The 71,728-nt window shown below is 35.7% G+C and overlaps 6 protein-coding genes and 1 long non-coding RNA gene across 7 annotated transcripts; 3 read left to right on the top strand and 4 right to left on the bottom strand.

The window, feature by feature from the left end:
- Positions 20,962-25,005, bottom strand: LOC109948626 ((-)-alpha-pinene synthase-like). The gene is made up of 9 exons (XM_020562289.1): positions 24,909-25,005; positions 23,345-23,480; positions 22,975-23,248; positions 22,489-22,864; positions 22,383-22,408; positions 22,201-22,276; positions 21,945-22,083; positions 21,578-21,826; positions 20,962-21,492 (listed from the first exon to the last, which is right to left on the bottom strand). The coding sequence occupies exons 2-9, from the start codon at positions 23,465-23,467 to the stop codon at positions 21,199-21,201; spliced, it is 1,557 nt and encodes a 518-aa protein (XP_020417878.1). The 5' UTR covers positions 23,468-23,480; positions 24,909-25,005; the 3' UTR covers positions 20,962-21,198.
- On the top strand, positions 37,744-40,779 carry LOC109948428 ((-)-alpha-pinene synthase-like). Its single transcript, XM_020561340.1, has 7 exons — positions 37,744-38,260; positions 38,375-38,654; positions 38,746-39,121; positions 39,198-39,416; positions 39,524-39,662; positions 39,753-40,001; positions 40,264-40,779. Exons 1-7 carry the CDS (start codon positions 38,144-38,146, stop codon positions 40,558-40,560), a joined length of 1,677 nt encoding a protein of 558 aa, XP_020416929.1. The 5' UTR covers positions 37,744-38,143; the 3' UTR covers positions 40,561-40,779.
- LOC18778992 (organic cation/carnitine transporter 4) lies at positions 46,320-51,450 on the top strand. The gene is made up of 2 exons (XM_007211352.2): positions 46,320-47,432; positions 50,134-51,450. Exons 1-2 carry the CDS (start codon positions 46,991-46,993, stop codon positions 51,324-51,326), a joined length of 1,635 nt encoding a protein of 544 aa, XP_007211414.1. The 5' UTR covers positions 46,320-46,990; the 3' UTR covers positions 51,327-51,450.
- LOC18778975 lies at positions 53,878-54,810 on the bottom strand. Its single transcript, XM_007212172.2, has 2 exons — positions 54,279-54,810; positions 53,878-54,139 (listed from the first exon to the last, which is right to left on the bottom strand). Exons 1-2 carry the CDS (start codon positions 54,596-54,598, stop codon positions 54,082-54,084), a joined length of 378 nt encoding a protein of 125 aa, XP_007212234.1. The 5' UTR covers positions 54,599-54,810; the 3' UTR covers positions 53,878-54,081.
- On the bottom strand, positions 60,182-63,340 carry LOC18778242 (glycine-rich RNA-binding protein 4, mitochondrial). The gene is made up of 4 exons (XM_007212154.2): positions 63,081-63,340; positions 61,904-61,972; positions 61,714-61,820; positions 60,182-60,663 (listed from the first exon to the last, which is right to left on the bottom strand). The coding sequence occupies exons 1-4, from the start codon at positions 63,223-63,225 to the stop codon at positions 60,565-60,567; spliced, it is 420 nt and encodes a 139-aa protein (XP_007212216.1). The 5' UTR covers positions 63,226-63,340; the 3' UTR covers positions 60,182-60,564.
- LOC18778261 (putative beta-glucosidase 41) lies at positions 67,409-71,018 on the top strand. Its single transcript, XM_007211378.2, has 13 exons — positions 67,409-67,746; positions 67,830-67,896; positions 68,020-68,078; positions 68,501-68,576; positions 68,663-68,734; positions 68,836-68,923; positions 68,998-69,253; positions 69,378-69,493; positions 69,574-69,797; positions 70,167-70,198; positions 70,282-70,384; positions 70,459-70,567; positions 70,713-71,018. Exons 1-13 carry the CDS (start codon positions 67,630-67,632, stop codon positions 70,936-70,938), a joined length of 1,545 nt encoding a protein of 514 aa, XP_007211440.2. The 5' UTR covers positions 67,409-67,629; the 3' UTR covers positions 70,939-71,018.
- On the bottom strand, positions 69,143-70,282 carry LOC109948852. Its single transcript, XR_002271311.1, has 4 exons — positions 70,151-70,282; positions 69,642-69,779; positions 69,430-69,500; positions 69,143-69,258 (listed from the first exon to the last, which is right to left on the bottom strand). It is a non-coding gene; the product is annotated as an uncharacterized LOC109948852 (long non-coding RNA).

Raw genomic sequence — 71,728 nt, 5'->3', positions numbered from 1 at the left:
TGTCCACAAGATTTAAAATATTTAGAGGATCTATAATGGGTTCTCTAAACCACCTTTTTAGATAAATTTTGGGGAGAAATTGAAAAAGTACAACTACAACAATTGTGCACAACATATAGTTTATTGAAGTAATTATTGTCATAAAACCCAATTTTTCACCCTATTACGACCCTGTATTAAAATCATAAAATATCGTCATTATTGTGATAGAAATCCCCATTTATACCAAATAATTATCAATTTTTAACTTATTTATGTTTTTAGGGTAAAATTGGAACCACAGAATAATTTTAAAAAGGGCTAACATCATTTTACCTTTTGAAAGTTTGTGGTCATTCTTGAAATGGAATCAGGGTTGATACGGAGATAGGACTGCTATGAGAGAGAGAGAGAGGAGATATATATTTTAATTTTAATTTTAATATCTGTCAAAAAATTTAATTCTTCTAATCTTAACGGGTTGATACAGGGATAGGACTACTCAGAGAGAGAGAGAGAGAGATATATATATATATATATAGGTTTATTGGAACTAAGATTAAAAAGAGTAGATAGCTAAGAGAGAAATGCCATCCACCGGTCCTACTTAGTTGATTGAATTCTTCTAATCTTAACGGGTTCTTATATGTTAAATTTTAACACTTTGACATGGTATAATTGCATATAGGGATACACGATTTATGACCTTGACAGGCTTATTTCATACTTTAGAAAGAACAACCTTTAACATTGGCATCATAATTGGATAGTAATTAGTTCTAAAAAAGAGGAAATAGGATTGTTGTTGGTGAATTCAAAACCTTAGATCTTCATCACTTTTTCTTTTAAACCTATATTTTTCTGTTTGTTTAATTTTTCTTTATTTTAATTCTTGCAATTTAAGTTTTCCTTGATTCATCTCTATGTGTGTGTGTGTGTTTTTTTTGTTTTTAAATTAATTTTAACATCTGTTTAAAATATTATTTCTTAATACTTAATTACAGCTAAGCTAAAATGTGAATTTTTCTTTTGCCATGTCATCATCTAACAGAAGACCGAACGGTCAAACTAACGAAACGTGTACATTGGTTGAATTTTAAAACGTTAGGCGTAAATTGACAAAATTTAAGCTCCGTGGCCTATTTCAATAATGACCCTAGAGGTAAAATGATGTTAGCCCTTAAAAAAAATTAAAAAATTAAGAAGTAAACATCAAAAAATCAAAGAAGGCAATGACACAAAAGCCAGCGTTTTGGATTATGGTGATTAAAAAATAAGCAGTTTGCAATTAGATTAATAACAACAAATATGAAGATGTCATCAGAGTTGGACTTATCCGAATTCTCAGAAAATAGTAAGATAAAGGCTGGTGGCCTTCAATAATTGGTGTCTTTTAGTGATATACATTTTGTCGTAGCACACTTGTTTGACTTATTAAAAGTGTGCAGCCAATCAAACCCTCTCAAAATATTGTTCACATCTAAGCGAAAGTTACAGCTCCTCCTACATCTGTTCGGTAGTTTTGGATTTCTCCTGTGCTCTTTAATTATTGCTTTTAGTTTTCTCTTGTTTTCCATTATTTTATTGCAATCCCAAACAATGGTTTCGCACCAATCAACTTAATAATTGAAATTTGTAACCCACGCGTCTCCTTAGGTGTAGGATTGGTTAGTCAGTTTACAAATTAGTTAGATTGTTATTTATACAGCTAAGCATTTAGTTTAGACTTAATTATTTTGAATATAAACGATAATCTAAATTATAAGAAGACGGGAATTTATCACACACACGCTACCAATCTAGTTTTGGATAGCCTAATTAGCCGAGCGATAATCAGCCCCCCTATTTGTTGTAGTGCGACTTTTTTTATTTTTTTATTTTGTGATCAATATCTAGTGCTATTGAATAACTTGAGCGAGTAGAGAAAATCGCCTCCGCATCTGTACAATTGACTAACTTGATCAATTTATTTGACTTTTCTATGAGGATTTGTACGACTTTTATAGAAGGAAAGAGTAAAAAACTCCTATGCAACTATGCTATTTGCCCAATTTCCATATTAAAATGTAGAAAATGAAATCAGCAGGCATTTGTTTCTTGTTTTTTATTTATTTATAAAAGTCAAACGGTAGGGACATTGGTGGAGTCAGAAAATTTTCATAGAAAGACACCTCATATATTGAAATATATTTTTCTTTAGAGTGACAATTACTTGATACAAAATCCCTAAATTTTGTATTCTTCCATGTATGCTATTTTGATTCTATGAATGAACTCCATTTTTTAAAAGAAAAATCAAACAAACAAACAAACTATCTACTCATCATGGATTCTAGAAGAAAATAAAATGAAATGTAATTTATTAAAAATACACACTAAAATTGAATGGTAATTTATCATTACAAAATTTAGAGTCGAAGTACGACAATAAGGGACAGTTTGACATTGTTATGCCGTGAAAATAATTGTTGTCAGAGAAAGTAATTTGATGTTTGATAAACTTTTTGTTAAAAGTGATGTTCGTACAATAATCAGTTTCTGATAAATTTTTTGTCACAGCGCTGTGAGCTGTATAATGACTAAAAAGGGCATTATGTTGAAATGGCTTTTTGATTCAAGTGTTTGGTTAAAAATAAAAAAAAAAAACATTTTCACTTTCACTTATATATTTAATTATAAAATAAATAAGGGCTAACATGAAAAGACTCCCTAAAGGTTTAGGGTCATTATCAATATGGGCCCTCGAATTTTAATTTCATTAATTTACACCTAATGATTTTCAAATCTGACCAATTTAAGCCTTTTGTTAAGTTGACTGTTTGGTTAGACGTTAATTGATGACATGTTCACTGTAGAACCCACTAATTCGTTAAAAAAAAATTAATAAATCAATTATATAATATACTGCAAAGCACCATTATTGATAAGATCACCTATTTGAGCAGCAAGACTCTGGCTTGTTCTGTCCAATTTGATAAGATCGCCAATTTATATTTTCTCTGCACTGATAAATGCTTCCCATCTGGCTGAATTAGATTCGTCAAGGGCAACCAGTGCATCTACTGCTAATTGAATAATTCCTCTGTTTCTCAGTAAAGATTACCGGGTTTTAGCCAGTGCTTTAAGCCTACCCCTAAAACCTAAACATCCTTATTCCCAAACATCAAACACGACAAGATGGTAGTGAAAGCAACAGAATAAAAAACATAGATTAATTTCGATTTAAACCATTTAAACAAATATAAGCACAAAATTCATTACAAAACATAAATAAGAGTACTATTGAAAATCGCCTCCGCATCTGCACAATTGACTGACTTGATCAATTTATTTGACTTTTCTATGAGGATTCGTACGACTTTTATAGAACGAAAGAGTAAAAAACTCCTATGCAACTATGCTATTTGCCCAATTTCCATATTAAAATGTAGAAAATGAAATCAGCAGGCTTTTTCTTTTTTTTTCTTTTTTTTTTCTTTTTTTTTTTTTTAAAAGTCAAATAGTAGGGACACTGGTGGAGTCAAAAAAATTTCATAGGACACCTCATATGTTGAAATATATTTTTCTTTAGGGTGACAATTACTTGATACAAACCCTAAATTTTTTGTTAAAAGTGATGTTCGTACAATAATCAGTTTATGAGTATTTAGTAAATTTTTTGTCATAGTAATGTAAGCTGTGTATAATGATTAAAAAGGGCATTATGTTGAAATGGTTTTTTGATTCAAGTGTTTGGTAAAAGAAAAAGCACTTTCACTTTCACTTATATAATTAACTGTAAAATAAATAAGGGCTAACGTCAAAAGACTCTCTAAAGGTTCAGGGTCATTATCAATATCGGCCCTCGAGTTTTAATTTCATCAATTTACACCTAATGGTTTTCAAATTTGACCAATTTAAGCCTTTTGTTAAGTTGACTGTTTGGTTATACGTTAACATTATTAAAAAGAAAGCTTATAAAATAGAAACTCCCTTTCTTCGTCCCTCTCTCTCTCTGTCCCCTTCTCCTCCCAGCTCTCCCACCCCATCTCCCTTCCCCTCCGACAAATCCAGCCACCTGCACCTTCTCTACGGAGCTTTTTTTTAAATGTTATTTTATTATATTATATTATTGATATTTTTTTTTTTAAGGAATTGATGGGTTCCATAGTGGACATGTCATTAGTTAACGTCCGACCAAACGGTCAACTTAACAGAAGATTTAAATTGATCAGATTTGAAAACCATTAAATATAAATTAATGAAATTAAAATCCGATGACCCATATTGAAAATGACCCCAAACCTTTAGAGAGTCTTCGTTGTGACACCTGCAAAGCACTATTATTTATAAGATCACCTATATGAGCAGCAAGACTCTGGCTTGTTCTGTCCAATTTGATAAGATCACCAATTTATATTTTCTCTGCACTGATAAATGCTTCCCATCTGGCTGAATTAGATTCGTCAAGGGCAACTAGTGCATCTACTGCTAGTCGAATAATTCATTTGTTTCTCAGTAAAGATTACTGGGTTTTAGCTAGTGCTTTAAGCCTACACCTAAAACCTAAACATCATTATTCCCAAACATTAAACACGACAAGATGGTAGTGAAAGCAACAAAATAAAAAACATAAGCACAAATATAAACACCGAGTGCTCCTCAAAATTCATTACAAAACATAAATACCAATTTAAACAATTTAAACAAAACTTCATCACAAATATAAGCACAAAATTCATTACAAAACATAAATAAGAGTATTATTAGAATTATGAAAGTTTCATTAAATACCGAGTGCTCCTCAATCTGATTTACGCATATTCAAAAAATGAAAGCATGTCTACACCTTCTTTCCCTTATAGTTTCTCTCACAATAATTTTTAACAATAAGTGATTTTTTCATAGTTTAATAAATAGGTTGTGCTTCCCAAAATTTTTAAAAAAATCACTTATCACTCCAAATAAGCATTGGCAAACGGACACTAGGAGATGTCAAAGGGTAGCGAAGATAGTGAGAAAAGGAAAATTAGAAAAATACAAAGAAAGAAATGCATGGGCACTTCAAATTTTGGTTAGAAAAGTATGATTATATTAATAATACAATAGCCTCAAATAAAATTCGAGAGGGGGCACATGCCCACCCTGGGCCTTAGCTCCCTTCGTTACTAGGTAAGGAGATTGCATTCATAAATTACACCACGAGAGAAATACAAATACAATAGCCACAATAGCCACTACAACTACTAAGAAATGGATTACAAACAACACAAAGGGAGCCATCGACAATATCAAACTCATATAGTATTCCTCATGAAATTACCTATAGGATGACTAATAATGCTGAGAGGGGGGTGAATATGCCAATTTAAAATTGTAATAAATAAATAAAAATATACTTCAGTAGCAAGATTGATATGGCTTATCAATCCTGAAAAGTGTTGAGCATAAAATAAAGGAACACCCAGAGAATTATTTTACGTGGTAAAACCCCACATTTGGGGAAAATCCACTGGATTTCTCAGTCCAAAATAAATCCACTATAGAACGATGACTGCAAAAAGTACTCACACACTTATCCTAGACACATTCTAGATAATGTTTTCCAACTTCTTCGTAACTCAACTTCTGCCACGGAATGATCTTTCGACCCTCCTTATATTGAATGCAATACTGGTCACAATTACTTCAAGCTTGCCGGAGACAAATCGCCACCACGATTTTGGTGCCCTCAAGCATATGAGTCATCGAACATGCAAATGAATGCAATATGAACAATGGAAACATTCTCTAGTGCAACAGAAGTTTGTACTTTACACTGACCACCAAGCCCATAAATTTTATCAATGGCCAGAAGAGTGTGAAAAAAAATGCATGTCAGGTGGGCTACTTTTCTGCATAAATTTCTATTTTTATTAAATATAAACATGGAATTCTTAATCGTGTAGCAGATGCATTGAGTTGTCGAGCAACTTTGCTTGTTACTTTGGCTCAAGAAGTTATGGGTTTCAAATTTCTGAAGGAACTATATGAGACTGATGAGGATTTTCATGAAATTTGGGCTAAGTTTATTCGCAATGAATAGATGACAAATTATCATGTTAATGAGGGGTATTTATTTAAGAGCAATCGATTATGCATTCCTACTTCTTCTTTAAGGGAGAAACTGATCAGGGACTTGCATAGGGGTGGACTAAGTGGCCATCTAGGCTGTGATAAAACCATTGTCAGTATTGAGGAGAATTATTTTTTGCCACACTTGAAATAGTGAGATGTCAACACCATTGTGCGGAAGTACAACAGTTGTCAAGTATCTAAAGGGTTGTCCCAAAATACAAGTCTTTATATGCCTCTCTCTATCCTTGATGATATTTGGTAAGACTTGTCTATGGATTTTGTTATGGGACTCCCTCGTACACAACAAGGAGTTGATTCTGTTTTGTTTGTGGTTGACAGGTTTTCTAAGATTGAGCATTTTATTGCTTGCAAGAAGACTGCGGACACTTCCAACATAACCAAATGGTTTTTTAGGGAGGTTGTGCGGTTGCATGGTATTCCTAAATCTATTACGTCAGACCATGTCACCAAATTCCTTAGCCACTTTTGGATAACCTTATGAAGGATGTTTGATACGGACTTGAATCGTAGTAGCACCGCTCATCCGTAAACCGATGGTCAATGTGAGGTTACTAACAGAACCCTCGAAAACATGGTTAGGAGCTTTTGCAGAGACGGGCTGAAGCAATGAGATGTTGCATTGCCACAGGTGGAGTTCACTTACAACGGTGTTGTTCATTCTTCCACATGAAAATCACCATTTGCCATTGTTTACACTTCGATGCCTAAACATGTGGTTGACCTAGTCAAGCTTTTCAGAGCCCGGAAGACTAGTGTAGCCGCTGAAAATATGGCTGAACAGGTTCAGACTTTGAGGGAAGAAATGAAGGAAAAGCTAGAGAGGACCAACGCCAAATTTAAGGTAGCCGCTAACAAGCACTGCCGTGTGAAGCTGTTCTAGGAAGGAGACTTCATGATGGTTTACTTGAGGAGAGAATGTTTCCAATTGGTACCTACAGCAAACTAAAACCTCAAAAGTATGGCCCCTACAAAGTTATGAAGAAAATAAACGATAATGCCTATGTCGTGGATCTTCCTTCTTCAATGGGCATATCAAGCACTTTCTTTCAATGTTACGGATCTACATGAGCTCCATGATGATGAGTCAATTTATCCTAATGATACCACGGCGTCAAGTTCTTTGGAAGTGGAAGGGACTAATGTAGAACAAATGGTGGAAGCAATCGAAAAGGAGCTGGAGTGACACGCAAGGAAGGGCAAATAGGGTAAACTCACTACTACAAAAAAGCAAAAAGACGACGGTAAATCACCGTCGTGTATTTGGTTTTTCAATGGTCGTGGAATCCACCGTCATCTTTTCCCTCATAAACCACGACGCTAAATAACCGTCGTTGTTAAACAATACAACGTCATCAAAAAATACAAAACGACGTCTTTGTACTGCAAAAAGATCTAAAAAAAGCAATCGAGGATGATAATAGACGACCAATTCTCTAAAAAGACCGTCGTTAAAAAGGAAAAATATGACACATATTAAGAGAACAAGGCCGCAAGATAGACATACAACGACGACAATAAAAATACGCCGACGTTAAATATAATTTTCACGACAATAAAAAATATGACGTCTTTAAATACATTAGAAGACGACGTTATTGATACCTACTACGTCGCACATATAAACACAACCGTCGTACAATTAATTTTCCACTTCGATTTTTCGATAAAAGATGACGTGGAAATAGTTGTCAGTGTCATTATTTACGACGTATGTGTTTCTATAGTAGACGTTGAAAAACTAAACAACGTCAGTTACAAATATATGAGAGTCGTATTAAAAAATTTATACGTCCTATTTTCAGAAACAAACAACGACCATAAATATTAGACGTTGTTAAATACAACAACGTCGGAAAACAATAAAAACAGACGTGTTTAGTCTGCTAAAGTTCTACAACGTCTCTTATTTACAAAAAACCGTCGTGAAATAAATTTTCCACTTCGATTTTTCTAAAAAAGATGACGTGGAAATAGTTGTCAGTGTCATTATTTACGACGTATACATTTATATAGTCGACGTTGTATTTATATGTATTCATTACTCACGACGCACTTAATAATATAGACGACGTTGAACGTCTAAACAACGTCGGTTCCAAATAAATGAGAGCCGTATTACAGAACATATAGACGGCGTAGATTATGATGGGAGCCGTATTACAAATAACGTCGTTTAATTGTTATTAGACGGCGGTTATAATGAATTTCCGTCGGAATTAATTTCGTTCCTCTTCGTTTATAAAAGAACTTGCGACGTGGAAAATGTATGATGACGTCGTATTTTTTAACGTTCAGATTATATATCTCGTTTTTTAGACGTCGGTATTATGGGATTGGAGTCGTGTTATTTTGAATTACATGGCGGTTCTTTATCCTTCACCGACGTGATATCCTGAATAATTGCTTCACAATAGCGTCGTGGTTCTTCATTGTTACGTTGCTTTAAGACGTCGGTAAATATGCTGAATAACTGATTCACAATAACGTCGTGTTTTATTTGAACGTAGAAAGTGAAGAAATCACATTACAATATATTACAAAATTAATGTCATACACTGCCAATTACATAAGCATCATTCAATCCATATATCTTCACACCCATCTCGAATATTTTGACCGCCTAACTCACCTACCAGTTCATCAAATGTGTCAACATTTGGCATCCCTCTAGTAAATGGCTCACACTCAATTATCACATCACCTAATACTTCATCACCAATAACATCATTATATTCTCTACTAGGCATTGATAACACTACCGACCAACCACGATGCATCGGGTCGTCAACAAAAAATATTTGTTTGACTTGAGAAGCCAAAACAAATTGGTCATTCCTATGTCCAATTTTACTCAAATCTACAAGGGTAAATCCAAGTTCGTCGACTACAAGACCAGAACTATCTATCCAATCACACCTAAAGACTGGGATTGTAAACTTTTGGTAGTCAAGGTCCCAAATTTCTTGAATGACACCATAGAAACCCATATTTGAGAGAATTGGGTTTTTATCCTTGGCACTAGCAACTTGCATGGTATGTGCAAGTAAATAAACTCCACTATTTTGAGTTGTCCGCACATCATCTTGTGCCTTGATATTGAATTTAATACCTTTAATAAGATAGCTCCTATATAATGGCACTGACATGTTTGGACCAGCTGCTAGCCACCTTAAATTTTCTGATACGCCATGATTGTCTTCCTCAAGTTCACTTTGAACCTGCAAATTAATTATATCTTAATTCATCCTAACATATAAATAAGAAGAAAATTAAAAGAGAAATACGTTATTCAACAACATATACCTTGAAGCGTAACCATTGAATGAAAGTGCTATTGTGCTTATCCTGCAGCCACTTTGTTCTCTTTCTAAATTTTGGATAAGCAGTCTTGATGTGGATCATATGTTGCCTACATGACACGAAAAATTCAAGCATTACGGTCCCAAATATATAAGATAAACATAAGAAATAATTTTAAATGGAAACTTAAAGAATAAAACTCATACGTACTCGATATAAGGTAGGACTTCCTCCGTATTCTCCAAGACATATAGATGTGCTTGATTCAACAGGTCCTGATCAACTACGCTCACTGTGCAACCTGATAATGGCTTTGAAACTCCCATCTTTTGGCTTGAAGGCACTCCAACTGTACTAACATCAGATAAATGCTGAGTACAAAACTCTACCGCTTCTTCAGCTATATACCGCTCAGCAATGCAACCTTCGGGACGAGTACGATTCTGAACATACCCCTTCAGCACTTTCATATATCTTTCAAACGGATACATCCACCTAAAATATACTGGCCCACATAGACGAACTTCTCTGACAAGATGTACTACTAGATGAACCATGATATCAAAGAATGAAGGGGGAAAGTACTTCTCAAGCAAACACAGAGTAACTACTACATCTTCTTCCAACTTATCTAGCTTGGAAACATCAACAGTCTTTGCACATATAGCATTGAAGAAGAAGCACAAACGAGTTATTGCATACCTTGCAGGCTTCTCCAAAACAGAACGAATTGCCACAGGGAGCAATTGTTGCATTAAAGTATGACAATCATGTGATTTAAGGCCAAGAAGTCTTGAATCTTGTACAGATACAAGATTTTTAATATTTGAAGAATAACCTTCAGGGACCTTCATACCATAGAAAGAATTGCAAACCTCTCTCTTCTCTGCTCTTGACAAATTCCAAGGCCCAGGAGGCAAACGAGTACGTCTTTCTCCATACTCGGGTTGCAAATCAGTTTTGACCCCCATGTTCAATAAATCTAATCGAGCAGCAATCCCATCTTTATTTTTTCCAGGGATCTCCAGCAATGTACCAATGATACTATCGCAAACATTCTTCTCAATGTGCATAACATCTAGGGCATGCCTCACAGGAAGGTATTTCCAATACTCGAGATCAAAGAATATTGATTTCTTCTTCCAACAAACTCTGTCACCATTTTCAACCATATGCAGCACTTCTTCTCCGGTTAATGGCTCTGGAGGTATGCCATATTCAGGTTTCCCATTAAAAGCTGCACGTTGCCTCCTATATGGATGATTGATTGGTAACCATTTTCTATGCCCAATGTAACAAATTTTGTGGCCATTTTTCAACCTGTGACTAGGTGTATCATCGCCGCATATTGGACAAGCTTTATATCCTTTAACAATACAACCAGATAAGTTTCCATAGGCGGGGAAATCATTAATTGTCCACATTAATGCAGCTCTGAGTGTAAAGTATTCTCCATTATGTGCATCATACACTCCTCTAATCCCAACCCACAAGGATTTTAAATCATCAATCAAAGGCTCCAAGTAGACGTCTATATCATTTCCGGGTTGTTTAGGACCGGAAATCAATAAGGTTAACATCATGAACTTTCGTTTCATGCACAGCCATGGAGGGAGATTATATGTAACTAAGATAACCGGCCAACAACTATATCTGCTACTTAGAGAACTGTGGGGATTGAATCCATCAGATGAAAGAGCCAATCTCAAGTTTCTCGGCTCATTACCAAACTCAGGCCATTTATCATCAAGAAGTTTCCAAGACGGGGAATCCGCCGGATGAGACATCTGACCGTCAATTGATTTTCTAGCAGCATGCCACCAAGTCAAACTCTTAGCTGTCTCATGTGATTGAAACATCCTTTTAAACCTTGGAATTGGGGGAAAATACCACACCACCTTCGCTGGCACACCCTCTTTCAAGATTGCATCTTTGCCTTCCTTCCACCTTGAGATACCACAAGTAGGACAATTAGTTGAATCCTCATACTCCTTCCTATACAAGATGCAATCATTGGGGCATGCGTGCATTTTCTCATAACTCAGCCCCAATGCACACAAAGTCTTTTTAGCCTCATACATGGAGGTTGGTATTGTATTTCCTTCTGGAAGCAAATCGCCTTGAAGTATCAATAATTCTGTAAAACAGACATCACTCATCCCATGTTTTGCCTTCAAATTATACAACTTCACTAATGCCGATAACTTCGTGTACTTTCTACAACCAGGGTACACTGGTTGATCTCCATCCCCAATCACATTGGCAAACTCATACGGATCCGAACCAAAATCACCAAAATCATTATCATCCATATCAATTTCTTCAGACACAAAACTGTACCTACTATGGCCATCATCTTCTTCAACATTTCTGCTAGCATTAGTAGTTGCTTCCCAAGGTTCTCCGTGAAATGTCCAATTCTTATAGCTTTGGTCAATTCCATTAAAGTATAAGTGATCCCTTATAATTCCAACCCCAAACAACTTCAAATTAACACATTTAACACATGGACAACGGATATGTGTTGTAGTTAGAAGATTTTCTACAGCAAAGTTCAAAAATGCTTCCACCCCAAACTCATATGCCTTCGATCTTCTATCCGAGTGCATCCATGACTTATCCATCTCCGACACTATAACCTATTATCTATAATAAAGTGAAAATACAGGCAATGACCATCACTATAGCAGATTATACAATGATCTAATCGCAAGTAATAAACAACAGAGACGACGGGTTTTAATCAAAAACAGACGTATTTGGCATATATAGACGACGGATTTTCAACAGACGTCGTCTATTATACGTAATACAAACGACGGTTTATGAAAAAACCGTCGTGTATAAGTAATACAACGACGGTAGTTTAAAAACACCGTCGTGTAATCGTCGTCGTACGCCTTAAAATTCGTCGTGTCTCAGTTTATTTTCAAGAACACAAAACCCATTAAGAACACAACATATATATGAAACCAAGCAAGAAACCAACATATACATGAAACCAAGCATGAAAACAATAAATCCATTCCCAATTCAACATAACATAGGGTGATTAAAAGATACGACAAAATTAAATCCATTCCCAATTCAACATAACAGATAATGTAATCCATGAACCCATTAAACAGAAAATCCATGAACCCATACCTATAAGCATTGGTGCACTTTGCACCTTCTCCAGAGCGGAAAATGACAAGATCAAATAAAGGTGTCCTTTTGCTGGAAATCATTTGGAAGTTGGTGATGTGTCTTTTTGTGTTGATTTCCAGCAAAAGTACACTTTTATTTGATCTTGTCATGAACCCATTAAACAGAAAATCCATGAACCCATACCTATAAGCACATTATTAACAGATCGCAAAGCATATACCTAAAACCCTTTAACAAAACAACCTAATATCATTCAATGAATTTACAAGGGGAAGATAGGGTTTGTACTTACAGGTTGGACGAGCTCACAGATTCGACGAGCCTGGAGAGTGCAACTTTTAATTAGAGCAGAAGTGAGAGAGCGAAATGTTATGTCGCGTGAAATCTGAAATTTTAGGTTTCAGGGATCAAAGTATAAGACTAAGAGCCAAATCTAAAAAAATTTAGGTCGCGCGAAAATTTTTAGAGCGCGCGCGTTATAAAACGTCGAAAGAAAAACCAAGGCGAAAGTTCTACAAGTACCGACGTAAATTTAATATTCCACGACGGAAACTTCATTTTTCGGATTAAGAACGTAAGGCCGTTCATTTTTCGGATTAATTTTAAATTTATTTTGAATTTTTTATATAACGACGACTGAAAAACCACGTCGGTGTTAAGAAATTAAAGACGTTGTAAATTATATAAACCGACTTACATATTAAAATAACGTCGTTTAAAGCGTAAACCATGTCGTATGTTTTACTGTACGACGTAAAATATGTATTCCACGACCCAACCACCGTCGTTAAAAATTAATACACTAAACCCATAAAATTAAATTATACAATTTAAAAAATTAAGTTTATAAAAGGTTTTATGGTTTTAAAGCCTAACATATAACATAGACTACCCAAAAATTATACTTTAAAAATAAACCCCAATAAATAACAACACTAATCTCTAAACCCTAGACTCTAAACCCTAAACCATTAAACTAGAAGTGATTTTATGACTCATCAAAACAATTTTGTTTTGGATGGTCATTTTAAATTTTTGTTATTCAAAATGAATTTTTTCAAGGTTTATGTGGAAGAAAATATATCAATGACTTCATAGGAGTTGACTTTTCAATTTTCTGATTTATTTTATATTTATTTTGAATATTTTGATATAAAAATAATAAAATATTCTTACCATACAACAAACCACGTCGGTGTTAAATAAATTGTAGACGTTGTAAATTGTAATAGACTACTAAGTCGTTAAAATGACGTCGTTAAAATGAGAAACCACGTCGGTGTTAAGAAATTAAAAACGTTGTAAATTATATAAACCGACTTACATATTAAAATGACGTCGTTTAAAGCGTAAACCATGTCGTATGTTTTACTGTACGACGTAAAATATGTATTCCACGACCCAACCACCGTCGTTAAAAATTAATACCCTAAACCCATAAAATTAAATTATACAATTTAAAAAATTAAGTTTATAAAAGGTTTTATGGTTTTAAAGCCTAACATATACCCTAGACTACCCAAAAATTATACTTTAAAAATAAACCCCAATAAATAACAACCCTAATCTCTAAACCCTAGACTCTAAACCCTAAACCATAAAACTAGAAGTGATTTTATGACTCATCAAAACAATTTTGTTTTGGATGGTCATTTTAAATTTTTGTTATTCAAAATGAATTTTTTCAAGGTTTATGTGGAAGAAAATATATCAATGACTTCATAGGAGTTGACTTTTCAATTTTCTGATTTATTTTATATTTATTTTGAATATTTTGATATAAAAATAATAAAATATTCTTACCATACAACAAACCACGTCGGTGTTAAATAAATTGTAGACGTTGTAAATTGTAATAGACTACTAAGTCGTTAAAATGACGTCGTTAAAATGAGAAACCATGGCGGCTATTTAACTATACGACGTAAAATATATATTTTACGACTTAACCGCAGTCGTTACATAAACGTCGTCGATTATACCCTGAACCCTTAAGAAATTGAAGATATTGTAAACCATTAACGACTCAATTGTTCAAAGAACGTCGTCTAACTATTTTTTTACGTCGTATTTGTTTAAAACACGCAACAACAAAATACGACGGTTATTGACTTTATTAGGTCGTTGGAAAAGTATTACACGTCGGTTAAGCAATTTGTATGTTTGTTTTTTTTTTAATTTAAGAAAACCTCAACAAATTTTTACATTACATATTATAGAGAAAATTGGTACATTATACATAAATATCAAGTGTTCAATAATTGCCCTGTTTAATAATTTGGAAAACAAACTCTGCCCATTCATTCCGGACTTCATCAATGGCTTCTTGGGGGTATGAAGCTTCCTGGTTTCCCTTGGCATACTGCATAAACAATGACTATTAGGGTTTATAAATAAAAAGAAATTCAATCACAGACGACGATATTTTTCATAACCGACGTAGTATATCCATTCAACGACGTTAATTTTACACGACCGTCGTTGATAATACAAAAAACGACGTGAAATGTATGAAGGTAATTTCTTCTTACCTTATTCTCAAACCCCAAGGAAGGATCCGTGATGATGTCCCTCATGAAGCGCATTACATAATACCCGCATTCGACATTGCTGGGTTGCTTTGGTGTGCCTGAGAGAGTTTTCCAAATTACATTTTTACGTCCTGCTCGGGCTATGTGGGTATTATATAATTTTAAAGCACTGTTCACGATGTTTTTGGCCTCTTCATCGACCACACGATTTCCTGGCAGAGGATCCAGAAAATAGACGGTTTCTCTCTTTGCTCTTACAATCAGCAAAATCCAATGACGGCTGCACAAAATTAATATAAAAACGACGGTTATTTACAAAAACGACGTATTATAGTATTTCACACGACGAAGTAAAGTAGCTAACGACGACATTATATATTTATCACGACGATAAATAAATACCGACGTGGTTAGTAGTTTCAAACGACTAAATAAAATAAAACACCGACGTGGTTAGTTTATAAGCTGTCATTTATTGAAAATCATAAAAACAAAATCCTAAGGAGACTAACCCTGGATTGTAAGGCATCATGAAAATCTGTTCACCGTCTGTCTTCTGAAGTCGAGCTGCTACGAGTCGTGATCTTTCAGTTATTGTGCCAGAGTTGGCACTAACTGTAGCAGGGTCGATAAAGCCAACCATACTGCACATATTGGCTTTTTTCAAAACATCGTGTAAGTACCTAAACAAATAAAATAATATAAACAAGTCAGCACACAAAACACGACGGTTATGTATAAAAAAACGACGTATTATAATATTTCACACGACGTACTGAAATAGATGAGGACGTTATAATATATTTATCACGACGGTTGTTAGTTAAGACGACGTGGTTAGTTAGTTAAGACGACGCAATATATAAACCAACGAGTTATTATTTTAGAAGTACAAACCTCATATATACAGCCAATACAGTAGCTCCAATTTCTTCCATGCCTGCAAATTGTGTAATATCTTCAGGCAGGAGGAAGGTATCGCGCTCATCACCAAACACCTCCTTATCAATTGTAAATTGGACTGTCTTATCCTCAGGCAGGAGTGTCGTTTCCACAAAACGACAAAGGGTTTTTAAAGAAGATGGCGCCTCCATTTTTGAATAAGCACCAACTTCAATAACCTGTTTAAAGAAATAAAAAAAATGACGTGGTAATTCAATAAAGACGACGGTTTAAGGAATAAAACGTCGTTTTAAAAGTATTTAAACGACGGTGAAAAAATTGTCGTGGTAATTTAATAAAGACGACGGTTTTATGAATAAAGCGTCGTTTGAAACCATTTAAACGACGGTGAAAAAACCGTCGTTTAAATATTTTATTACGTCTTAAAAAAATTCCGCCGTCTAAGTTTTAAACAAACGACGGATTAAATAAAAATATCGACGTCTGAAATTTTGAAAAACAAATAAAAAAGGCAAAGTTATGTGAACATACCTTGTCGTCATGCTTTTCTTCATCTTCTTTCTCCTTTTCTTCTTCCTTCTCTTCATCTCTTTTTTCTGCTTCCTTCTCTTCATCTGGCTGATGTTTCCCCATTTTGGCAGTATCATCCTCCAAATGTAGGGATCTCACATCACCTCCAGAGCAGCTAGCTTTGTCAGACATTGGATTTTTGGGGCTTTGGCTAATTCTTGGTTTAAGCATGCTTGGATCAAAATTGGGAATTAATTGGGAAAGCTGACTCAGGAAATGCTCCCTCTCAGCCTCTACCAATTGTTTTGTCCTAGCCTCCATCCTTAAGGCCTCTTCCCTTGCCTTAGCCTCCATCTTTTTAGTCTCTTCTTGAAGGAGAACTCTTAAACTCTCCTTCAAACGGTCGTCAAAGCTCACCCTCTGTGGTTTGGGCAAATTGAAATATTGTCTTGGGGAAACACCAGCACCAACTCCCCTCACCCTGCCTGGATGCTCGGGGCCCAAAGCCATGGTCAGCACATCATTGCTGCCATCTACTCTGACTTTGCCTTCCGAGACTTGTTTCTGCAATTCATCCTAAAACAAAGATAAACAAAAAAACACACGACGGTTATTTATGTACAAACGACGTATTATATAATTTCACACGACGCAATAACATATAAAACGACGTTATTATAACTTATCACGACGGTAGTTATACCGACGTGGTTATTTATTTAAAACGACGAAATGAATAAACAACCGACGTCTTATGCTATAATTAAAGAAAACAGAGTAGTGATTCCTATTTAGACCGTTAACGACGTTTTTACAAAAGTTTCGACGTGGTAATATCATTCACACGACGCGAGAATGAACCACCGACGTCGTATGCTATAATAACAGAAAACAGAGTAGTGATTCCTATTTAGACCGTTAACGACGTTTTTAAAAACGTTTCGACGTGGTAATATCATTCACACGACGAAAAATATAACATACGACGTAATAAGAATAATTCACAGTTTAATAAAAATTTAAAACAGAGTGAGTAGGCTTACAATTAATTTTGCCTTCTCTGCCACCTTTGGATCAGGGATGTTACCATGTTTGTCCTGTCTAGCTCTCTTCCATAAGGTAGATCGATCAATTTCTACCCCAGGCATGGTTTCCTCCAATTGATCCTCCAATCCAGCATATCCTTTTCGAGACAATCGATGATTGTACTCGAGTTTCTCCCTAATCTGTGAATGTTGAGAATGCACAGACTGAAAATCTTTGGATAGCCTTGAAGCTACAAAGGCATCCCATTGTGCTTTCTCTATGAATTTATATGTTTCAGGGGGTTGGCTTAATTTCTCCCTGTCATTGGTGTATGGAAGGATATAATGCCTCGTTAGTGTAGACTTGAAATCCTTCCATTTTTTGGCAGCAGAAGATAAAACAGAGGTCTTGCCCCCTTGGCCTACGACAAAAGCCATGTCAACTGCTTCCCAAATCTGCTCCTTTATATCCTTTGGGATTTGGGACCATTTCTTGTCCACAAGTGGGATCCTGGAGCGTGCCAAGACACCAATATACGACTGCATCTCAATATGTGCTTGGCCAACACCTTTCCCCCTTTTATTGTACTCAACAATTGGCCTCAGTTTCTGAAGCTTTCTCTTCACAACACGAGGCATTGTGCTCATACCTCGACCAGTCTTTGAATCATCAGAGATTGTTGTCTGGCTGGTTGGTTCTGTCTCAGCAGATGATGAAGCAAACTTCATCTTCTTCGAAGACTTCATCTCCTTCGAAGACTTGTCTTGGGGAGCTACCACTCCAAGCTTCTTGGAGCCAGAATCCTTAGTTTGTTGATGAGAAACCATTTTAACAGACAAAACTGCAAGTGAAAATATTTCAGGAAAACATTAAGAACACAAACGACGGTATTAAAAAAATACGACGTATGATATGATTTTAGACGACGCAATGAAATAATCTCAGACGTAATAAATGTTTAAAACCATTATTTATATAACGTCGTGGTATATATGTTCACACGACGTCAATAGTAATACACCGTCGTGGTAAACTATTATTTATATAACGTCGTGGTATTTATGTTCATACGACGTCAATAGTAATACACCGTCGTGGTATTAACATTCACACGACGTAAAACAATAAGATATTTTGTCGTCTATATTAGATACCAACCCTAGTTTCTTTTTCTTTATATTTTATCAAATAAGGGAAAAACAAAAACCATTGTTCAGCGAAATCAAACCTGCAATTAAACAAGCATATAAAAAAAGACTATTATTTTAAAAACAACTTTGTCAATTTTCAGACGACGCTAGAACAACTGACGAACCGTCGTGGTCTACCGTCGTCTTATTTAGTTGATGTAGTTGTCTTCAAAGTTGGAAACTTTCTCTCTTTGTCTGTATATTTTATCAAACTTGGAAAGAAGTAAAATGATTTTGGCCAGAAAAAAGGTAAAAAGATTTTTCAAACAAAAAACGTATGAGCATGCAAAACAGTAACCAAAATAGTGAAAATGAAAGCTTACCTTTTGCGTGCAATGAAAGCAAGAGGAAGATGATCGATGTTTAAGTTCAGAGACGACGAAGAAGACGAGAGGAAGACGATGAGAAACTCTGACAATGCTCTGACAAGGAAAAAAGACGAAAAGGTTTCTCTGGGAGATTGAGATTTTTAATCGGGTTTGGAAACAGTGCATGTGTAAGTCGAAAAGTTGCTTACATATAAAACCATTTCAAAAAAAAAATACGGCGGTGACATTTAACTACGTCGTTTTTAACTAACACGACGCAATATTTTTAGTTCGACGTGGACTCATTTCATTTAACGTCGTTATATTTAATATAACCGACGTGGATTTTAATTTTTAAATTATGAATAGAATTTTTTTTCCCTTGAACTTTCAGTTTATTTTTCAATTACAGTGCGTTATAAATAGAGTTTTTTTTCCGGAGGAAATTTAAAATGAAGGAAATTAATGTTCTGGAATTTAAATAAAATAAGAATATAAAAACAACGACTGTTTTTGTATTACTGTCGTCGTTTTTCGTCGTCTTAAGTAAGACTAAGACGACGTAATATATTTGTTTAGGGACGTTGATTTTTGTTTTAAACGTCGTTAGGTATAATATAACCGTCGTTGGAAATTGTTTCTCTGATTGCAAATTTGCAACGACGTTAGGTATAATATTTTTAGATAAACAAACGCACACACATCATCAACTTCCAAAAAATTGTCTCTCTGATTTCAAATCTGTGTCATCTGTTAAGATTATGATGTGGAACAGAGTTCCATCTGGTAAGATTTCGTAACCCTTGGGATCTCAGAAAAATCTGATTATGTCGGCGGTTTTTTATATAAACCGTCGTGGGTATTTCAATTCTTGTCATTAAGTATATCTACCGACGTAGGATAAGAAAATCAAAGAAAAAAATTGTTAACAAAAATTCTTATTAAGACGACGGTTTAAATTAAAGGTACGACGTATAAAATGCATAAATACGACGTTAGATTTTATAGTACGATTTAAAGAGAACGTCGTAGAACTATACAATAATGACGTCGATATATTTATATTTGTCGTCGTTGTAAATTAATTTAATACGGCGATATTTTGTATTTTACAGCCGTGGATTTGTTTGTAATTAGACAGCGTCTTATACGAAAACCTCGTCGTGTTATTTTATAAGTAAAAACGGCGGCTTTTATTGAAATCGTCGTCTTTACTTTCTACGTCGGTCGATTCATAACTTCTGCCGTTCTTTGTTCGCTTTGATTTTACACTGCGGAAATCTGTTTCAAATAGACGTCGGTTGTTTAATTAAGTACGTCGTTGTTTTTGAACAGCCATTTGAATCTCCCTTGTTAGTTGTCTAAGGTGGTATTAAACGACGGTGTTTTTAGAACCGTCGTCGTTTTAAAAACCACGACGGTTTTCACTGAGACCGTCGTTGTTTTCTGGTCGTCTTTTTCACTTTTTGTAGTAGTGACTACAGATTTTGGCTCTAAGCTCAGAATCGGGTTAATGATCCGTCCATTTGAAGGGAACAGCGTCACGAGTAAAACCCATTGCTTTGCTATGACGTATGGGCTTTTTTGGACATCCAATATAATTTGGTAGCTCGAAATCCAGTTTTTATAGTTTTTGAAAACTTTGCTGTTTTCCTATTTTAATTCCTTTGTTATTCCTAGGGTTTCTAGTAGTATTTAAGCATAATTTACCCATAGTTAGGGTTATGTTTTGTTATTCCAATTTTATCAATAAACCTTGAGATTTCCTTATATCTTCTTGGTGGAATCAATATAATTATTCTCTTACCATATCTAGTACACAGTTGCTCTTATATATTTACTGATAATTATCACAGAATAATATCAATCATTTCAATCTCAAAATCCTTCAAAGAAACTATTACCCTCCATTTGCTTTTCGAAACTGCAAATAGTTATGGATCAAGCTATAGTGGATAATACAAATAATCTTTATTAAGGTTTAGTTTCTGTCTAGCCCGAAACATATCGTAAAGAAGTGTACACATAATAATACAGCATAGCAAGCCCAACAACCATCTTTATCAAAAACTCGTAAATCCAATCAACATGACAACATCAATTTTTGGGAATGACCTTATTTTTAAAATTAATTCTCAGGAATGACCTAAAAGTGACTAAAAGGAAATCTCATCATAAGCCAAATCAGAGAGGCACGGGTTCAATAAAAAGTGAAGCAACACTATCTTTCATCACTTTCCCAACATGTGTGTAGCCATCCTCCCCTTTGTAAAGGAGATCAACCACTCTTGTTAGATTCAGAACACGCATGAGGACAGGCATTGGCACATCAGTTGGTCTAAGAAACTCCTCGTTGATATCCTTCCACAAATCTTTAACCTGTTTGTTAAAAATATCAAGCACCTCTTGCTCTGGCACCCCATATTGCTTCATGTAGCATTCAATACTAGAAGCAACATGCTCTCTCTCTTTCTCAAACTGCAAAAATAAATCCAAAATACAAATTTAGTTATCTTACCTATTTCTGATTTGTACCAAGGTAAGAACATCTTATTATACGTACCTCGTATCCACTAAGGTCATCCATGAGCCTAAAAATGATATTTGAAGCTCTAAGAATTCTAGGATCATTCAACAACCACTCAAAAGCTTCCTTCGTTACAATATCTCCCATGCCAACCAGAGATGTAATTGAAAGCAAGGTGTTACCAACACAAGCTGTTGCTACACTCATATACTCTTCCATGCTTGGAATGTAGTCTTTGTGCAACCATTGGGCCTCAGCAAAGTAGTTCCGGGCTTGAGCTTTAACCTATGCCATTTGTTAAAAGCATTGAAAAGTAAAGTGAGTTGTGACTGTTGAAAAAATCCCATGGAACAAACTCAAAATAGATTAACAGCAAATAAAGTTGTGCATTTTCATTACGTACAGCTTCTTTTGCATAGTAAACTCGGTATGATCTTCCTTCTTTTACCATCTCCTCCTCAATTTCGTCGTAAACATTCAAGAGGGTACGGTAAAATACTTGCATATAGTCTGGAAGTTCATCCATACAATTGATATCCCACCTGAAAATTGCATAAACCACATTCATCTTAGGCATATACACACAGGTAGTAGTTATGCAACAAATAAATCAGTTTCAAATTAATTAGAAAGCAGATAATATATTTTTTCCAATTAACCTTTCAATTGCTCCAGTAAAGATCACGAGTTCTTCGTATATTCTTTTTTTTCTTATAAAACTTAAAACCTTAGAGGCTATTTAAGTTGCTGATTTATATTAATTTTATTGTTCAAACATGAGAGCTTAGTACGTGAAACATGAGAGCTTAGTACGTTAGCCATGAGAGCTTAGTACGTTAGCCATGAGGGTCCAGTTCTTTCCACCACCTGTAATTAATTGACAATAGTAAGTGTATAGGGTGTACTAATTGCAAACTAATTTATGTTTACATGATTCAAAGACTTACCTAGCAATCTCACTGAGCTCCTTCTTGTGTAAAGATTGAACGATATTGAAATCCAACTTTGCAAGTTTCAATATAGCTTCACTATGTGAAGCATCATCCTGGTAGATTGACATGTAACCCCTGGCACATACCCTCTCCAGACCCTTCCGCAGAGGTCTCTCTAAGGCTTGAGTTATCTGTAAAGCCAGTGGATTTCTTGCTTCCGTTGTTTCTGCCGACTCAAGGTGAGTGGTGGTGAAAACAAGAGCCTCTTCTAGTATGTCTTCTCCATGCTTCCTTAGATGTGCTGCTTCATAAAAGCTTAGCATCCCAGGAACATCAGCAGTTAAGCTCTCCTTGAAGTTACCATTTTTATCTTTGAACTTGTTGAATATATCTGGTTTATTGTCAGAAAAAATGGGCACATATATGAGACATAGAATAATATTATAGCCAAGAGCCACTCACATCACATTCCACACATTTAATTAATTTGTTCAACCCTACCGCAAGAAACATTGAATCCATGTTGTCTTAGTAGCCGAAAACCAAGAGCAACAGCGTAGAGATCACCACCATCATAGTCATGATATGTAACGTGCACACGTTGCAAGGCTTCTTCGATTTCTCTTTCGAAATGGTAAGCCACGCCAAGGCGCTGGACTGCATCAATTAGCTTGAGCTGATGTGAAAAATCACCTGCACTTGTTGTGAATACTTCCTTCCTCACTGTTACTTTCAGTTGGTCCACTTGCTGTTGCATATGGTCATAAGTTATCTGCTACAACACAACACAACACAACACAACAAATTAAATTAGCAACAAATTAAAATTTGAAAAGAATAAAATGCATATAAATAATTTGAATATCATTACAATGCTTTTTTCGTCATAATTGAGGAACCGATCTCCCCAAATGCTTGGGTGATAATTTGCTGTCTGCCGAACAATTTCTGGCTCAGCACTCTGTGCTACTTGAGCTGCTACTGGGAAAGACATGGTTTGCTTTGTACTGAAATATTACTCATACGATTATATATATATAGGCAAAATGATCACAGGGTACGATTAGGCAAAATCCACATCATTCACTCTAATTAAGATATAATTTCCATGTCGTGGCCGGTTAAGTGGGCTACCCTTTAATGACTCTTTGAGTGGGATGTCTTTCTTTTCCCTTTTCTTTTTGTCACGTGCGATTTGGGCCTTTGGCTGAATTTAGAGCATATGTTTAACATGTGTTCTTTTTCCTCCTTTTGAGCATAGATATGGTGAATCTGGGAGATCATCATTTTCCACTTCAATATACAATATTTGTTTGATCCGATTTAAGTATTAGATATGATCCTGAAAAACGAGCTTATCAGCTATGTATCCACGTTTTCAGCGTGACAAACGTCATGTTCACAAATACTATTACCTCTACCGATTGCATTAATATCTCCGGTGATGATTGTTTAACATAGTTATGAAACGAAACTTAGGCCATTTTTTTCTTTTTTCTTCTTCTGAGAAAGTACGGGATTACATTCATAATTCAGCCAAAAAAGTCAATAGTCACAAAAGCCAATACAAACTAGTCACAAAATGGCTATTATAATAATTGAGCAAACTAACATCAAAATTAAGACAATCTAGTGCGTCTTCACTAACGATCATGTAGGATCAAATAAACTCTAACATAAGCATTCCAACTAAGATTGCAAACTCATAATAACAGTGGCTTCCTCTCCCTTCAAATTGAAAATGGCTCTAACAATGTGTTTTGGAAGAGAGGGGACTAGAATACCCAATGCATACTAGATGTAGACTTAATGCAATGTCGGACCATTTTTTAGCATCAACAAATTAGTTTTCTTTTTTTTTCTTTTTTTAATTAAAGATTTTGTTTTTACTATTTTGCCCTTAATATACTAAATTGTGGTTGTTTAGCAAATTGGTTAACCAAGGGGCGTTTTAAAGGTGTTTGGATGTTATATATATATATATATATATATATAAACAGTGACTTCCTAAACTGACCGTTTACCCACCAAGAAACCTATTAACCTTCCTAATTTTCTGTCTCCTGCCCACCGCTTAAGCCCTCTACACTGGGGACTTACTAACTTGGAAAAAGGACTCACGGGTTAGACCTTAAGGAAGAATAACAGATAACTCAAAGAATAAAAGGGAAGGAAAGGAAGAAAATGAAACACTTCTACTCATATGCTTAAACCAGCCACTTGGGCGGGGATGAGTAGCAGACTTAGACAAAGACCGTAACTCTTACAGCTCTGATACCAAAAGAAAAGAACAACGGACCAGAGATAGAAAGAAGAATAAGAATAAGAAAACAGACAACTTAGCTCAACATTCAGACTAATGCAGCAAAATAATGCATATATGAAAATACTCAAAATAGAGATAACTTGAAAATAGCAATTTTATTTATACTCACAAAGCAACTGCAACTTCAAACTTCACACTCAGTATTTACAAGGGTGATTTCTCCAAATGATGTTTCAGAGAGAATCTTTAAAACTGAAAAATGAAAGTAAAAGGAACGGTGCTTACAAGTGAGGCCGAAGCCTTCTTAAATAGATAAAAGCAACTATGGTTTGTATAACTATGGTAAAGAATAACTAGGGTTGATGCAACTGTAGGAGCACGGGTTTTCAACCTGATTCAACTTTCAATTTTGTCTTCTTTTGAGGATTTCTTTTTTCTTTCGGCTACTTTCGGTGATGGGATCAAAAGCAAACAGTGCTTTGTTTGCAGCTTTTGAAGATGCTTCCGCTTTCACTGGGTAATGATGGCAACTGCTTTGGGGTATGCTCTCTACTGGATTAATTATGGCGTCGACAACTTTGGCTTCTAGTCTGATTGCACATCATAGGCATCATAGGGATCTTGACTATCATCATACCATGCTTTCGGCCTGGCAGGGCTCTGTATGGGCTGGCAACTAGACGACGAGGGAGAATCATTGTCCTCGTCATCATCCATCTGGGAGGCATGGATGATCAACTGGCGAGCAATTTCTTGGAGCTCGGACTTAGATTTTCCTTCGACTGAGAGGGAAGATGATCGGACCGAACCAGTAGGAGAGACTGGGCCCGGAGTAGGCTCAAGAGGAAGATCATTGTAGACGTATTTGGCAATTCTGTCAACTTCAAATTTATCCCACCATTTAACAGAAAACTAGCTGGCAAAGATTCTGGCATCCTTGGTGATTCTGTAAGACCATTTGAAAATCCAAGGGACTTTATATCTGGCAATAAAGAGCAATTGTTTTGGGAAGAACAATTCAACTTTTGAGAACTTGGCTTGTTTAGTGTAGTGGCGGATCAACTCAAGAACTGAAACAGGCAGAATTTCATCAACTGGACCATGTTTTTCCCACCAATGGAGGAACCAATAAGGGAAAGAACATTTAAACTTGTTGTCGAAATTGATGAACCAGGAATGACTAAAATCTTCAGATTGGGGAAGGAAAATAGTATACCATGCTTCAATATAATCAGAATAATTATATTACAATTTTGACTTCAGGAGTTTCAACTCATAAGGACGACTACTGAAAGACTCTTGGCTTAAAATTCTGTGAATATACAGGGAATGATAAAGGATAATCTCAGGATGATCTCGATCCTTTATCGGCTTAATTTCAACTGATTGGGTTTCAAGTAATATATCTCTATAATACTTGAGGGACTTATATGGACTGGGTGGCATGTAATGAAATCTAGGAGGGAAATAGTGTTTGGCTATTTCTATGGGATCTGCATGGATATCATAAACAGGCTCAATGACAAATAAATGAGAATTACTCTTTGGCAAATAAGGGGATGATTTTTTTGAAGGCAACTGAGGGACCTGCAGAAGTATCAACTGAAAAAGGGTCATAACTGGAAACTAATGTCGACTGATAACTAGGGCGGATTTGACCAACTGTTGAACTAAGGGAGGAGAACCTATTAGCAACTGATAACGGAGTGGCAACTGAAATGGGAGCGCAACGGGGAAAAGGAACTATTTGTTTGGGCACTTCTGACTTTTGTTGACTCATGGATGGGGGAAGGATTCTGGGCAACTGGGGCGACTGGGATAGCTTATTTTGACTGGCTGATTCTTTCTGCTTATCTTTTTTGGGTGCCATTGTGCATCCTGCAAGAATTCTCGAGTAAGAAAATCAGGAATTGAATTCTCACTACCTCTCAAATATTCAATATCAAAATCAAATATACTCAAAATACTTTGCCATCTTGCAAAAATATGTTTAGATGCAATGTTATGAACATCTTTTTCTAAAACATGTTTTGCAGATTTACAATCGACTCGTATTAAAAACTTTTGATTAAGTAAATCATCCTGAAATTTACTGATGCATAATACAATAGCTAATATTTCTTTTTTAATAGTACTATAATTATATTGTGACTGGGTCCAAGCACCAGAATGGAATCGAACAATTTGTTCTGGGGAACTTGGACAACTTCTTTGTTTGAGAATACCACCGTAACCAATATCGGAGGCATCAGTTTCAACTATTTAAAAAGAATCAACTCAAGGAATACCAAGACAGGGAAGTGTCTTGACATGAGCTTTGATTTGTTTGACAACTTCGGTATGGACAAATGACCACGGAGGAGGATTACTCTGCAACCTATCAAATAAAGGCTTACATTGTTTCCTCAAATTTTTGTAAAAATCAGAAACATAGTTTAGAGATCCTAGAAACCTCTGGAGTTGATTTTTATCAAGAATTTGATCAAGAAATTTATCAGCAAACTGGATAACTCGATCTATTGGGGAGATTTGCGACTAAGATATATTGAAACCAAGAAATCTGATATTGGTTTGGAATAACTTGATTTTCTTGGCAGAAACAACTAAACCATTCTTTTTAACAACCTGGAAGAATTTATGCAAATGTTTCCAATGTTGTTCTATAGATTCAGAAAAGATGAGAACATCATCGATATAAACAATTGAGAAATGACTGTAAGGATTAAAGATATCATTCATAATATTCTGGAATTCACTAGGGGCATTTTTTAAACCAAATGGCATTACATTCCATTCATAATGACCAAAGGGAGTAACAAATGCAGTCTTATATCTATCTGACTCTTCTATTTGGATTTGCCAGAAACCACTCTTCATATCAAATTTAGAATAAACAACTGCTTTTTCTAATCGATTAATGAGGTCTCTTTTGTTAGATATGGGGTACCTAATCCATTCTAGAACTGCATTAAGCGGCTTATAGTTGATAACTAATCTCGGGACTCCTCTTTCTAACTCAGCATTTTTCTGAACATAAAAAGCAGGAGATGACCAGGGAGACTTGCTTTTTCGGATTATTTCCTTTTGAAGCAACTCACTAATTTCTTTTTTATAGAAATCCATGATTTCTTGACTCATCTGGATTGGCCGGGATTTGGTAGGGATATTCTTCTCACTAAAGTTTTTTTGATATAGGGAAGGCAGACAACATGTTGCTTCCTAAACCAGAAAGCATTAGGCAACTCAGAGCAGATCTCATTTTTTTAATTTGTTTTCAAAATGCTGTATTTGCAACTGTAAAGATTTATTAGCAAGCTGTTGTTCAATTCTTTTGAATCTAATTTCTTCTTTAAGAAAATTCAACTGGTTAATTTTTCGAATAATTTGGATTGACTTAGACACAGACTGTCCTTGTAGGGCTCTTAAGTTGTGCAACTCTGGTTTAGACAAGAATTCAAATTCGACTTTTTCGCCTAATTGGGTAGAGATGACACCATCATATTCTACCTGGAAAGGATACAATAAGGCAATAAAAGGCAAACCTAGAATGACTTCGTCAGTAATATTTTTAACTAAGACAAATGAGGTTTTAAAACAGACTTTGTTCTGGCATATATGAGCTTTGGGTAATTCAAAATTTAACTGGAGAGACTTTCCTGAAGCAGTACTTAAGGATTCTCTAGACTTCTGGTAATACCTAGTAGGGATTAGACCTTCTTGAATACAATTAAGATCGGCTCCTGAATCAAATAAGGCAACTGTAGTGAATTCGAAATCTTGAACAAATATAGTGACTCTTGAATACCATTTTCTGAAATTAACTTGCTTAATTAGATTGACAACTTGTTGACTTTCAGGAGTATCATCATCAGAATTGGCAGGACTTTCTGACTGGCTTTTAGGCTCAAGAAGTTCTTTGTTCTTAAGGCTGGCTAAGTCTTGCTTGATTGTATAATTTTCACTTTGTAGCTTTTGGCTTACTTGTTTTAATTCTACTAATTCTTTCTTAATAATTTTGACTTCTAACTGGAGATCTTGTATGGTGATTTCTTTCTTCTGGGCAAATTTCTCTAAAGTAGTATTTAAACTAACTGGCTGGGGTGTAGATCTGACCCGTGAGTCCTTTTTCCAAGTCAGTAAGTCCCCAGTGTAGAGGGCTTGAGCGGTGGGCAGGAGACAGAAAATTAGGAAGGTTAATAGGTTTCTTGGTGGGTAAACGGTCAGTTTAGGAAGTCACTGTTTATCTTCTTCCTCAGACAGCCATATCCAAACACTTGAGTAGCCATGAGTCTTTTTCTTAGAACAAATTCCTGTAAGTCAAACAGTTCTAAAACCAGTATAAGTCGACTCCCAGAAATAGTTAATGAAGAATAATTTGAATATGATTCTAGTTGTAAAGAACAGTTAGACTTTAGAGATTGGAATATACCTAAAGTCCCGAGTCAAAAAATTTATAAGAAACATTGGTTGCCTTCTAGTTTTAATAGCACAACTCACGTCAAAACAGTTGAACAAGTGTATGCCTTGAGTAAAGAACATGAAACCTGCCAGTTGCTTAATCTTGATTCAATTAAAAAGCACAAAAATGACAGTAATAACTTTCTGCATATTGATTTAGTTCAAGTTGCTGTTAGGTTAGGTCTAAAAGCCTCAATTCTTCTTTGTTTGCGTGACGCTAGATTCACTGAGTTTAGTGACAGCACCTTAGGAGTCATTGAGTCCAGTCTGTGTAATGGCCCAGTTCATTTTGATTGTTATCCTGATTTCACAGTAAGTCTTAGTGATCCCCATATTCTGAGAACTTTAACTCTGAATATTAAGACTGAAGGTTACAATGTCCTCCCAGGAACCCAACCTTTAGCCTTAGTCTACAGAATTTATTATAAAGTCACAGGTACTAATATGAATTTCCAAGCCCTTACTAAAAGCCCAAAAGACCAAATTGTTTTAATCCAGAGTCACACTTCAGACGCCCATATTCAAGTTCCCCAAACAATTAAGTGGTCAGAAGTTGCCCTTCCAAAAGATTGGACCTTAGTCACTGAGAGCCAACCAGCTCCGATCCAACGTAGTCTAAACAATTTAGACTATATTCACCAATACTTAGACGGCACAGTAAAAATTAAATTTAAAAATCAACCTCTAAGGAAATTTAATGTCCAGTTGCAACAGTTGCCGACCCCCGGTCAGTCTCAAAGGCATGCCCCTGCTAGGCATTCCTTTACTGCCTCATCCTCCACTCTAGAACGAGACCTAGAGTTAGATAAGGCCATGATTGATTTCAAGCTTGAGTCTCTGAGAAAATCCTCTCAGGTAACCCAGCCTTGCTACGGCAAGACTCCAGTCCAGGAAGAAAAGTCCGAATCACCTGAGTCACTAACACAGTCCGACTTTTTAGTTGATAATTTTGCACCAGTCGATGACCAACTTAGAACTCTTAATAGAAAATTTGAAATTAATTGGACACATCTAAACCGCCATCTCAAAGCCCCAGAAAATCAGTCCAGAAGAGATAATTATCACCAAGCCTACCCTGCTAGTGAAAACCGTCAGAAAATCTTTAATGAATGGAAAGATTACATGCGGTGAGCCAAAGTTGAAATTTTCTACCTTGATTTCATAGAAAGCCATTATATGTCAAAAGATGAGTTAAAAACCTTGACTAAAGAAAAATGGAAAATGGTAGACAAGTCTGTAGTTGAATCCAGTCATCCCCCGGTTGACACCATAATAATAGAACACAAAAATGCGCCTATACCTGCTACTCCTTTCAAAACTTTGAAAGCGGTGACAATAATAGAAAATTAATTGAGCAGAATAATTACACTAATCAGAGTTTAATTGTCATTGGAAAACAATTAGATACAATCGAAACCAAGATAGACAAGTTGAGCCCCTCAGAGTTTAAGTCTAAAACAAAAGCTGAAAAACCGATAGTCCAGTTCCAGGATCTTAAGTCGAGTCCCACACCTAAGATAAAACCTACAATGAAGAAAATCGAAGAAATGTTAGAGCAGTTGACACCAAATAAAACTGAGAAAGCCGAAAAATCTGGTCTTAAAACACTAGATTCTTTCACAGTCAATAACTCCTCTGAGTCTGAGTCCGACATAAGTAATATTTCAAAAATTGAAAACGCTTTTAAAAATTTAGAAGTCCAAGTTGATCCCAGAATCAAAAAACTAGAAAAACACTTAAGCCCCACTAGTCTAACCAAGAATTGGTACCCTAGACCAACTCCTCCAGACATCCAATTTGAAGAACGAAACTTCCAAACCCAGTTTCAGTTTCTTCTGATAAATTGTATGAATGGAATATTGATGGTCTTTTTGAGCAGGAAATCCTGAATAAGTTACAAAATATGTCAATGGTTGCCAATAGTTATATCACCAATCACAGTTTCAGACAGTCTGAGATTGTTCCCCTGTTAGTTATTGGTTTTACTGGTACTCTCAGGTATTGGTGGGATAAACATCTAACCCCTGAGTCTAAAAATAGAATCACTTATGCAGTAAAACTAAATGAAGACGGTCTCCCTATATTTGACGAACAAATAGGTCAAGGTGACGGGGTCATTTGTCCATACTGAAGTTGTCAAACAAATCAAAGCTCATGTCAAGACACTTCCCTATCTTGGTATTCCTTCAGTTGATTCTTTTTAAATAGTTGAAACTGATGCCTCCGATATTGGTTACGGTGGTATTCTCAAACAAAGAAGTTGTCCAAGTTCCCCAGAACAAATTGTTCGATTCCATTCTGGTGCTTGGACCCAGTCACAATATAATTATAGTACTATTAAAAAAGAAATATTAGCTATTGTATTATGCATCATTAAATTTCAGGATGATTTACTTAATCAAAATTTTTTAATACGAGCCGATTGTAAATCTGCAAAACATGTTTTAGAAAAAGATGTTCATAACATTGCATCTAAACATATTTTTGCAAGATGGCAAAGTATTTTGAGTATATTTGATTTTGATATTGAATATTTGAGAGGTAGTGAGAATTCAATTCCTGATTTTCTTACTCGAGAATTCTTGCAGGATGCACAATGGCACCCAAAAAAGATAAGCAGAAAGAATCAGCCAGTCAAAATAAGCCATCCCAGTCGCCCCAGTTGCCAAGAATCCTTCCCCCATCCATGAGTCAACAAAAGCCAGAAGTGCCCAAGCAAATAGTTCCTTTTCCCGGTTGCGCTCCCATTTCAGTTGCCACTCCGTTATCAGTTGCTAATAGGTTCTCCTCCCTTAGTTCCACAGTTGGTCAAATCCGCCCTAGTTATCAGTCGACATTAGTTTCCAGTTATAACCCTTTTTCAGTTGATACTTCTGCAGGTCCCTCAGTTGCCTTCAAAAAATCATCCCCTTATTTTTCAAAGAGTAATTCTCATTTATGTGTCATTGAGCCTGTTTATGATATCCATGCAGATCCCATAGAAATAGCCAAACACTATTTCCCTCCTGGATTTCATTACATGCCACCCAGTCCATATAAGTCCCTCAAGTATTATAGAGATATATTACTTGAAACCCAATCAGTTGAAATTAAGCCGATAAAGGATCGAGATCATCCTGAGATTATCCTTTATCATTCCCTGTATATTCACAGAATTTTAAGCCAAGAGTCTTTCAGCAGTCGTCCCTATGAGTTGAAACTCCTGAAGTCAAAATTGCAATATAATTATTCTGATTATATTGAAGCATGATATACTATTTTCCTTCACCAATCTGAAGATTTTAATCATTCCTGGTTCATCAATTTCGACAACAAGTTCAAATGTTCTTTCCCTTATTGGTTCCTCCATTGGTGGGAAAAACATGGTCCAGTTGATGAAATTCTGCCTGTTTCAGTTCTTGAGCTGATCCGTCACTACACTAAACAAGCCAAGTTCTCAAAAGTTGATTTGTTCTTCCCAAAACAGTTGCTCTTTATTGCCAGATATAAAGTCCCTTGGATTCTCAAATGGTCTTACAGAATCACCAAGGATGCCAGAATCTTTGCCCGCCAATTTTCTGTTAAATGGTGGGATAAATTTGAAGTTGACAGAATTGCCAAATACGTCTACAATGATCTTCCTCTTGAGCCTATTCCGCGCCCAGTCTCTCCTACTGGTTCGGTCCGATCATCTTCCCTCTCAGTCGAAGGAAAATCTAAGTCCGAGCTCTAAGAAATTGCTCGCCAGTTGATCATCCAGGCCTCCCAGATGGATGATGACGAGGACAATGATCCTCCCTCGTCGTCTAGTTGCCAGCCCATGCAGAGCCCTGCCAGGCCGAAAGCATGGTATGATGATAGTCAAGATCCCTATGATGCCTATGATGTGCAATCAGACTAGAAGCCAAAGTTGTCGACGCCATAATTAATCCAGTAGAAAGCATACCCCAAAGCAGTTGCCATCATTACCCGGTGAAAGCGGAAGCATCTTCTAAAGTGGCAGACAAAGCACTGTTTGCTTTTGATCCCATCACCGAAAGTAGCCGAAAGAAAAAAGAATTCCTCAAAAGAAGACAAAATTCAAAGTTGAATCAGGTTGAAAACATGTGCTCCTACAGTTGCATCAACCCCAGTTATATATATATATATATATATATATATATATCATAAAATAATTTTGGGGGCCATCCTCGATGTGAAGCACTAGGCGATTATCCTTCTGGGCTAAAAACAAGGCCGGCTCTGAACAGATACCATCTCTGCTTGTACTTAACTGTGAAAGGTATTTGAAGCTGGTTGGTTGGGATGGGCTGGTTCCTTATTATGTTTTATTATTTTGTATCTTATTTTGTATTGTTTGCAATAAGGACCTCTTGACTTTTTGTTACGTTAAAATTAGAGCATTTTAGTTCAAAATAATTTACCACACCAATAGGGTGTTAGTTAGATTGGCTCGGAACTTTGATGTGCTCTCAAATGGACCAGAATTGAAGCCACTACGAGTTGCTTTCCTCCCACCTTCCTAATTTTGGCAATAATAATAATAATAATTTTTTTATAAAAAATTGTTGGAATGATTTAAAATAATTGAGAATAAAAAGTTCAAAACATTACAACGTTAGCAGTTGTAACACGAGCTTGTAGGGCTCCAGCACTGTTGGATAATTCAACACAAAACATGCATCCAGTGTCGTTATCATGAAGGGTCGAACCTGTTCATCATGAATCATGATTCACTACCTGTCAACTTCTGGATGCGCAGGATCATATAATATTATCTGCCAATTTTGGTAAGATCGTGTTGAAGATCGGCTTCGTCTATTTGGATTATTAAATATTCCAAAAGCTACATTAATTTCTTATCAAGACGCTGCCAATCTATCAATTTTATCACCCCTTTCGGATTTCACACGTTAGTTATCTGCCCATCGAGCTTCATGGGCCAACTAATGGTAAGATCTTATCTTTGAAAAGATCAACTTGCTCTGGTCACCAACTATATATGTTTTTTTCCTTGGTCATGGATGGTCATCAACAGTCGTTTGAAAAAGGTGAAAATAATTTAAAACTTCATGAGGTATTTGTGTAATTTTTAAAATTTCAATCGACTTTATGAAAACACTGAAAACTTCATAAAATATTAGTGTAAGAGTTCAAGAGATAAGATTGATTATCAAAACTAAAAAATAAAAAGATTAGTATACGATACTAGCTAGATTGAAGTCTTTTTATTGTTTTAATGAAATAATTTGGGAATAAAGTTTTTTGTTTTGTCCGAAACAAGTTTTATTAACGTAGAAAGCCAAAATCAGTCACATTGTGGGAGCAAAAATTAAGGCTTAAGTAACAAGCCACTTTCCATGAACTTTAAATTTGAGGGAGTGTAGAGAATCAAATAACATGATATTCACTACCATAGAATTTGGAGATAAATAAGGAATATGGGACTTGGAGTCAAAGTGTTCAATACCTATAAAAGGTCAACTAATCCCCCAGAATAAAGGAATAGATGTATGACATTATTTTGACTCTACTGCAATATTCCTAAACAAGCACTGATTTGAACGTCGGAGTATTTTCTTGTAGGTACCCCTCTCATTTCTCATTAATGGCAATTAAAATGGTGTCCAGCTTCTCAACATGAAACACAAGATTACTTGTTAAATAACCCGAAATTTCATTCTCCAACATACACCAAAATGAACTCAAAAACACAAAAAAGCATAAAACTCACTACAACCTGGCACACAAACCAACACAGCTGCACAGAAAAGATCCACAAATCTGCCCAAGTAAAACTGGAAGGGAAATGGAAAGGAATGGACATGATCAGTCGAAGGCTACCGACAGTATTGTTATTGTTTTATTTTGGGGTATTTTATTATAAATCTCTGTTATTATTTTATTCCTTTTATATGGATCTCTGTCAGCAACAGCAATGGTCTTAAAAGGAGTCCACTTTTCTTCTTCGTCTTCTTCCTTTTGTGCTCTCCTTCTACAAGTTTTACAACTTTGAATTCATTTATTATATTCAATATTTGTAAATTAATTTGGTTATGCTATTGCCACCCAAATTCTTATATCCCTACCCATATTTTTTTAAAATCTAATCACGAGTCATATTCCTATGTGAGACTAAATAAAAGGACCAATTAAATTTAAGAGTATTGTTTGTATCCTTCCGTTATTTGCAAGAGCCTTTTGTGGGGCCATTTTTTTGTATTTTTCTTTTATTAATGAAATTAATTGTTGCAGCTAGTGGCGGATTCAGGATTATGTGGCCAAGGAGTCACAATGTAAAAGTTCCGAAATTTTTCTACAAAGAAAATAATACTAAAAAAATAGAAAGATAGTACTTCGATTCATAATTCATGACAAAACCAAAATTACAAGTTACAATTGTCCACGACGAGTTTTTATATTTTGAAAATGTTGCATTATAGTTTCGTTATTAATACAAACAAAAACATCTCTCTCAATATAAACAATCAAGCTATCATTCAAACAATCAAGCTACAACAACAAGAGCTAGTTGAAGTCAATGAGCAAAACAATAAACATAAAATGCACAAGGTTGTTCTCTCAAAATCTTTGTTTTAAGGCCATTGAACTCACGTCTCATAGTACTAACTCCATCATAACCTTGTCATCGTAGCTTGTAAAAGGTCAAATTCTCGGAAGAAAAGAATTCATCAATGGCTTCCTTCAGTGCACTTGAAGTAGTGTCGGTTACATGTCGAACGCCTACAAACCTTTCAATTATTTGTCCTTTGTCATTCACATAACGAAACATCATCACCATTTGCTCCTTTATTGAACATCACGTGCTTCATCCGCCATTATTGAAAAATATCTATCTTTTACATCACTCAAGATAAGACCAATGGTTTCTTTGGCACAAGAACTGACAAGATCTTTTTGAATTGAAGGAGCTATTAACTTTAGATTGCCGGGAGCATTTTCCAACATAACGGCCTTAACCTTTTTATCATGATCCGCAAGATATTATAAGAGCTCTAAATAATTCCCATTATTACTTGAAATGACATTTTCATCATGACCACAAAAAGAAAGAACTTGTCGCAACAAATACTTAGTGCACTTGAGTGATGCATTCAAGCAAGTGCAATAAGCCGTACGAGCTTGGTTTGTTTGCTTGATCACAACTGTTTTAATGTGTATAATTTGATGCATCAAATTGTAAGCAACTTCTATAGCTTGGTTTGTGAACACTACCAACCGGTCCAACATGAAAGTTAAATCTTTCTTTCCCCTTCTTCCAATTATTAAAGCCTACCACAGTGAATGTGTCACCACCCACTTGATAAAAATTAGGTTTAAAGAGATAACAATGAAGACAAAACTTAGCATCTTTAGCTGTACTATATTCCAACCAATCAAACTCATCAAATCATTGAGCAATGAAGAATATATTAATTCCTGATTAATTAATTTGTGGGAATCTATGACTTCTAGGTTGACAAGGTCTCTTTTTGTAGATATGCTCTTCGGATCTCATCTCGAATATTATGACTATAATCCGTCATTCGAGTTCTTAGTCCAGGGTGCCTGAAGATTAGCCAATATTTCATCTACTTCAATTGGTATTGCATTTGAACTACTTGGATTAGACGGAGAAGGACTATCCGTAGATAATTTTCTTTTAAAGAATCATTCCATAAATCTACACATCAATTAATTCAATCAATAATTAATTTTTATCCAAATTATCATATGAATATGAAAATGTCAATAACCCACTATCAATATTCAATATACCAAATTATCATATCAATCAATATTCAATATACCAAATTATCATATTAATCAATATTCAATATACTCAATCAATCCACATTATCAACCAATTATAAACTCAATCAATCTGTATTATCATATCCATAAATCCATAAATAAATTTAAAAAATCAATATCAACAATATATATTATCACTAGAAATTTATAAATATCAATTTTGCTCACTTGTAGTTGAAAAAAAAGGACAGCGGATGGTGGCACAAGGTGCGTCCGCCCCTGGTTTGTAACTATCAAAAAAATTTAAAAGAAAAAACTCGATAATAATAAATGTGTTCTCCCTCCCCGAGTTTAAATTAGATTAAAGAAGAATGTCATTTGTATAAATATTAAAATATATATATATATATATATATATTAAAAGGGGGTGCCACCTCTTCCATTGACAGCGTTAAATAACAAAATCCACCCACAATAAGTTTCCCTCAAAATCTAATTTTGAATTTAAAATTGAAGAGAAAAATTTAAAATTTAACAAATGCTACATGTGTTAACTTGTTACGTTTTTTTAAAGGAAGATCAAAATTCCATTACCACCAAACAAGTTACATGAAATATGGTATGTTTTTTAGTGGGCTCATTAAAATATTCCCAAAGAAAACCCAATAGAATAAAACTTTACTTATGAATCATAAGTCGTACAAGATCACATCAACCATATCTAGCTAGAATTACTGCAATATAAGGTGACGCATGTCTCTCTCACGTTAAAAACATGTGGATGCATGGCGGATGTAGCTTGTTATTATATTGATTTAACAAATGTATTGAAGAGGAAAGTACAATCATCATCGATTCACCACTATGCTAGCTTTAAAAGAGGCAAAAAAACGCTAAATCCCGCACTCAAAAAAAATAATATGTTACGTGAGAAAAAAGATAAGGAAAAAGATAATATATATCCCCGCACTCAAAAAAGGGAAGGCCCCTAGCCATGGAAATTATTATATGGTTTATATGAAACTATCTTCTGCTATGCACGATTCTATTCTTGCTTTGCAATAATCTTATATCCCAACCCTTGCCTATATATATATACATGAGTCTACTATCAATGTGTTTCATAGTTTCATAGCAAAGCTCGAAGCGTATAGAAAACAGTACTAATAAGTGCCGTCTGATTTTTATCTACCTAAGAAGAAACAGCAAAACATGTCTATCCAAGTTTGTGCAGCAGCCCAATCTAAGCCTGAAATTATTCGTCGGACGGCAAATTTCCCACCAAGCATTTGGGGAGATCGGTTCATGAACTATGATTCCCAAGACATTGTAATCTCATGCAAATTATATTATCATTACATATTCATGTTTATTTTTATCAAAAATAAAAAATAAAAAAAATTTCGCAAGTATTTTTCTTATTTAATTAATTGCTGGCCGCAGATAACAAATGCCCGGAACCAAGAAGAAGTTGAGGAGCTGAAAGAAGTAGTGAGGAGGGAAGTATTCACAACTAGTGCAGGTGACTTTTCACATCAGCTCAAGTTGATTGATGCAATCCAGCGCCTTGGCGTGGCCTACCATTTTGAAAGTGAAATTGAAGAAGCGTTGGAGCGTATGCATGCTGCATTTCATGACCATGACTTTAGTGATGATGGAGATCTATACAACGTTGCTCTTGGTTTCCGGCTACTAAGACAACATGGATATAAGATTTCATGTGGTAAGTTAATCAACAAATTATACTGTAGTGGACTGTAATGTGACTGATTTTAGCCAACTACTGCCTGTTCATTTTTATGGCAATCAAGCAGATGTGTTCAACAAGTTCAAAGACGAAAATGGCAGCTTCAAGGAATGCTTAATTGTCGATGTTCCGGGGATGCTAAGCCTTTATGAAGCCGGGCATCTAGGCATACGGGGAGAAGAAATACTAGATGAAGCTCTTGCTTTCACCACCACTCACCTTGACTCTGCCGCAAAAACTCATGTAAGCTACGAACATGCAGAACAAATCACTCAAGCCTTGGAGAGACCTTTGCGAAAAGATCTAGAGAGGGTATGTGCCAGGCGTTACATGTCAATCTACCAAGATGAAGCTTCACACAATGAAGCTTTGTTGAAACTTGCGAAGTTAGATTTTAATCTTGTTCAATCTTTGCACAAAAATGAGCTCAGTGAGATTACTAGGTAAGTCTCTCTTTTAATTGTAAATGTGAGCATATATACTCAAGTTACACATACAGCTAATGTTATTGCTCATTAGGTGGTGGAAAGAAGTAGACTTTGAAAAGAAGCTGCCTTTCGCAAGAGACAGGATCGTGGAGTTGTACTTTTGGGTAGTCGGAGTATACTTTGAACCCCAATATGTCGAAGCACGAAAATTTCTTACAAAAGTGATTGCCCTGGTATCAGTGATGGATGATATCTACGACGCATATGCTACGTTTGAAGAACTTGAGATCTTTACTGCAGCAATTGAGAGGTACTACTTTGAAATCATAATTTTCTTTTTAATAATTTAGAGCTGATTTATTGTAATTGCAGAAGTGCTCCTAAATAAGCCAACTTACAAGGTTATCAAATTTTCAGGTGGGATATGAGTAGCATAGATGAACTACCAGACTATATGCAAATATTTTATCGTACCCTTTTGAATGTTGTCGATGAAATTGAGGAAGAGATTGCAAAGGATGGAAGATCATACCGAGTTTATTATGCAAAGGAATCTGTATGTATATAATATATATACACTTTTGGTTAATATATTTAAATTATTTTCTTCCACATTATCTAGCTATAACGTTATGTCCCCCTCCAGTTGAAAGCTGTAGCCCGAGCTTACTTTGAGGAGGCCAGATGGTTCAATGAAGGATACACCCCAACCATGGAGGAGTATCTACCTGCTGCAATAGTTTCTACTGGTTACCCCATGCTTTCAACTGTATCCTTACTTGGCATGGGAGATATTGTAACAAAGGAGATATTTGAGTGGTTGTTCAATGACGCAAAAATTGTTAGAGCTTCCACGACCCTTTTTAGGTTCATGGATGATATTGTCACAAGCAAGGTATAAACTATTCTTGTCATGCTAGATTAGATAAGCATGTTTAAAATGCAAAGTTTCACGTCGAAAACTTGAAAAAATAAAATACTATATATAATAAGTAGTTTCACAACTAATAGCATCATGGCCTTTGGTGATAAAAATTCACACTAGACTTTATTGGTGGTTAAGTTGGAATAACATCGGTGTTAGAAAGTGGTCGTGAGAAAGACAATCTGATTTTCTATAATATTACCGAATTAATATTTTGAATTTCTATATGCAGTTTGAGAAAGAGAGAGGCCATGTTGCCTGTAGTATTGATTGCTACATGAAGCAATATGGGGAGTCGGAGCAAGAGGCACTTGATGCTTTGAACAAGCGAGTGGTGGATCTGTGGAAGGACATAAACGAGGAGTTTCTCAGACCAACTGCAGCGCCAATGGCTGTCCTAATGAGAGTTCTTAATTTAACAAAAGTGGTAGATCTCCTTTACAAAGGTGACGATGGCTACACGCGTGTTGGTAAAGTGGTGAAGGATAAGATTGCTTCACATTTTATTAATCCAGTGCCAATTATATGAGTTTTTATGTCAGACTGTCTTTCGGTCTTTGCTCAAATAAGAGAGGGACCTCAATGCTTTGAGTTAGGTCCTGCCAATATTGTCTGGTTACTGATTGGATTTTGTCCCTTATTGGGAGAGAGGGGCTCTAGGGGTTTGAACTTTTATTTAAATGTGTGTAATAATCTTTATAAAAAAATTTGGTACAAGTCCAAAATCGAAAACAGAATTTGGATGCCATCCTCGTAGTAGTTGTTGTTGATACAAGTTCTTTGACTTTTGTGCCACGTATGATTACATTCTTTTTTTGATTTTTTGATATTTACATATTATTTTTTTCATTTTCTAAATTACTTAGTTATTCCCATCATGCCCCTAAAAATTCAATAAGGTAAGAAATTAATTTTTATGATAATAATTATGATATTGTCTACCCTAAACCAATCCAGACTCTCTCTTAGCCACAATCTCTGCAACTTTCACCAACAAGTCAGTGGAGCCAAATTTTTTTCCCATTAAGCCTTCCAACTTCTCCAAGAAGTCAGTTATCACATACCCTACGACTCTTCTATAATCGGCATCGTGAGTTTCATTCGAAACCAAAATCCTTATTTGATTGATTTTCTAACTGGGTATTTATCAGGTTGCTTATAATTTGCAAGGTGAGGTATGCAAAGCTGTGATTTGCTTACAAATCGTTGTAACAAGGTAAACGAAAACAAAAAAAATTCTTTTTGCATAGTTTCTTGCGTGCGTTTTCAGATTCATATTGGGTCTTTGTGGTTGTAATTCTTTTGGGTTGAATGGCTTGTAGGTCGGGGCTTCTATTCTATCGGCAAAAGGCGATAAGGTTGAGTGGGATGTCTGAAAAGGCTTACACCAGATCCTACAATTCCATGTATGTTGGTTGTTTGTGATATGTCTTTATTTACCTAGTATTTAGGTATATTATCTTATATTTACCTAGTAAGTAGGTACATTATCTTATATTTATCTAATAATTAGGTATATTATCTTATATTTACCTAGTAATGAGGTACATTCTTATATTTACCTAATATTTAGATATATTATCTAATATTTACCTAGTAATTAGGTACATTATCTTATATTTACCTAATAATTAGGTATATTATCTCATATTTACCTAGTAATCAGGTAAATATTTGTTGGGAAGACATCATCAATAATACTCCTACTTTCATTGTTTTATATGATCAACTTTTTTTATTTGTTCTTATGCTTGAAACCTCACAAATCAACCTTATGGATAGGTACAGTTTTATGTTGGCGTGCTTGCCTATGGGTCATAATTTTCATTGTAAGATAAAATATGTGGGTCATTACTTTCATGTTCTAAATGTTATTTTATCTATATATTACGTAAATATTGCAATAGTTAATTGTTAAAGTATTTTATTTCACGAAACGTTTTTTTTTTTGGGTGTGTCATGGCTGCAATAGAAGGATTCAAAATTTAAAATATGAAATCCATTTAGAAGGAAAGAATTGATACATTAATTTGGATTTTCAATTAATGTTCTTTTCTTATTTACCTCAAATGGTAAAATTGACACAAGAAAAAAATTAATAAAAGTCAATGGACCCAAATCTATAGCAAAAAAGGTGTTGACTAAATTTAATGACAGCTAGAGATTTTGGACTTAGATCGAAGAACCCTTAATGTTTATCCTACATGCATCACTGAAAAACATAAACCGACACTACTTGGGTCCTGAATGTTGAGGATTGTATCTTTTCCTCTTTTTTCTCATGTGGCACAATGACTAAAGAAACTTACCTTGTGGATGCCATCATTCACTGCTATATGCTTAAAGTCTTGGGAAATTGGCGGCTTTACCCCTGGCTCACTTAATTTATTCCCTAATATCCTTATTTTGAAACTCAATCACAAATACCCCTTATAAAAACTCTCTATTGATAGCTTATTTCCCATCCTTCACTTAGTTTTTTTTCTTCCAAGTCATTGCTCTCTGGAATACTCTCATCTCTCTAGTATCTTCCTCTTCCTCTTCTTCCTTCTGCTCCTTGTTCACTTTTGCTTAGTCGTTCTGAGCTCTCCCAAATCCTCTTTCACAATTTCTCAGTCTCACTCTCTCAACCCTTCTCTCCTCTCTTCTCTCTTTCACTCGCACCCACATTGGCGACGACGACCTCACCTTTTTCACCTCCATCTCTCACTCTCTGTCACCTCTCAGGTAGCCAGCTCGGCTTTTCTCCTTCACATTTGGGTCTTCCTCTCCTTGTTTCAATTTCATATATGGGTTTGGATTTTTGGTGCTTGATGTGAGTTCAAGTCCCTCCAAGTCAAATTTGAGTGAGATTGTACAGAAATTTGTTGAAACATAATTGTGGGTTTAATTTAAAATTTTACTCTCTGAGTTTACAATTAATATTTTCAGCTTGTGTAGAGAATGTTATTTCAGTGGGATTATACAAGAACTTTTTGAGGAATATTACGCTTGAATCTTGTTTATAAAATTTTGGGATTGTGCAACAAATTTTTCTCAGTTTGTCTTGGGATTGTTGGGTTTTTCGGTGAGGTCTGACTCGCAGCTTTATCCCTTTGGGTTTTCCTCAAAGGTTTTAATGAGGCCATCTTATGTGCATACTATCACATCTTGTATTGTGATTGTAGGGGCTTTTTCTTCCGGCAGCTACAAATGGGGAAGGCTGCCGTAATGAGCAAATTGATGGAATTATCCCTTGTGTCTGAGTTCAAAGATCAAGCCCTAAAAATGCTTCGAAATGATAGTGAAGCCTTAAGAAACACCTTGGTTACCTTCACCAACAAAAATACCAACAGCTTACAGATAGACTTTTTAGCTTGGCATGAGAGGCTTGTGGCATGGAAGCAAAATTGTCATGAGTTTAGCACTGAAGAGAAATCTATGCGTTCCTAGGGGGGAAAGGGGGTGTTAAGGTAAGAAATGAAGGGTTTGCATGAAGGTTTGGATGAGAATGAGGGAAAGAGAGGAGAATGGGTGGCTTAAGTGTTTTTCTAGCAGCTTGACAGAGGCTCTGTCAAATGTTAGAACAGTCTGCTAGAAGAGGGAAAATGGGGGAGAATGATGAATAAAGCACGAATTTGCTGGGTTTTGCAGGTGAGAGAGGAAGCTTGCTCTCTGGATGTAGTTGTTGGTTGTTGGGTAGGAGGTGCTTCATTTATAGCCGTTGGAAGCTCCTCCTTCCCAAGAAACCCTAATGGTTTCTATCCAATTTGTCCAAATCTTTCCCTTTCTTTCTCTTATACTCCCTTGACTTATCCTATCTCGATGAAATTCCCTCTGCCCAATTGCATAAAAACAGGGATTTTTGGGAACTCAATGCTCTTCCTACAGCTGCCTCAGTGGAGAACTCCCATTCCCAGCCATTCCCTTCCTTTCTTTTCCTCCTTCTTCCATGGCCAGGTCTGATGAGGGAAAGAAATAGGTATGCACGTTGGTTCGAAGGTTGACTCCCTTCCTAGCAGTCTGCGCGTCAATATCCCCCGGTTCTTTGGATGTTTTTGCTTGAAACTTGTTCCCTCCCATGTGCTGGAGCCTCTCAGCAGCTTTGAGCACGTGAACCTCTAGGCTCCCTTCGTGGCTTTGTTCTCCAGCCAAGTGTTGGGGCTTTTGCTACTTCTTTTTCTAATTGTATGGGCCTTCTAAGACAAAATGTTGATTTATCAAATAAATGGGTTAACCTTATCAAGTGTTGGGCTATTTTGGTTGAAGTAATGAGCTATTTTCTCTTTTATGCTCACCCACATGTTTGGGCCTAAGAAATAGGCTTGAGTTCCGAGGCTCCCAAGCAACTTGAGACTTTCATTTCTTGGCCTATCAATGGGCCTCATGACAATTCATTACCATCCATACCACAACCTACTCAAGCAAGCCCCGCATTTGAGTGGCTTGGGCCCACTTAAGCTTGTAGCGTGGTTGGGTGTGAAATAATGATTTCCTGCTTGGCATGGCATGTTGCTTGGCGTGCTTTAATTTTATGGTCCTTGAAGAGGGACACGATGCTTAATTAGCATGGGCTTGTAAAGCCAGTGTATTTTATAATCTTTATCTCAATTCCTAGCATGACGGATTATTTATTTGGCATGGCACGTGGATTATGACTTGTGCATGGCGGACTTTCGTGTGCTCCAATTGGGTCTTTTCTTAATAAGGTGTCGTATTGGACCGGGAATGTATTTGAGCCCAACCGTAGTTTTTTTAGGCCTCAACATTAGGCCCCTTGATTATTGGGGCCATGAATGTGTATTGAAATATAGGGGTTGGCACGGTTCAGTTTGGATCGGTTTTTGCTTCAAATTAGAACCGACCCGATACTATTCATCTAGTTTGGTTCGTTTCGATTTTAACAAAAAATTCAAAAATTATCCAGTTCGGTTTGAATCGGTTTCGGTTCTGGTTCGGTTTTGAACCGGATTATAAAATTTATTATTTTTAATTATTTTTTAATACAATTCTCAACTGAAATATTATTTTTCTACTTGAAAATTAACAAATTATTCAATTTCATATAAAAATAAATATTAAAGTCAGAAAAGAGATATATTTTGAAATTGAACTTGGATAAATATTAGTTTTTTTTTAGTGAAATTAAAAATATAGCATTAAATATAAATATATATTGAAATTATATATATTTTTAATTTGACTGGTTTGGTTCGGCCTGGTTCGATTTTTGAAGATCTGAAACCGGTCCAAACCGATTCGGTTCGATTTTTGATCGGTTGTTGACTTTTTGGTCAACTCGATTTTTTTCGGGTTTGGTTCGGTGTTGTTCGGCTCGAATTTTCGGTTCGCCGGTTTGAGTGCCCACCCCTATTGAAATGGTCCAAATAATCAATTTCCAGCCCAAAATAAATGTTAATGGCATGGCATGGCATGGCATGGGTTTAGGAACAACTCAAGGATGACTAGTTAAGTGTCTTTGAAATTACAGCCAGGTTTTTTCCCGAAAGGTTGGAGGGGTCGCGATGGTCCGGCTTAAAACCCAATCCTTCTTAAACACCGAAGGTGTTGCCTTGAAGAACTTTCTTAGACACTGTAATTTTGGAAGTCACTCACTAAGATTACCAAAAGTTGACCTATTTTGTGGCATGACATAGAAAAAAATGCTTATTGGATTAGCTCAAAGTAACTTGGCCTGCATAATTTCTTTGCTTGAGTGACTAGAGAGGCTTGATTTTAATAATTATTTAAATTATATTGTGGTATACCGCAATCTTTAGATATGCATAATTGCATCGACAAAAAAACCGCAATTTGTGGTCGATTTTCCGAACGTGCCAGTTCCGTTGCAGTGAAAATACAGTCAATTTTTGTGGTTTCGCAATTTCTCAGTAAAAAATGCCAGCTCTATCTAGGCAATAAATTTCAGACCAAAAAAAAAAATCTTCAAGCAATAAATCAAATCTAGAAACCACCAAAAAAAAATTAAAAATGGCTTGACTGGGCTATAGCCTAGTTGATACCACCAAAAAATTAAAAAGAACTCTTTGCAATATCCCGTTTCTATAGCCTAGTTTTTTATATAAAAACAAAAGGCCTTCTGTTATATCAACCATAGCCCACTACCAAAAGGCCCAGTCCATCCCTACCTTCTTGGCAGGCTCTCCCATCAAAAAGGCCTTTTGATACATAAATGTATTACAATTTAAGATACCTTTAAGCTGTAACCCAAGATAACAATAATATCTCACCAAAATGTATGAAATTTCTAATGAAAAAAGAGTAGGGAACATAACAAATGGTGGAAGGAAATACTTCATTCCTTATTATGTAAGTAGGAGTTTCGATATTTTTGCTAATAACAGTGTGAAATGTGTACATAAGTATTTTTTTTTTCTTGTTTTTAATCAATTATTTTTCATATGTATCAAACTGTGATTCACATAAAGAAAGATTATTTCAGATCTGTGGAAGAATCCCAAGAGAAAGCTTAAAGTAAACCCTTTTCTTTTTCTGTTTTTCTTTCTTTTATTTTCTTTTTTAAAAAAGTTTATCCAGCTTTCTCGTTCTCTCTTTTGGGCTAGGAGTTTACGACCCACACATACCACCACCATTTGTCCTTCAAATATTTTGATTTGCACAACACAAAACACTCGTCACTGAAAATAACTATCTCCATGAAAAGTGGGTTAGTGCCAAGAAAAAAGATCCCAAGAACATTCCATAATCTACGCAAGCTCCCTTCTTTCTAAGACCCCACCCTACCAAACCCATCTCAATCAAAAACCATAGTCCAACAAATCAAGGGCTGGAATGCCCTCCACGTGTCAAGCCAGAGGTATCACGCTCCTAATGACGAGGTAAAGCACAAGCATATAAAAAGGCTTAGCAACTGCATATAATCAACTTTCACATGATTAAAAACGCCGCCATAGCCCCCATCGCCACCAACTCCTACGAGAGAAATTTAGCCACTTAACATGCCGGCCACCTTATCATCATCTGATTCGAATGACCGGAGCCCCGATCTCCGGTCACCTCTTCTCTCTCCGACGAGAAAACCCACCGAAGAGCGCGAATCAGAGAAGCTGTGCATCGACGACATGCTCCAAAAATACTGCGGGCAGTTTGGCCCGTGGCAAATGAGGCACTTTGTGCTGACCAGCTTGGCTTGGGCTCTGGAGGCCTTCCACACCATGGTCATGATTTTTGCGGATCGTGAACCGGATTGGAGGTGCTTGGGGGGAGCAGCTGGCTCTGGCTGCGATGTGACGGCCAGGACCGTTTGTGGGCTCAAGCCCGGTTCGTGGGAGTGGACCGGCGGTCTAGGGAGCTCGACCGTTGCTGAATGGGGGTTGGTTTGTGAGGAGAAGTATAAGGTTGGGTTGGCTCAGGCCTTGTTCTTCGGTGGCTGTATGATTGGTCAGTTGTCCTACTCTCTCTCTCTCTCTTCATCTATCTGTTTGTTTTTGTTGTTCCGAAAATCAACCGATTTCATATTGATCATGCAAAATAATCGGCCACATTAATAATTAAATTTAAATTAGATCGATCACGACGGACCTTAAACAACAAATAAGATAAACTTGAAACGAGTGTCAAAATTTAATTACGTTTTGGAACCAACTTGTTTGATAGCGAATTTGTCCATGATAAGATGTTACATGTGCTTTGACCAAAAAAAAAAAAAAAAAAAAAAAGAAGATGTTTACATGTGCAAAGATCACGAGCATACAAATACAATATACATTAATTTTTTGTGCGCCTTGTTATAGATGCGAATATACATAAAATATACGAGCGATATCGTATTTATTGATCACATTTTACTAAAAAAGAATACAATAATGAGCCTCGTATTTTAAAATATATTAGATTATATCGAGTAAAAATGGTAAAAATAATTTTCTTTTGGGTAAAAATGGCCAACATACAAAAACATTAAACACGACTCACTAAAAGCCAACCACATAAACAAACAGAGCATAATTCTCATGTAAACTTTTTAGTACTTTTAAAAAAGTTAAAGTTGGGAAAATAGACTATCTCATATTTAGGCCATAAATTTGGAGTCATTTCCTTATGGATAAGATGCCAAGAGATTACTAAAGTGTTTTAAAAGACTTCTGTATTGTTATCATTATCAGTGGCGGCTAGTAGTTTTGTCTCTTTCTTCGTAATGAGAGCAGCAAAATATATAAAAATAATAGTTGCAAACAAAAGTGTAATATTAAAACAAAGATTGTAGCAAGCAAAAACATACATACATATATAGTAATACTGAGACTTTCAGTTCAGAAATGTCTTAAATAAGTTTATTTGAGAGATATGGTATATTTTATATATTTATTGAAAAATTATTTTTGTAAAATATAACTTAAATTTGATATCATTTGATTACTTAATTAAATTATTATAATTTTCTTATTTTCTTAAAGCACCGTTTTCATCGATTTGTTAAACACAATTAGATGTCAAAATGATTTCTAAGTTATCTAATTTTTTATAAAAGTAATCTATAAATGAATAAAAATTCGTAATAACTCTAAAAGATAATAAAAATATGAATGTATATAAATAATACATATTTCTCGACTTTGGAGAGAAGTGAACTGAACTTAAATGAATTAAGCGTGAATAAAGTCAAAATATGCGGATGCTTTTGGAAAAGATATTGACAGGCCTGAGCCTCTCACGTGCTCTTCTGCATATCGAACATGAAGTACATCAAATATATCCAAACAAACAAGGGAAACTTTCTTATGTTTATTTTCTTCTGTTTTCTTTCTTCTGTTTTTTTGCACAAATATTTATTTTCTTTTGTTTTCTTTCTTTTGTTTGTTTTTACTTTATTTTATGCTTTTGTGCACGAATATATATATATATATTTATATTTATATTCCTGGTCACATTGAAGGTTACAATAAAGAAAAGGGAAAGGAAACAAGAGTGAAAAAGATTGGAGGTGGTCCCATTCTTTTTGAAAGTGAACTCAATTGTGTAGGAATAGGACCAATTCCAGGCTTTTTCACATAAAAGAATAATCCGTTTCAGGATTCCAGCTTACCTGTAAAGTACTTCTTTGGTCTATCGCTAAAAAACTAGAATTATCTTTAACTTTCTCTTTTTCCTTTTGACACTTTATGTGTTCTCGAGTCTTCGAAAAGCAATTTCTGCACTACTTAAAAGAGAACGTAAAATGTTACTCACTTACAAACTTCTATTATCCAAATAAGAAAATTAAAAAAAAAACAGAAGTCAAGGGGGCTCTCAGTTGAACTTATAAATCAAAAAGCTTATATTCGAATTCTATAACATTTTAATTGTGTGCATGAGAAACCTCCCAACCTGTAGTTTAAACTATCAATTATACTTTTAAAAATTAAAGTACAAAGGGCTTCAAATATAACGTTGATACTTTTCTTTTTTTCTTTTTTTTAGTATTTAGAGACAAACATGCATGCAGTAGCCTAACTACAAGCATTAGGACTTGACATGTAGCATACAGCAGCCCTCTCCTTTTACTTGCATGTGTGCTCGAATAACTGGCCATAGTTGTAGGTGGACATTAAGTGGCACAATTATCCTTGAACGGGCAATTGGTCAGCTGACCATGAGTCGTGAACCTCTGAGTTCTTCAAGAATGGTAGATGAAGATTTTGAATGTTATAACACTGATAATATCATAGCAGTCGCGATCATGGTTTTAATTATAGCACCACGAAAGAGACTAGTGAGCACTGAATCATACACAAAATTAGCATCAAAATTCGTACAGAAAGCGATTTGGTGCAGGCTCATAGCAACATGTCATTTATCATTTTCCCGGCCCTGTATGGAACATCGTCCTCAAAGTTTTTTTTTTTTTTTTTTTTTTTTTCTCTTCTTTCATCAAATTTGATTGTCTAATGCTATTCGTGGTTCTAATATTTATATTCCTTATCTATTAATTAGCTTGTTATAGAGATTACTAATTTACAATAGTTGATATATTATTAGTACTAATTTTATCGACGTGATTAAATAATAACAATGTATGAAATATTGTAGATTGATATCCGAAATCATTCCTTCCCTGTTATATTTCAACTGGCTACTAACATTTGTCACACATTGATTCCAGGTGCGGGAATTTTTGGCCACCTTTCAGACTCATTCCTAGGAAGAAAGGGCTCCCTAACCGTTGTATGCATCATGAACACCATTTTCGGTTGCCTAACAGCTTTCTCCCCAAACTACTGGATCTACGTCCTCCTCCGCCTCCTTACTGGCTTCAGCACGGGCGGCGTCGGCCTCTGTGCCTTTGTCCTCGCCACAGAGCCGGTGGGCCCCACAAAGCGGGGCACAGCAGGAATGTCCACATTCTACTTCTTCTCAACCGGGATCGCAATCCTCTCCGGCATAGCCTACATTTTCCCACAATGGCGCGAACTCTACATTGCCTCCTCCATCCCATCCCTGCTCTTCTTGCTCGCCGTCCTCCCGTTTGTCTCTGAGTCACCAAGGTGGTACCTCGTACGAGGTCGAATAACAGAAGCCATGAAACTAATGCGTGCCATTGCCAAGTCCAATAACAAACACCTTCCTGAGGGAGTTGTCCTAGCCCTAGATGAAGAAGCAAACAACGATAGTCCTACAACAAACGAGGAAGATCAAACTTACAAGGAACTTTTGGACAGCAAAGACGCAATAAGTGGTTCTCTAATTGATGTCGTCAAGCTACCAATGACTCGAATGAGGTTATTTCTAGCCGTGGCCATAAATTTCTTATGCTCCGTCGTGTACTATGGGCTGAGCTTGAACGTCGTCAACCTTGAAACCAACCTCTACATCAACGTTCTGCTCAACGCCGTGGCGGAAATGCCAGCTTTCACGATCACGGCAATATTGCTTGACAAGTACGGAAGGAAGCCCTTGGCGATCGGGACGTTGTGGTTTAGTGGGGTGTTTTGTTTTGCTGGGAGCTTTGTGGGGAATGCTGGGGCGTGGAAGGTGGTTAAGATGGTGTGTGGGATTCTGGGGATTTTTGGGATGGCGGGGACTTACAACTTGTTGTTTATTTATACAACGGAGTTGTTCCCCACGGTTGTGAGGAATGCCGCGCTTGGCTGTGCCACGCAGGCGGCGCAAATGGGGGCAATTCTGTCACCGTTCGTGGTGGTTTTGGGCGGTGGTTTGCCGTTTGCGGTGTTCGCGGTGTGTGGAATTGCGGGAGGTGTGTTTGCGTTTTACTTGCCTGAAACACTTAATAAGCCTTTGTATGACACTATGGCTGGGATGGAGGATGGGGAGGGTGCTTGCAGAAGTGTGAATTAATAATTAGTGTCATGTTTCTGCATTTTTTTTTCTTCTTCAATTTTTCTAAATCTAAACCTACTTGATTAGAATAAGTTTGTTAGATTCACACGATATAAATATATAGTTTTTATATTCTTGAGTATGTTATGTATTGTTGATCGTTGGCAATCAGGAGCCAAAATCATGCATGACCAACCCTCAAATAATCTCATTTTAAAGAGAAAGTTGAGAAATAGGGAAAATTATCCTAAGATTAACAAAAACAACACGACATATTGTTTTTCATTTTTAATTGCAATTTGCTTCTCTCCCAAAAAGGCCAAACCTGCCATATTGTCAACTGTTTAATGGACGATGGCTTGTATTTAACCTCATGCCCAACATAATAAGAAGAGAGATCTCAAGTCACTTCGGGGTCTAACCGAGTGGAAAACGGTTTTAACTTGCAAATTAGGATCTCAGGTTCGAACCCACATGACATATTAGTAGTTTGTGTATGAGAAACTCCCTTTATAGTTTAGATTATCGCTTATATTTAAATGAAGAGAGAGAGAGAGAGAGATACCTCAACTTCCATGACTTTGTTAAACCAGCATTGGGCTGAGCTGGATATGACCCAGCTTTTGCCTCTTGCCAGTGCCATTAGGAGTTGACAATTATATAAACGATTATTATTGGGCTTGACTCTCACCTGTCTACTAGACTCTCCCAATCCAGTTGGCGGTTTGAATCCTTCCAAGCTTCAAGTCAAGAGAAAGTGTAACTAATTAAGCCCAATGAAACAACAAATAATGCTCTCCATTTGCAACATATATAAACCTAAATAAAAGCAACGAAGAAATAGGTAAGTAAACGACTAGACTACGACTATGTTTCGGTTGAGGAAGAGATTCATTCGATGATCTCCGAACGATACTGCTTATAATCTTGCAGGCCAATGAAGATCCTGCTCTACCACTGCAGACTTTGCAGCTAGTTTCTACGTTATAAAAACCAGTGATCATGTCAAGAGGATCCAACAGTTTACACAAGCTTGGTTGGACCAACCCAAAGAACCAAAAAAAAAAATTTGTTTATTGGCATCTCTTCTTTCTTTTCCTGCAAAAGTATAGAAATAATCAAACATCAAAACCCAGTAGTGTTACTGTATTGGGAAACCTTATCCTCTGTGATGACTAAGCCCCATTACAAAGGACTCGGCTTCTCTCCTAATCCATCATTTCTTAACCTACCTAACCTTTTAAGCCTTACTATATTAGAAAATTGTTCAAAGTCTCAACGTACCATATCTATTTCCGGTATCCAACCCAACAAAACAGCTACCGAACTTGATTGGATTTTTGTCCCTCAAATTTGGAGAACATTTTTATTTGAATCAATTGTCATGACAGGAATTTTTAGGTGCACGTCTAGGCGAGGCAGCGACGAATCATTTGACAAAGAAAATGTGTTTTTTTTAATCAACATAGGGGAATTTGAACATCAAATATCTTCTAACATAAGAAGAGAAATATTAATATAGACCAAGAGCCATTTATGGTGTTATGATGGCCGCCTTGTTTTTTTCACAGATCTTCCACAAATGATGCCGTTTTGGTGTGCGTGATGCCGTCTTTGATGACATGAAGCGTTTTTCTTAGAAACGTGTAGAGCCCCGTCAGGTAAAGTTTTCGGAAAATGTTTTCTTAGAATATTTTCAGAGAATGAAAACAAGAAAACAAAATTTGCATTTTCAGGAAATGAAAATGCGTCTGGTAGATTAATTATAAAACATCCTCAGAAAACAAAAACAATAAAAACGTGTCTGGTAGTACAATTTGAAATAATAATATGTCAGTTATTTTTATAAAAATGTTTCCCATGAGAATGAAAAATTTCTCAGTGTTTTCTATTTTTGGGGCCACCGAACGTGTTTTTGCCGTATTTTTTACCTCTGAAAATGAAAACAATCCCTTGAAACGTTACCAAACGAGGCGTATATTTGTTCTTGAACAAAACAGCGTTTTTTACAATGTAGGATGGATTTTTCTTTAACCCCAAAAAAAGAATTTCCCTCCCATGGAGAACGCACAACTTCCAAAATTTTCATTCTCTAACATTTTATGGGTCCCTTGTTCTGTTTGGTCTTTCTCCAATATGTTTAATAAAAATGAGGGTTTTTTTTTATATATAAAAGAATATGGGTTAGTTGAGTGGGGTTAAGATCATTGCTTTTGGATTTTAGAATCTTGCCTCCAAGCTCCACAGTGTTGTTTTTGTACTATTAATTTAATGACCCATAATTTTGTTCTGATTAAGCTAATACAGAGTTTCAAAAGGCGTACGCCTCAAGACTTATGTCTAGCTTTATAAATCAAAAACTTCTGATGAGCTCAATGTCTTGAAAAAAATTGGTATCTATTGACACATAACCAACTAAACTCAAAGCCCATTAGATTCGAAATTTAGACATATTTTAATATTGATAAAAGAAACATCACTAAGCTAATTTAAATTCATGGATTATTGTAATTGTAATTGTAACAATTTCTTTCTTTACTATGTCATTTTTTTCTTCAACAAAAGAAAGGAGAGAAAATGAAAACTTAATAACAATGGTGGAAAATATACAATTGCACTAATTGAGTACGAGGGTACACAACACAAGAAACTTTCAACATGTACTTAATTGTTATTTTCCTAAAACTTCATATACACACACCCACACACTCTCTCTCTCTCTCTCTCACCCAATTTCGAGCATCAACAATAGCTGACTGTTAATTTAATCCCATCAAAACATAAACGGCGTCGGAGAGAAAGCCGGAATCGCCGTCGTAAGTGAAGCTTGCCTGAAAATTCCACCGCAAAAAAATTAACATCAAAAGCCATAACATAAACCTACCACCAAATACAAGTTCTGGACCTTACGTCGTCGTTTCGTTAAATAGCAAAGCAACGGACAGTTTTACTATTTTACTATTTACGTACCCGTAATCCTCGCCGTGGCTGCGGACCTGAGCTATCGTCCGACTCTGGCCGCTCTTCCTCTTCATGGCTCGCTCAACCTCGGCCGTCCGATCCACCACCATCGCAACTACGTTGTCCTCGGAAATCGAGGTGAGCGACGGCCTCCACTCTACCGAATTCGGCGACGTGGAGCCCGAGTTCCCGGGCCTTCCCCGCTTTCTGCGACGGCGCATTCGGCGCGGCACAAGCGAGCTGGTCTCCTCAGAGAGAGGAGCCTGCTCACCTGTTGTTGCTGGGCGTGCGATCCCGCAGCAAGACACGAACTCCAACAAGAACTTCATGGCGTGGTTATCTACGAAGATGTGTGCGTTACCGAGGGGAATTGTGCAAAAGAGAGGGGGCTTGGAACTGGGGTTATTTACAGTTTGTGCCAGAGGCGGGGTTTCATTTTGGTTGAGGGGGTTTCAGTTTGAGAGGGTGGAGAGATGAGGTTGAGGAGTGGACTTTGTTTCCTGACTCTCTCCTCTGGTTTTGGTGGGAGAGCGCGGGGGTTTTTATAATGTGTTGGGTTAACTTTGGATCAACTGCGAAAGATTAGCCATTTTAATTGGGATTAATTTTTCTAATTCATAAAATAAAACCCTGGTGGGAAAATAAAATTTGAAGAAAATAGTTGGGGCCACAGGATTTGTTTTTGATAAAAGATTGTGGAAAGAGGACGTATTGAGCTAAATGATTGCGATCCATATAAATTCTTATTTTAATTTATAACTAGCCCCTTGACACATGCTCACGCATGTGCCAATTGGTTTTTTTTTTCTTTTTTATTTTATTTTTAGAATTAATAAAAGATAACAGGGTAGTTATCTATATATATAAAGCAAAAGGCAGAGAATGATGAAACATTCAAAATACCAGAAAATGCCCTTGGTTAATGCAAACATTAAGAATTAAAATTATTAATTAAATGAGGATAATATGATAAATTCACAATTTTTCATATTAAAAAAATTAAAATTAAAAGAAAATTCAGATAATGGATCCTATTTTTATGGAACACAACTATCCATTATCTTTTTTAATTCTAAAATAAATTTTAATTTTAAAAAAAAAAGCCTCTCGCAGCCGCAGAAGCGTGTGCAAAGAGGCTAGTGTTCCATAAAAGTAGGACCTATTATCTTATTTTGTTTTTAATTTTAATTTTTTTAATATTAAAAAATGTGAATTTACCATATTATCCTCATTTAATTAATAATTTCAATTCTTAATGTTTGAATTAACAAAGGGCATTTTCTGGTATTTTGAATGTTTCACCATTCTCTACCTTTTGCTTTATATATACTAGCCTCTCTGCACGCGCTTCTGCACCTGCAAGAGGCTTTTTTTAAAAAAATTTAAATTTATTTTAGAATAAAAAAAGATAATGGATAGTTGTGTTCCATAAAAATAGGATCCATTATCTGAATTTTCTTTTAATTTTAATTTTTTTAATATGAAAATTTGTGAACTTACCATATTATCCTCATTTAATTAATAATTTTAATTCTTAATGTTTGCATTAACCAAGAGCATTTTCTGGTATTTTGAATGTTTCACCATTCTCTACCTTTTGCTTTATATATATATAGATATAGATTATAAAATAAAGTTTTTTATTTTATTTTAAAAGGTTGGATGTGTGTGACAAACTGATATAATCTAATTTTTACTAAAAAAAATATATTGTTTTTCTAATCGCTTGTACTAAAAAAAAATTATAATATAATATAATTTTAATGAGTTGGATGTCCACCTTAGCACCTTAGATGGTATTAAAAATGTGGCATATATTTGATGTGGTAAGCATAATTTTATTTTATTTTTCTTGGTATAATTGATGGGGGTGGGGTTATGGGGGTTGTTTATATAAATATTCATTGCGTGTCTTGAGTTTTGAATTTTTGCCAACATAAATAAAGGTGAAAAAGTTCAACCAATTGAGCTATCCCTTGGCATAATTCTTACATTTTTAAGTGCAAAACTATAGAAAATTTGGGGATCAAGTTGGCCGCCTGAATGAGTTCCCCTCATAGCCGACCCTAACCAGGCCACAACTTTAACATAATAAAGTGTGGGAGATTTTCCATTTTAAAAGCTATGTATATTATTAATTAAATAACACAAAGCAAATGGCTTTTATAAGAAATAATAAAGAATTACGCATAATTGACACCATGTCCTCTTTTTTACTTCGATTTGCAATTACTTGAATTGGTGTTCATACGAAGACCACGCAACCCAGTGTAAAGTGGGAAATAGATAAATTATAAAAATAGTGGTGTTGAAGAATATGAGTTTCACATCGAAAACTTGATTAAATAAAATACAAAATATAATGAATAGTTCTACTACTAATAATACCGAGGCCTTTTATGATAAAATCTCACACCTACTAGACTTTATAAGTGATTAAATTAGAGACAATATTAGTGTTGTTAGCAGTGAACTGCTGACCTGTCTCTATAAAATTTAACAATTAATACAATTTAATATGTGATATATATAATTCAAACACAATGGAGATTTTGTTTCTGCAGGTTGTTCTAAGTTAAAAAAATGTGGCAATGTCACTCAAGCTGCTACCAGTAAGAGAGCATTAACTTTGGATTGTAAAATAATTTTGGACCGACTAATTTTTGGTTTCTTATATTAAGTTTTTAGTTAATGAAATTCGTCGAAATTTAAATAAAAAAACTCGTCTAAATACGTACAATCATTTACAAACCACACTATATATTGAAATATTTGTAATGACAATATGGTTTCATCATATATAGCATCTTATCAATTGAATAAATTTGAATATTTTTAGTTTGCCCCTGATTTTGAAGTGTGAAATTTTTTATGATTCAAAATATGTCTCACTTGGTTAGGTTTTTATTTTTTTTGATAGGAACTTGGTTAGGTTGATATTTAATCTGCTTTGATGTGATTGGTGGTCCTGGTAGGTAGTCAAGTTATGAGTTAATTAATCAATAGTTAATTGAATGACTTAATTTCTTTCCTTCATAGACATTTTTCAACTCATCCATGTCTATATCTAAAAAACCTTAACAGTATGACTTTTTCTTTTGGTGAAACTCATGCGTACTAATTTACGATAACAAATAAATAAAAGTGATAATTTAAATTACAAGAAGGAGAATGGTTTTTCACACACACATTATTAATGTGTGATATACAAGTCGAAACCTTTTTTCACTAGATTAAACTTCATTGAAGTAGCATTTTAAATTAGGCAAAAGTGATTTGGGGTTGACAATCTTTTAGTGTTACTTCAGGCAGTATTAGCAGGTGACCATACAGAAAATACTTGGATTTATTTTTTTCTTTTTCTTTTTGTTTGAGAGAAAAAGAAATCCAAAAACATATTTGTATATATATTGAAGAAAAGAGTAATGATATTTAGACACACAACATTGACCACCTTAACTGACCACCTTATGTGGCAACTGATGTGTCATGCCATGTCAATTAATGAATGTCGTCATGTCAATTTAAAAACAAATTAAAAAACCCTAGCATTCCTAGTGAGTGGCCTCATGGTAGCATTCATTAATTGACATGGCATGACACATCAGTTGCCACATAAGATGGTCAGTTAAGGTGGTCAATGTTGTGTGTCCAAATAGCATTACTCTGAAGAAAATAGCACTAAACATTCCCTAGAGGAAAGGGAGAGAGGCAACAAATATGGGCTGCCTGCCTGCATCAAGCCGATAGATCCATTTCAACAAGAAATAAAACGTGTAATGGTGAAGTGTCCAACAATTATGGAGGGACTGTGAATGAATTGATATCGATCCAAGAAGCTCACCTACCAACATACCCAAATGCAAAAAGACTATCTGAAAACCCCTTTAAATCGCATAATGAAATCTTATATCCTAATTAAACAGATGGGTCATAATCTTTGACATCAGATTACCTCATGACAAAAAGTTACTAGGATTAGTGCTTGCCTACAGGGATAAAGAAAGACTTGCTGGACAGCTTTTGGTCCATATCCATACCACAAACGAACAAACAAATCTACAAAACATCATGTATATATTAATAACAAATTGACTCGATCAAGAAAACGTACCACATAAGAACATGTTGTATATGGAAATGGCCAAACTGCCTGTCCAGAAATTGTCTGGACACTCTTTGATAAGTCATTTGTTTCTGTGAAGGCCACATTGATGTATCAAGTTTTGTTAGTGATTTTGAAATGACTAAAAATGTGTTTCCTTAATAAAAGTAAGGAAAAGTGCTTTTAAATTATTAAAACCATTTTTAGCGCTTTCTAGATAAACGTCAAGTAAGTGCTTAAATTATCCAAGTAACACTTTCAAAGTGTTTTTCATAAACCACTTGAAATGCTTCTAGCAGAAATGCTTTCTACAAAAGTCTAAACAAACTTTAAATCTCGAGCTTTGCTAAACACAATCGTTCACAAATGCTGACTAGCTGGTTCGATACGTGACACTCATATCAATCGAGGATTGTCGGTCAATATAGCAACCTCATTCCATATTCTTGAGCATTTTGCGCCACATAAAAGGATGTTCAATACGCACCTTTCCCAGAAATGTAAATCTATTTCCACCACATGCACTTCTAATTCTAGCACAGCATATAGTATATCTTCTCAGAGCCATATTGGTGGCTCTCGATTTCATTCACTAATTCAAACCTTCAACTAGAAAATTCTTTCCGCTTAGTCCTCACACTAGAAAGAAAGAAAGGAACAATTCAAGAACCTGTATGTGTCACTAAATTGGACAACCAGCTGTCCAAAGAAGTGAAATATTGCTTGGTGGTATAGCTGCTGAGAAACGAAGACGCATCAAACACACTGTCGTCTTCTAATTCCCCCAACAAATTTCCATCTAACTAAACGATTTGTGTTGTCCTAATTGCATGACAAGGCGCTTTAACTTCGAAATATCCCAGGTCTGGTTACTTTCAGTGTCATAAATTTTCTTGGATTGCTTCGCTAAGAAGGCGTTGCTCAATGCCCATTGGCCCATTGGCCCATGTCAGAATATTATGCGAACATGCCATTGGCACAATCAGGCCACCTGTTTCTAGTGTCATTAATGGCAAGAGAGGCTATCAGAATCTGGATTTGTTTTATTGTGCGAAGTTCATCTTCATCTACTATATGCCTAGAAAACAAAATTCAAGTGCCAGATCACATATATACGAAGCTCCATGAAAGGCAGAGGCTACAGGAATAAGATTTTGTTTACTTTATAGCAATTACCCTATAAACTTTGAGCTGCAAAATCATTCCTTGCCAAAACTAGAAAATGAAAAAGTATAAAATTGATTTGGGTAGTTCGAATCGACCAATATAATCCGGATGAGGACGAACCTGACAAGACAAAACTGCCCACACCAAGGAGGCCGACATGACTGGAGAAAAGATGATTAGGATGACCATGTCCACTTAATTGAGTAAGTACCAACTTAGGCCTAATGCCAACCACTAAACAACAGCCCTAAGGATAACCATAACTCAACGAGCAGAAGGGCTGATCACATATTGCAAAGCTAAACCTTGAGCCACATACCCTCAGAAAAGTAAAACCCTTCTTATCCCTATAACAATCAAGGGAGCCGGCCACAGGCCGGTGCAAATCCAAAACGAGCAACTTGCTGGCCTTAACAACTCTTAGACAAAGACTTTAACCTACATACTTTGCTAAAGTCCCCTTGGTAAACCTAATTTTACAAATTATGATAAAGTCATTCGACCTCATAGAAAGTCCTCATAATGACGTGGTGCTTGTTATATTTAGTTTCGGGCTTGGTGGTGACTAAAGATAGCTATGCAAACACAATGGATCTTCAAGACAAGCAGTGAGAACCTAAAAAAAACAAACCTTCACAAATTGAAAATACAAAGCACGCGGCGAACCTTAGCTATTAATTTGCTCAAAGGAAAACATAGAAACAGACTACCCCTAAGCACAATCAACCACAATTCAAGTTGAAAATGAGGTCTCGAATATATTATCAGTACAAGGTTCTCAACAACTTAACAAAAGCAAACAGTCTTACACACTATTGTCATAAACACAGACGATTTCTAATACATATGATTTCCAATCTTGCTTGGTTGTCAAATTAGGATAATCCCCACCTCATTTTGAAAATCCCAGGCAATGAAGACCAACCCAACCTCTAACCAAAGAATGATGAAGTATAATCACCGAATTCCACTTGCTGACAAATATTATTAAATTGACAAGCTTTCTTGCCTTGGATGCAGAATTTAATAACGGCTATATGGTGGAGACATATTGTTCTCAGGCGGTGGAGGTGGTTGTCTGGGTCTTGCGTATTCAGCAAATATGACCCAACCGTCAAGAAACTATACACAAACAAAACACAAATTCAGTACCAAGTGTCTATAATAACAATAATAACAAATAAATGGAAGATCATTATCACTATCAACAGAACCAAATGATACCTTCCAAGGTAGAAGTGCCAGAGAAAGCAAGGCCAATTTGGAAAAGAAAAAAGAAAAAAAAATCATATTTTAAAAAGCCTCACAAGTAATGTAAACTAGAAAAGATTGTAGCATAAACAAATAACAAGGAAACTAGATATCCGTATAAACTTCCAGCATTTGTTAGTTTGGACATCGCGAAAGGGATTATGTTTAGAAGGATGATTCCTGTTGACATATCTAATTTAGGAAGTCTTCATATTGTCCCTTTAATTTGGTGGACACCAGAGCATGTGGTTTTGCAGGTGAGAGAATGCACTGGTAACTTACTTGGTGAGAAGGTTTGGTCAGAATTATAATTGTTTTCATTAATCGGGACTATCATATCATGGGAAAACCATAGAGCGAGAGATGATAGAGATGCCCATCATTAACAGGTACCAGTACTGTCATACACAATTCTGATAATTATTTGGTTGACTATTTGGTTCAAGGGGAAAGACAGTTCCAATTAATTGTTGTATAGGCAAGAAAACAAAATCTGCTCAACTTCTGCTTCAGTGCGTGGAAGGATCTTCTAATCTCCATGCTGAAAATTCCTTATGTTGTGCTTAGATCAGTAAAAGTATGTCCATTTCGTTTGCCTTAAAACATAAGGAACAGAAACAGAAAACAATTTCAAATGGTAGCCAATTTTGGACAAATGTGTTCTCTTTTTTACAAGGAGTTTGTGTAAGTTTTTCAGAAGCAAAAGTTTCAGTTTATTAAACTACTTTACTTTTTCATAGTTGTGAGCTTTGAGCGCCAACAGATACCCAATGGAACGAGGCTTCCATGACATAATATAAAGAACCATTTTGTTGGCTTGAGGGAGGCCACATTGCAAATCACCAAAATATTGCGTTATAGATTAAATTATCATATGGTGTCAAATTAACTATAACAGTGTAGGGAAATCTGTCAACTGACCTTTCCATCCATGCCGTCTATGCCTTTGCCAGCATCTTCTAAGGTAGCATACCTTACAAAACCAAATCCTTTAGAATATCCTGATACCCGATCGGTTACCACTCTAGCTGTACACAGCAGAGAATAATTAGTTAATTTTTATGAAGGAAGTAACAAATAAAAGTAACAACTTTACAGAATAGAAACCGACCATGAACTACTTCACCAAACTGAGAAAAGGCTTCCTGTAGTTTTTCTGAAGTAGTACGTTTGCTAAGTCCTGCAAACAAACAGTTATGTGATCCAATAAAAATCATGGTACATCAAAATGTAACTCAAGTGTGAATAAATCCAGACTACTGGAGTCCATGAGTCACATATCACTTAAAGGAACAGTAAAAAGAATTTTACTTGAAAAGAAATGAAAGAAAAAGAAACAGCCCGCAAGATCATCAATGGAAAAGGTTTGACCCTGAAACTCTCCTGGATCTTAATAGAAACAAATTGTTCCATTAAAATAGAAACAGAGGTCTCACTTCCAACCCTTAATAATGAAAAGAAAAGGAACAAAAATAAAAATAAAAATCAACCAACACTACCATTCTCCTAAATTTGTTTAAAAGCTGGTCAGAACAGAACATATAAAATACATCTCACTGACCGGAATTGACCTGTAACAACTATGTAAAACAAATATCAACTATTGTTTAAAAGTCACCTATCCATTGTTAACATCAAATGCCTCATGAATTTTCAGAATCCTCTTCCATGCCCAGTATACATCAGTCATTTGCACACTCACAAATCAAAATGATTGAGTGAGAGTTAATCAATCACTTCCAAAAGATACTATTTATTCCTTCTATTATACGTGACCTAAAACCTTTATATAAAATAAAATAAAAACTCACACATCCGCTCAAGACAAATGTCAAAGAAAGAGATATCAAAAATTGGCATTTATACTACCAACCAACATATCCAACATCCAATATGAGAGCCTATAAGTACAAAGTTGCAAACTTTGATTCTGCAACCCTCTGTTTGGGTTCTGAAGAAAGGAACAGTTTATATCTAACTAGGGATCCTACAGTTTAGAACAAAATGGTGAATGATAGAAGTAAAAAAACCAATCAATTAAGTGGGTTGTTCAGTTTTTAGGTTACCCAAGTCACTAAAAGAAAGAATTATGATTTCCTATCCTCATTTCTTCCTCATCCCAGCAGCCACAAACTCGTAAATTCCAAAATCATTGAATTACCGGCACAAAGCTACCAGTTTTTTACAACTTATAGCAAAACAAACCAAAACGCCGATGACCCACTAGAGAAATAGATGAAATATGAAAGAAAATAGAGGTAAAATGGAAAAGAAAAGAGGGGATATACCAGAGACGAAGAGGTTGGTGCTTGGCTCAGCCTTCTCTCGAGCCTGAGGCGCCGGAGAGTTCATTGGGGGAATGAAACTTGTTGAGAAGAGCCGTCTCAAGCCACGAGTGGGCCCCGCCGCCGCTGCTCTCAGAGTCAAAGCCATTTTCTGTGCTTTGGAGCTAAAGTCTTTCCTAAAACCCTTTCTCTAAACCCACGACACTGGTTTTCTAACGAGAGAGCGAGATTGAGGAAGGTCAGCTATAGGAGAGAGATTGGAGAGCTAATCATTGAAATTACAAAACTGACCTCCATTTTGAACAAGTTATTTGTACAAGTGGTTATTAGGATAAGGACAGTTTTGTCCTATAACAAAATAAATTTCAGGCCGAAGGTGACAGACCAACAAGCAGCTGTTTGAAGCTGCACTTTGGGTTTAGGAGTCCATTACGAGCTGAAGGACCCAGTTCCTTTTCTTGATTTTGAATTCGACAAATTGGGCCTTGATCCGCTGGGTAAGAGCTTTCTTATCAGTGCTTCCTTACTTATAAGGAGATACTCTTTTTTCTTGCAAATCACAATTTAACATATTTGTAAAAATAATTCTTCAAAAACATAAAAAGAAAAATTTATGCACACATATCACACTGCTATTGACAGAAATGTAGGAGCTCTTACTTACCTAATAAGAAGGAAAGTATTTTCCTATAATTATGTCTTACTCAAATTTTTTGGTTCTTTAAATCTTTTGTGAGAGGAGATTCATGACTTCTCCCATTATCTAAGAAAAATGAAAAATAGGGCAGTGGTTGAGGTGCTCCCCCTCCCCCCATGACCCAGCTTCGAATTCTAGAGAATGTGTGTCCCCTCCTTCTTATCGATGTACCTAAAAAAATGTTTAGATGCAACAGTCGTAGGATTCACTAGATTCAGAACAAATTAGTTGATTTTCACCTTCTTCTTTTTTTTTTTTTTTTAATAAACAAGGATAAGAGACTTGAACTTAAGACTTTTTCATTATCGTGAGAAGTAATACTACTAGACTAGCTAGTTTGTATTTATTAGAGAGTTTAGGGGAGGAAATAAGCAAGTTGAAAATTTCCAACTTTTTATTCAAGATTGAAAAAATTATATAATTTCTTTCTTTTGGGTGAATTATTGATCACACATGACATATGGTTAGTCAACTTCTTTTGGGATACGTATCAGTAATAGAGAAAATAAGGAATCAGAGAATTTAGGAATCAAGTAAATATTGAATCAGTATGGAAAGAATCATTCCCATTAAGCTGTTTACTAAACATATGGAATTAGCAAAGGAATGGGGTTGATTCCCATTGTTATTGTTTACTAATTTTCATGAATCATAATTCAAATTAATTTGATTACTAAAATGCCCTGCACATTTTCACCACAGCACATATATAATTCTCAAATTGGCTAAGGAGACCAAACTAATCCTATAGCAAACTAGTAAGGCAGTGTAAACATGAGGAATTAATATGCTAAACAAGATGAACAGCAAGAGCCCAATTCAATGATAATTTTAATAACACCTTTGTCCATAGCCAATTTCAAACAAAACAATAAACTCCAATAACACCTTGGAGTGTCTTTGAACTTCTTGGCATGAGTTTTTATTTTTTTTAGGATTTGGGGTGTTTTGGAATTATGGTAAAGTAGTAAGGTATTTTTGGAAGTTATTAAGGGAAAACAGTAATGGGAATCGTATCGACTACTTCCCCTTAGTTGATTTGATACCTAGTTTTGAGGGATGTGATTACAAATTTTGAGGTAGGGCCCACTTATTTTTTCATTCCTGATTGCAAGTAAACGCAGGGAAAGTCAAGAATGGAAATCATTCCCTTTCCTCCCATACTCATTACTGATACGTAAACATGCCCTCAAATTTCAACACAAACTAATTGGACGAACAAGGTATGATACTATTTACTATCCACTTCATAAATTATATATATATATATTGATCTTTTGGTAATGAAGGGCAATGCTTCACTTCACAACCACTTAAACCTTGTAGTTCTTAGATTCATGTTTCTTTATTAATTAAGAGTCAATAATTTTGAGCAGCATTAGCATCCGACCGTTTACCACAGCGACCGGTCCTCCTTGCAGCAATGAGACCACATCTCACTATCACCGGAAGCTCTAACAAGAACCCCACGACCACCAACATAATAATGTTCCGCATACAAACTACACCACTTTGCCAATTAGTTTTGGGCAGTCCAACTATTTATAAGTCTTTGTTAGATTTCTTAACTTTTCAATATGGGATATTTTTACTTTTACATTCTCACAGGCAGCACGTTCCCGACCGTCAGATTGACCTTTCTGCCATACTATACAAACTGACATGTCTACAGTATATGCCTTCCATGTCAACAAATAGCTCATTTTGCTGCTTGTACCGAAAGGAGGCGGCAGAATGTGACACGAGCAAGCAACACACCCTTACTCGGGTCTTGAACGATGTCCCTGACACCCTTAGGTTTATCTTTGATAACACCATCCATTAGGGACGAGTAAACTTTTAGAGTCTAGGTTTGAAAGGAGAGGAGAGGATGTAGAGAAGAGATTATGAGATCACGAGCCTCTGCATTTAGATGTTGTGCATTTACCCGCATTTCGCAACATGTAGACCATTATAATGATCTAGCTGTTTAAGACATGACACATCAACAACTTAAGTATTAAAAATTAGTTTTTTCATTAGAAAATTGTTTAAAATTAACAATTATATTATTGTTTAAATAAAAAATAAAGTAAAAAAGATGAAAGTTGAGGGTAAGGGGCTTGGGAGGAGTTGGGGAGAGGAAGGGAACGGGAATCTGGGCTGAGGTCAGGAGGGAAAAGGAGCTTGGATATTGAATTGATCCCCCAAAATTTTGATTTTGAAAGTACATGAAAAAGTTTTGTATGGAATATCAAATTGGAATTCTATATATTCATTGAATAAACCTCTCCACTCACTGCCCTGAATATACTCAATTGACCAAAAACTGTATCCCCAAATTTAATAATTTGGAGAACTAGTTTGATTTGTATTTTGCATTTGTATTCACACCATGCTTATTTAATGGTTGTGGGGGTCAACCATGCGTGAGAGGGAGAGAGAGATGGTGGCTTGGCTTGTATGGTGGCCAGGGTGGCTTTGGGTTGGGTATGGGTGGTGGGGATAAGGGTGAGGAGGAAGAGTTGCCTGCCTTCTGAATTTTAAATTGAATTAGTTATTAGATATTTTATTAATTTTTTCAAAATTTACTTATGTGTCATGTGCCATATCTTAAACAGTTAGATCATTAGGATGATCTAAATGTTGTGAAATGCGGGTAAATGTACAACATCTAAATGTAGAGGCTCGGAATCCGTGAATATGATACTTGGCAACCAAGCAAGGGTACATGTTTGTCATGTTTAATTAATGGGTATACTTTTGTAATAAAAGAAGAATAAAACGGCATATCAAAATAAAAATATTCAGCCACAAATTCTTGACTGTTGTCATTTTTACCCCATTAGTGCTGCTGCAGAATTTGTGCCACAAGCCGTATTCTTTCTTCTTTCTTTTTCTTCTTCTTGTCTTTTGTTCCCCAGATTTTCAGAGGCTCAAAGTTGATAAGTTCGTATTTTCCACGCAATTCATGCACGCCAAGCCAAGGCCCCTTGTGTTTCAATAATAATCCATGTTTTAAAATAATATAATTAAGGCAGTCGATGATGATCTGTCCCCCTTTTTTTTTCTTTTTTTTTTGGTTGATGACTAATCTAAGCGACCAAATTTTCATACTCTAATTATTCTATCACGAGATGGTGGCTACAATTTTTTTTAAAAGTCAATAATAAAAAATAAAATAAAATAAATGAAAAGAAGGCAATCGAGATGAAAATATATTAGTCTTCTTCTTCCTACCAACTAGAGCTTATATGTAGTTGACGACGTTGCTCAAGGTTTAAGTTTACCCTTCATTTGGACTCTTTGCTTCATGCTTATCATTCCTCTCAATCACAATCCGCACGAACAGTGCGAGCAAATTATAAAACAATATAAAATTTCAAACTAAAATAAACCCTTTTAAATTGATTATCAAATGTGTAATTTGCTTCCTCTAGGTAGTGTTTTATCTTCTATAACGTGTTGCAAAAGACCCACTAGTGTAGTGATTTTGAGTAATTGCTCCCTCAGGTAAGAACTTTAAGTTTGAGTCATAACATCCGTATTGCGTGTGTGAGTTTAGTATACCCCTCTCAATAAAAAAAAAAGTCCTCAAATCTTCAATACCGTGCACACAATGGGCAGCCAACCTCCCTAGGTCACCTTCTAGTGCAAGAGAAAGCCACATCGCTTTTGCCCATTTAACTCTCTCTCTCTCTCTCTCTCCTTCTTATTTTCCCTGTTTTTTTGGGTGAGCGTGGGAAATATTCTTCACTTTACAACTACGATAGCTTCTACTTCCTCTATAAATTAAGAATCTTCAATGAAGCTGAAAACTAACCTGGAAGCACCTCAAGAACTTCCTATGCAGAAACTGAAGAAGAGTTCACCAATATGAGACTGTGCCTTATCCTGTTTTTGATAACCAGGCTATTTACAAACTCTCAATCAATTAGCAGAGCTGATTTCCCAGATGGGTTCGTTTTCGGAACGGCTTCTTCAGCATACCAGGTAATTCTTTGTTTTGGTTTTAACAACATGATGGAGCTTAGAACATAAAAGAGCAGTTAATCATGGAGTCTTGTATGTGGTAGTTTGAGGGGGCTGCAAATGAAGGAAACAAGGGAGCTAGCGTATGGGATACTTTCACAAAAGAACCAGGTAAGAACTCAAATTTGATTTGCAGTTTTAAATGATGCAAAAAAGAAATTTAACAATAAAATACAGAATATATGATTCGAAGCGGCATCTTGTGATTGCTTTGCTTGTTTTCTATGCTAACAGGGAGGATTTTGGACTTCAGCAATGCAGACACAGCCGTGGATCAATATCACAGATTTCAGGTGAACTGCAGAGTGACCTTGATTGACTTTAAAATTAACATTGTAGAGTTTTAACCTTACAAGCAATAGCAGATTATCTCCAACTTTTCTTTCTTTTCTTTTCTTCTAAGTCTTCTCTAGTTTAAATATAAAAAAAGTTCTCACTTAATTAAACAAAGAACCTGTCCATTGAATGGTTATGGAGAGAGAAATTATTTGGATAAGATTATTTATAATCTTCTAACAATGAAAGAAGTATAAAATTATAAAAGTAAGAACATTGAGATAATGCGATGGCAATGATGCATCAACAACTTTAATAGTATAACAGGAAACAAATCCAAACAAGACAGTTGGCAGAGTTCAAATAAATTATTAGCCAACGGACTGCTAATCTCTTACTTTGCCCCAAAATAGAGAGACTAAAATCTCAAAATTTACAGAGTGATATAGACTTGATGAAGGATATGGGAGTGGATGCATACAGATTCTCGATATCGTGGCCCAGAATTTTTCCAAGTAAGATCTGATTCTGTTCAGATTTTGTTTTTAACTATTTCATTGTCATCTGATTACTTAACGCTTTTGAAAATAACCTTAAACAGATGGAACAGGAGAACCCAACTCAGAAGGAATAAACTACTACAACAGCCTTATAGATGCTTTGCTGGAAAAAGGTTACTCCATGAGACCTCTCTAATAAATACATTCTTAGAGAGATAATTCTTTTAGAAGAATATAATTTGATCGATTTTTAAATGTAATTCCTCTCAATCAGGGATCAAGCCTTTTGTAACACTATATCACTGGGATCTTCCACAAGTGCTTGAAGACAGATATGAAGGATGGTTAAGCACACAGATCGTGTAAGTATCAAACAGCCGCAGGAGACATTTTGAAAATGCTGATAAAACATAATCCTTACCTCGCTCGCTTACAGAAAAGACTTTGAACATTATGCCTTCACCTGCTTCCAAACTTTTGGAGATAGAGTGAAGCACTGGATCACCTTCAACGAGCCTCATAATACCGCTCTCCAAGGTTATGACTTAGGCATACAAGCTCCTGGGAGATGTTCGATTCTTGGTCATTTGTTTTGTAAGAAAGGAAATTCATCTGCAGAGCCATACATTGTTGCTCACAACATCCTTCTCTCTCATGTGGCTGCTTATCATAGTTACCGGCAATTTTTCAAGGTACCCTGATTTCCATAGAATATTACTTCCTAACTCAAGTACTAATCATTATGCTAAGTGTTAAAGAATCCAAAAATAGAAATTAGGCTTTCTGTATTTTTTACTTTTTCTACTGGAAACCTAGGAGAGACAAGGAGGTCAAGTAGGAATTGCACTGGATGTCAAATGGTACGAACCTGTATCTGATAATGATGAGGACATAGATGCAGCACATAGAGCAATCGACTTCTCATTAGGATGGTAATTTCTGTTTAAACATTTTATGCATTGCATTTAGGAAGAGTCCAAAAAATTGGTTATAACACAGAAAAGTGAACCAGGTTCCTTGATCCACTATTTTTTGGCAAATATCCTCTTTCAATGAAGAAGCTTGTGGGTCAGAGATTACCAGAGATTTCACAGGCAATCTCAAAATTCCTGGTTGGATCCGTGGACTTTGTTGGCATAAACCACTACACCACACTATATGCTCGAAATGACAGGACTCGGATTCGAAAGTTCATAATGCAGGATGCTATATCTGATGCTGCAGTCATTATAACCCGTAAGATGCCAAAGTACAACCTTCTACCCACTGGTAGTGTTTGGTTGCTGGAATGATCATTGGGATGGAATGGAATGAAATAAAAATAGGAATGGATGTCGAAAGAGTTAAAGGTTAAAGTAGGACGAATAGAAAATTGGTAAGGAAAGCAAATGGAATCCATCATTTTGGGGGAATGGCGAACGCCCATTCCTTTATTTTCTGTCAACCAAGCAATGGAATGGGCACTCCGTATGGCATTCTTACCTATGGAATGCCTATTCCATTCCAAGGTTCATTCCAATCAACCAAACACTTCCTGAAAGTAAATATGAAAGAATGAAAATCAGAATTTCAACTGATAATTATTATACCTGACTTTGATTGTAGCATATAAAGAAGGAGTGGCAATCGGAGAAAGAGTATGTATCAACCCCTTGCTAAACCCCTGAATTCAGTCACTGGTTTCATATTTAAGAAATTTCATCAGTTATTCCTCCTCCAGGCAGCATCCCACTGGTTACGCATAGTCCCATGGGGCATCCGAAAGTTGGCAAGACATCTGAAAGATAAGTACCAGAACCCTCCAGTGATAATTACAGAAAATGGTGAGTAGGTTCAGATTTAAAATTTATAAATCAAACTTTGAGAAAGTATTAACAGTTCAAATTCATGAGAACAGGTATGGATGATCCAAACAAACCTTTCATACCTTTAGAAAAGGCTTTAAAGGATGAAAAGAGGATAAGATTCCACGCAGACTATCTCTCGAACCTATCTGCTGCTATAAGGTAATAACAACTTCCCACTTTGATAGCTTGGTGTAATTTCCTGGGTTGCTGCAGGCTTGGATTGGGATGATGGAAAGTGAGACCCCAATGCCTGAGACCTCCAACCTTGTACATGCCACATTAACAGAAAACTAAATGAATACAGGCAAGACAACTGCGATGTTCGTGGTTATTTCGTGTGGTCGTTGCTCGACAACTGGGAATGGAACATGGGCTACACTGTTCGGTTTGGACTTTACTATGTGGATTACAAGAAGAACCTTACAAGGATTCCTAAAACTTCAGTCCAATGGTTTAGAAGATTTCTCCAAGTTAATGATGATCTGAGAGACTACACCAGATCTAAGAACTTACTTTTGGCTACAAATTAGATAAAGCACATGTTGTACAATGCAATGAACATTCAAAGGAAAAGTCAGTAAACCAAAAAATTCAATTAAACTCTCCAAAAGTCCAAACATTCTTATCTAAATTAGACACCATTTAAGCCCAAAAAAAAAACACAATTTATTCACAAACAACCAAAAATCATGATTTATACAATTTTATTGACATAACTGATGTCTTTCATTCAAACAAAAAACCATGTTCTGCATACAACACCAACTTGCAAGCTTGCATATTTAACAGGCGGTTTGCTAAATCAAAAGGAGCATATGGGTTAACATTAACAACCCCCAGCCAGGGACCATGAATTATCATGCCAATTGCAAAAGATTGGAATAATTAATATTTTTTTGGCAAAAAAAAAAAAAAAAAAAAACCCATAAATTTTGGAGAAAGAATTAAAGAGCACAGTGAGAATGGCATACCGGCCTTTGCTCCCAGACGTGAAGTACGATTTGAAACAGTGAAGTCGGAATCATCGGGGGCTAAGATTCCGGGAAGGAAGACAGAGCGAGAAACCTCAACTGATACTGTTGTTGTTAACTTGTAGCTGTCGTTAGTTTTGTAGTTTTGTGTTGCTGTTATTGTCTGGTTCATATTTTGGGAGACCCTCAAAACGGTTTGTTCATATTTTGGAATTTCTTTTTCCTGTAAGGTTTTTATTTTAAGTTAACTACATAGAATAGAACCTTGAATTTCTTTCCTCTTTGCACATTTCTTGCTCAAATATTCTCTTCTCAATGTGGAGTATGTTTTGAGTAATTTCCCATTGCT

The sequence above is a fragment of the Prunus persica genome, chromosome G4 (genome assembly GCF_000346465.2).
Source record: "Prunus persica cultivar Lovell chromosome G4, Prunus_persica_NCBIv2, whole genome shotgun sequence".
Lineage (NCBI taxonomy): Eukaryota > Viridiplantae > Streptophyta > Magnoliopsida > Rosales > Rosaceae > Prunus > Prunus persica.
Note: the sequence above shows the minus strand (reverse complement) of the source record. Positions and strands in the feature narration are given on the sequence as shown.

Excerpts from the sequence above, each read along its gene's own strand:
- LOC109948428 (XM_020561340.1), top strand. The coding sequence starts at position 38,144 with ATGTCTATCCAAGTTTGTGCAGCAGCCCAATCTAAGCCTGAAATTATT. Across the intron at positions 39,417-39,523 it reads TTTACTGCAGCAATTGAGAG|GTGGGATATGAGTAGCATAG; the intron begins GTACTACTTTGA and ends TCAAATTTTCAG. Across the intron at positions 39,663-39,752 it reads TTTATTATGCAAAGGAATCT|TTGAAAGCTGTAGCCCGAGC; the intron begins GTATGTATATAA and ends GTCCCCCTCCAG.
- LOC18778261 (XM_007211378.2), top strand. The coding sequence starts at position 67,630 with ATGAGACTGTGCCTTATCCTGTTTTTGATAACCAGGCTATTTACAAAC. Across the intron at positions 68,577-68,662 it reads GTGGCCCAGAATTTTTCCAA|ATGGAACAGGAGAACCCAAC; the intron begins GTAAGATCTGAT and ends AACCTTAAACAG. Across the intron at positions 69,254-69,377 it reads GTTACCGGCAATTTTTCAAG|GAGAGACAAGGAGGTCAAGT; the intron begins GTACCCTGATTT and ends CTGGAAACCTAG.
- LOC18778242 (XM_007212154.2), bottom strand. The coding sequence starts at position 63,225 with ATGGCTTTGACTCTGAGAGCAGCGGCGGCGGGGCCCACTCGTGGCTTG. Across the intron at positions 61,821-61,903 it reads GTTTGGTGAAGTAGTTCATG|CTAGAGTGGTAACCGATCGG; the intron begins GTCGGTTTCTAT and ends TGCTGTGTACAG. Across the intron at positions 60,664-61,713 it reads TAGACGGCATGGATGGAAAG|TTTCTTGACGGTTGGGTCAT; the intron begins GTCAGTTGACAG and ends GTTTGTGTATAG.
- LOC18778975 (XM_007212172.2), bottom strand. The coding sequence starts at position 54,598 with ATGAAGTTCTTGTTGGAGTTCGTGTCTTGCTGCGGGATCGCACGCCCA. Across the intron at positions 54,140-54,278 it reads AGCCACGGCGAGGATTACGG|GCAAGCTTCACTTACGACGG; the intron begins GTACGTAAATAG and ends TGGAATTTTCAG.
- LOC18778992 (XM_007211352.2), top strand. The coding sequence starts at position 46,991 with ATGCCGGCCACCTTATCATCATCTGATTCGAATGACCGGAGCCCCGAT. Across the intron at positions 47,433-50,133 it reads CTTCGGTGGCTGTATGATTG|GTGCGGGAATTTTTGGCCAC; the intron begins GTCAGTTGTCCT and ends CATTGATTCCAG.
- LOC109948626 (XM_020562289.1), bottom strand. The coding sequence starts at position 23,467 with ATGTCTTTCCCAGTAGCAGCTCAAGTAGCACAGAGTGCTGAGCCAGAA. Across the intron at positions 23,249-23,344 it reads ATTATGACGAAAAAAGCATT|CAGATAACTTATGACCATAT; the intron begins GTAATGATATTC and ends GTTGTGTTGTAG. Across the intron at positions 22,084-22,200 it reads TTTACTGGAGCAATTGAAAG|GTGGGATATCAATTGTATGG; the intron begins GTTAATTGGAAA and ends TGCAATTTTCAG.